Genomic DNA, 72,089 nt, shown 5'->3' with positions numbered 1-72,089 from the left:
TCAGCATCACGCTCCCGGGTGGTTATTACAATTTGGGGCCGATTTTAGTCAAAACAAGACGAACTTGACTCTTTACCATAATTTAGGTTAAAGACAAAAGCATTCAAAATGTATTTAGACAGCATCCGAAAATCAGCCGTTTGGCGGTCATAATTCGTACACCTCCGAGGTTACCTTTAGGTAATGAGTGGTCTTAATTGTCCCTGCAGGTTGGGGACATTTATAGTGAGGTGTCAAACCGGAGCCGCCTTAAAGCCAACTGTCTATTCCTCCTTACTGGCTTTTGTCCGAGTCAAGGTCTGAAAGAAAACACTTTACAGCGGGAAAACGTGTGTGATGCAGTTTCATACTCACGAAATACATATGGACTTTTCAATCATCCTTTTTGACATTTCCACTTTGGACAGACATGTAGTGAAGTATGTGTCTGTCAAATCATTCTCAATTATCATCTCAAAATATCTTTATCTGTAAGACAAGGGAAAAGACCACTTAAGTCTTTCGGACCTCCATTTAAGGCGCAGTCCCGGGCAGAGACCCCTTTCCACTCGAGGTCTGCGCCCAGGCAACCCTGGACAGAGAGTTCAAGTTCTCCTGCTTCCCGGTGTCTTCTTTTCAAAGCCCACCGATCACAGGAGACACAGCTCGCCTACTGACGCATTCGCTTTTGGCTTACTGTGGCCTGACTGTACATTGGATCGAGCACAGCGGCCATCAGTCCTCAACAGGCACTGCATGGTCTTACTGCCATATGTGACCCGACCGGCCGGTGACCCAGTCGATAGCGACCCCTGACCCCGTAGTGATGATTGGTCACCCAGGGAGGAAGCCGACGGTCTGATCCCAACCCCACTTGGCTATGGGAATTGAAACTTTGACCGTTTTCACCAGCCTTGCCTGTTCACAGAGGTCGTCCCAAAAACCGCACCCTCTGCTAGGTGTGGACTGTCATCCACGTACCACGTGTTGCCTCCACACTGCCTCACAGGGTCTCACGATGTGCGACAATCACGCCGACTAGACGGTACCACGGCAGGATGTTAACTCACCCTTCACTAGACACGTGGGCCTTCAGTAACTCCCCAGCACTATATACAGTCTTTATCGTGCCCTCGGAACCTCGCGATTCCGCCGCCGCCTGTTGTCCCCTAGGTTCGGGGAGCCCAATCCCCTCCCTAAGGGACAAATCAATCCATACTGTAAGGCAATAAGGTATTTATATATAGAAATTAAATTGAAATGTTTAGATACATCACCAAAAAGGGGACACAAGTTGTGTCAGTTTGTTCTGTTAGGGGAAACAGATTAACCCTGTTGAGGATTGGAATCAACTTCACAAAATGAAATATATTTAAATGGGATGAAATGAAAACAAAATGAAATATGAAAATATGAAATCAGAAAATGAAATATGAATTCAGAAAATGAAAATATGAAAGAAATAAAATTAAATGAAAAAATATTAATTCTAAATATTAATTCTCCAAACACATTCCCTCCCGTTTGCCACAGCCAAAAATATTGGGTGTGACAAAAATTGTTTTGTTTGGAGGATAATTTGTTAAAATATGGTTAAATGAGAAACAGATGGTACCGAGGTACAGTAGGGTACCGAGGTACAGTAAAGGACAATGACTCTGCTCACTGTCAGAGTTAGAGTGAGCTTCCAGGCCTGTGAGGGGGGAAGTGTATCATAACAAGATAAGGTTTTCCCAAAACAATAGTTAGCGAGGCCTGCTGAAAGGCTCTCTACTGAAAGTGTCCCAGAGAGAGAGACTTTAAAGAAGTAAAATAATAATAATAAAAATACATAACATAATCATAATGTCATTTTTTTTTCTTTTCCATAATGTGTAATCCCGTATAAGCCCAGTAGGGTTGTAATAATTGTGGAATTTGACTGAAAAGGTTTGAATGGAGCCCAGCCATCTAAATTGTTTTTGGAACCGTCTCAGCCTGCTTTTACTCAAGTAAAGAGGATAAAGTATTACCAAAAATAAACCAACATGAGAAATTAAAGGTTGAGTAAAGCAGGGCTAGGCCTCTTCCATCCTTAACCCATACTGCAGTTTATGTGTTAAGAATGGTAAAAGTAAATGTTTTTGGTTCATGTCCATAAGATGTGGTTTAAAAGAACAGGATTACTAAATAATAAATCTCACACACACAGACCCTCTGACCTTGAAGGCCTGTCTTCTAGCAGACTATCAAGTCAGTTGTTTACGTTCTCTGCAAGAGGAACGGTTTTCAGGATATGGTGTTTTTCACGACAAAACAGGAGGACAGGAGAAAATGGGTTAAAATAAAATAAACAGTCATGAAATTAAACTGGTTAAAATAAAATTGAAATAAAACCGTCAGTCCGTCAGTTAGTCAGTCAAGTTGGTTAGCGAGTTAGTGGAGTTCCTTCCACGATACCTGTCTATCCAGGTCGAGTCCGTCCTGTCCCCTAAAATGAAATAAATAAAGTAAAAATAATCCCTACCACATTGGTGAAAAAGAATTAATACATTAGGGAGAGAAAAAAAATTATTAAGACGTTCACTTAAGTCTTTCGGACCTCCATTTAAGGCGCAGTCCCGGGCAGAGACCCCTTTCCACTCGAGGTCTGCGCCCAGGCAACCCTGGACAGAGAGTTCAAGTTCTCCTGCTTCCCGGTGTCTTCTTTTCAAAGCCCACCGATCACAGGAGACACAGCTCGCCTACTGACGCATTCGCTTTTGGCTTACTGTGGCCTGACTGTACATTGGATCGAGCACAGCGGCCATCAGTCCTCAACAGGCACTGCATGGTCTTACTGCCATATGTGACCCGACCGGCCGGTGACCCAGTCGATAGCGACCCCTGACCCCGTAGTGATGATTGGTCACCCAGGGAGGAAGCCGACGGTCTGATCCCAACCCCACTTGGCTATGGGAATTGAAACTTTGACCGTTTTCACCAGCCTTGCCTGTTCACAGAGGTCGTCCCAAAAACCGCACCCTCTGCTAGGTGTGGACTGTCATCCACGTACCACGTGTTGCCTCCACACTGCCTCACAGGGTCTCACGATGTGCGACAATCACGCCGACTAGACGGTACCACGGCAGGATGTTAACTCACCCTTCACTAGACACGGGGGCCTTCAGTAACTCCCCAGCACTATATACAGTCTTTATCGTGCCCTCGGAACCTCGCGATTCCGCCGCCGCCTGTTGTCCCCTAGGTTCGGGGAGCCCAATCCCCTCCCTAAGGGGCATCATATATAAACATTCAAATAAACCCAAGCGTTGGTTGTTATCAGTACGAGTGTAGTCATACCAAGAGTGAATGAGATCCCTTTTTAGAGAGAGAGAGAGAGAGACAGTCATATGTGTAAATAATTCCTAGTTTTGCAAACCAGGCAAGTGAGTTAGAACACAATACAGAGGGAGAAAAACCCAAGACAGATTCAAATATAACCCCAGCACATTGTTATCAAGCCCTGTATTAGAATGTAAACAGTAGATTATACAGAACAAGAGCGAATGAAACCCATTTTTGAGAGAGAAAGAGAGAGCAAGGTCACACAGAAACTGAATCGGCTCGTGGCCTCTCAAGGTAAAAATAAGAAAAATGATTCCAGCAATCCCCTCATAGTTTTTTTTTCCAAAATAAAACAATAATAACACATAGGCCGTGCCAGCCTATAAGCAGCGTAAGCAGCTCACGCGAGCAGCAGGCATTGAGCAAGCAAGCAGCATAAGCCAAGCACATATTGTACCATATTGTACACAGAAGCAGCACCGCTCACTTTATACTTGGTTTGATTTTCCTGCTTTCATAATAGACAAACCGAAATGTAACCAGGGGAGGAAAATTGGATTAGAGATGATTAGACAGACAATATATCAAAAACATTTAACAGATGGGTTTGTCAGTCAGAACTTGATTTTTTTTCTTTTTTTTTTCTCTCAGAAGTCGTACTTAGTCAAAAGTAAACAAAATATATAGTACCATTATCTCGGGCGTCCCCAGGGTCAAAAGAGCGTTTGTTCTTTTCGGGACATTGTAATCCATGACAGTCACGTAGCAGATCTACAAGCTCACAACGCGTCCCATCGCATTGTGAGTGAAAGGGCAATGCCAGCCAGGTTCGGCTGGGGGGGGGGGGGGGGACTGTCAAGCCCTTCAGCATCTTGAAAACATGGTTTGCGTCCTCTGTTCCTTCCTAATGAGGTTTGAACATCCAGTGGTATCCAGCAACACATCCAGTGGCAATAATGTCAGCTTCGCACATATCCATTGAAATGTTCCAGGAAAGGTTTTAGGTATTGCTGGTAAATGGGAGTTCCCGATGATCTTCCAGAGTGATGTGAGGTCCGGGTTAAAAAAAAAAAAAAGTTCTAGGTTTAGATTGTAACATCTCATCCGTGTGTGTCCAGGATTTACACGATAAAAACACTGCTTCTCGGAGCAGGGGGCTTTTTTAGCTTGAATGGTCATGTTTCTTAAAAATGTTCTTGGGAGCGTTGAGATAAAAAGCTCCTGTATTCAACATCTCAGAGTCGCCTGAGACGGAAATAAAAAAATAAATAAAATAAGATAAGACTGAGACGAAAACGAAGACGTGTAAGCGTAAAGCATGAAGATTTCCGTCAGAACGTTCTGTTCTGGAACATAAAGGAAATCTACCAATTAAAATAACCACGCTATTTCTTATGTGATTAAGTAGCTGGAAACAGCTATTATTAATAAAATAACCACGCGATTTGTTATGTGGTTAAGTGGCTGGGTTATGCACTGGCCAAGAGATTCTCCCTTCAGAACAATTGCTTTTGTTCTGGGTACACTAAACAAAATCGTGTAAAGATTTCCTTCAGGACAGAAATAACTTTCGTCCTGGCAACACTAAACTGGAGTCTCGTGCTAAATAACACCAACTAATAATATGGACAAGCATGAATCTGTGACCAACAGTCTGCTATGTCCTCAGAACAGGAAACCGCAGTCCCTATTCTGTTACTCAAACGTGCAACGAAAAGCGATAAAACAATAGACTACAAAACATTAAACAATAAAAATGCAGCTGTGTTAAGAGCTAGCTAGACTCTTAAGACAGCAGGTATAAACGTATGACCTGGGTTCTGTTGAATTAGGACAGTGTGTGAGAATGAAGCCCGCCTCTCAAGTCTCTGTGAGAGAAACTGTCTGTGTCCGGTCCCTGGTGTGGAACGCTGTGCCAGAGCCAACCCTGGCTGCCTCCATTTCGGCTTTCTTCAGACCGTTGTGAGATTTTATCGATATGTTGATGTGGGAGAGAGTCATCATATCCGAATTCCTTTCTCCATATGGGCAAAAATGGTGCAATTGTGGGGCACCTAGAAACAACTGTTTCATTTCCTCATCGTCTATCTTAGCCGTTACGGCTGTTATCAGTTCATTCTCCAAGCTTTGGAGAGAGGCTTCAAGCTCAAAAATGGTGCAATTGTTCCGTTTGTAAAAAGGTTGTTTAGATTTCGGCAGGTGTTTTCTGCCTCCCTGTGCTCGGGGCGTCCCAAGGTAATTTCTCCTCGCGCAGGAGGAAAAAACGTGTGGGAGATAGTCCTTTCCGTGGGAGTCAGGGGAAACGTCTGATAATATCCCCGGCTGGTTGTTAACTGGTTCTAGCAGCGGAAGAGACCAATATCTCCTCGGAGCTAATCCGGCAATCGAATGGACCATTTGATGGAATTTTGGATCATATTCCATATGGATAAACAGTTTTCCCCAATCATAATAAAATACTCCACACACAAGAAATGATGAATGTCCACACCAGGGAATATGCGTTTTTGTGTTGAAGTTTAGTCAGAGTTCAAAGTACTGTACAAGTACAGTATAGAGCATTTTCTCACCCATAGTTTCTCTGAGTGACAAAGCATAATGATTCACAGATATATGGAGTTTACAGAATACATTAGTCACATTCTGATTGGACAATTAAACATAACATGGATGGGATGTTGTTGTGACTGAGTCTCATGGACTCAGAAGCCAAGGATGTAGAATGTTTTGGCGTTTTTATTATCCCGTGTCCTGGACACTTTGACATTTCTGGTCAATCTTTCTGTCCCTGGAGTGGGGCAGATTCTCGTCTCGTGCATTAGTTATCAGATCAAAACATCATGGCATTGACTTTTAACACTGAGAATGATATCTATACCATGTTAAACAACAATAACATATTTTACTATCAGTGACGATAATATGATCTCATCTGAAATTGATAAAATGATGAACTATCTTTAATGACAAGACAATTGTTTATACTAACATTTAAACAAAAATAGAAGCACACTATGCAATTCTCTTTATCAGCAACTGAATTGACCAATGTGTTTCAACACTACAGGTCTTCGACAGGGTTGACAGAAGACCTATAGTTGAAACGCATTGGTTGGTTGCCTTGCTCAATATAACTTTAAAATGCAGAACTCAAACCACACTGATATTGACTTATTCATGCATTGAAGCGTGCAACATAAGCAAACTACAAGGAATAGGAGAACAAATATTTACATCTTTATCAGTACATTTTAAGCCTTGGGAGTTTCTCTATCAAGGAAATAAAAATAAAGAATCAAGAAACGCATTTAAAGAGCAATTTATTAATATGTGCCATACTCATACAGTATATTAAACCAACATTTCCTCAGTAGGCTATAGTAGGAGATGGGGAAGACTGAAAAGCTTAAAAATCCTGCAGGCAGATTGCTACTAAAAGACAGGCTTATCCAGAGCCTTCATGATCTTCTGGACCCAAGGGAGAGTAGGATCCATGCATATGGGTTTGCCCTTCTTTGGGACCACCCTGTGCAAGAAACAAGAAAACATTAATCTGGCTATAAAGGTGTCAACTTTGAATTGTGTGTGTGTGTGTGTGTGTGTGTGTGTGTGTGTGTGTGTGTGTGTGTGTGTGTGTGTGTGTGTGTGTGTGTGTGTGTGTGTGTGTGTGTGTGCGCTCACTTACATGACTCCTGCTATTGCACACCTTTTATCTGTCCAGTAATAAGACTTCATATGTTTAATGAAGCGTTTGATGTCATTTGGCATTGGGAGGAATGTGAAGCAGCAGGGACCATGAATTTCATCTGTGTACACATTTATTGGTTATTATAAAAACAGACTTTTATGACATTTAACTGAAAAGAAAAAGAAATAAATAAACTGAGATTATACAGTACTTTAAACATTTTGTGCACTCTTTGGTTGAGAAAATAACAACATATGTTTGTCATAGACCAAGGTCACCTTCAACTTACCGTCAGCTGTCACAGAGCAGTACAGAGCAGCTCCAATCAGGATGCAAAGCAGGACAATGTGACGGCTTCCCATGGTCAAAACTTCTGCAGAGAACGATGGATGGATAATAGTCCTTTCTGATATTTCTCAAGAGCAAAGTGCAACTGCAACAGGAGGGAGGTGAGGTGTGCCCTAATAATGTACCCAAACATGCCCCACCCCAACCCCGCTATAACTATTTCTCCGCTTACGCTAGCCTATCAAGTTCACACTTCTGGGCATGAATGCATGATGAACGTATTCTAACTTCACACCCACATGTATTTCTAGGTGATCTTCATTTCCTTCCCGCAGAGCAAGCGTTTGTTCTCGCAAAGGAGTAGTTCACCCCCAAAATGACCTTTTTCCCCTATTGATTAGTCACACCATGGAGCAGTGGCGGAGCCGCGGAACAATTCAGAACCGGGCCGGTATGCGAGCCACAATGCTCGGGCCCCGTTACCCGTCTCTCCCCGCCCATATGCATTTGTGTGAGAATCAATGGGGGTAAATTTCAATGTACCCCCATTGATACTCACACAAATGCATGGCTTGTTTCAATTAAGATCCTTTATTTTGTTGGCCCAAAGTCATACTAATGATATGACTTGAGCCATTACAGGCTACTAAAGGGACAGGAACAGCACAATCCTTTTCATGAGAGATAGGCGATTTTACCAGAGGCAACCAGTGTCACGAGGAGTCAAGAAGTTACTGTATAGGCTATTAGTTTAAGGTGACGATAATATGATCTCATCTGAAATTGATAAACACTAGGTTTAAGGTCATACTCACACAGTTTAGGTTAAACTATTGGTCAAACTCAAATTAAATGATGATGAACTATCTTTAATGTCAAGACAATTGTTTATACTAACATTTAAACAAAAATAGAAGCACACTATGTAATTCTCTGTATCAGCAACTGAATTGACCAATGTGTTTCAACACTAGGTCTTCGACAGGGTTGACAGAAGACCTAGTTGAAACGCATTGGTTGCCTTGCTCAATATAACTTTAAAATGCACAACTCAAACCACACTGATATGGACTTATTCAAGCTTTGAAGTGTGCAACATAAGCAAACTGCAAGACAGAAGAACAAATATTTCAGTCTCTTTTAAGTACATATAAGCCATGGCAGTTTGATTGATTGATTGAAGACTTTATTAGAAGTTTGCATAGAAAAAGGTACAGTTTCATGACGGTACAGTTCACTGGTACAAAGTCAACTAAAAGGAGATCCTAGGAAAGCACTTGGCTTATTTACACAGGAAACCATCGAAATATCTCATATAACATTGAATGACAGACGGATAGAACACGGTACTATGCAGTAGATATATCAGGCGAAAATAAAATAAAAAAGAGAAATATATCAAGGACAGAAAAATAAAGAATCAGGAAACGTATTTAACAAAGCAATTTATTAATATGTGCCAGTGGATGTATACTGTACATTATAGCTTAAATACATTTAAAAAAATAAAACATGAGGACAAAACATTCGGCTGCTTATTCACTCAGAACTTGCATTTGTGACATCTATTACACTAAATTATTAGCAAAGATATCCTCACCCTATCATTTCCTCATTATATATGAAATGGGGAAGACTAAAAAGTTTAAAAATACTGCAGGCAGATTGCTACTAAAAGCTATGCTTATTCAGAGCTTCCATGATCTTCTGGACCCAAGGGCGAGTAGGATCCATGCAGATCTTCTTGTCCTTCTTTGTGACCACACTGTGCAAGAAACATAATGGTGGATCTTTGTGACTTATGTCAAGAACAACAATTGCTTATAAAAGAATTTTTTATGTGTGTGTGTGTGTGTGTGTGTGTGTGTCTGTGTGTGTGTGTGTGCGTGCGTGCGTGCGTGCGTGCGTGCGTGCGTGTATATACCGTACAAACATACAACACTTACATGACTCCTGCTTTTGGACACCTAGCATCTGTCCAGTAATAAGACTTCAGACGTCCAATGAACGTCCTGATGCCATTTGGCATTGGGTAGAATGAGAAGCAGCATTTATCAGGGCCAATTTCATCTGCGTACAAATGTATTTGTTAATATATGTTTTAGGCCTGGGATGCGATTAAAAATTTTAATCTAATTAATTACAGGCTCTGTGATTAATTCATCGCAATTAATTGCATTTTAATCGCACATTGATATTTGACCTGAGAAGCATTTTTTTCAAGTAAAACACATTTTGTTGTACGAGTGAATCAACAAGTGAGTATTTAAATCTAAATTTCGCATCCACTGGGCCAAGCAAAGCGCTCTGATCGGCTACTTCTCCCTTTGTGTTTGTTGTCTCTTCTTGGTTGGTGCATCGCTATGATCGGTATGCTCGAAACTGAAGGTTCTGTGGTGCAAAAACTAAGTGCGATTAAAATGTGTTAATTTTTTTAATCGCGTTAATTTTCTGTAATTAATTAATCGCAATTAATCAGTTAAAGTCCCAGCCTTAATATGTTTATGAATGATGGAATTATACAGTACTATACTGTAAGTGTAAACATTTTGGTGCACTCTTTGGTTGAGAAAATAACCTGTGTTTGTCAAGGACATGTCGACATGCACATCGACTTACCGTCGGCTGTCACAGAGCAGTACAGAGCAGCCCCAATCAGGATGCAAAGCAGGACAATGTGACGGACTCCCATGGTCACAACTTTGTGCAGAGGATGATGGATGGAAAGTCCTTTCTGATATTTCTCAAGATCCAAGTGCAACTGCAAGAGGAGGGAGGTGGGGTGTGCCCTATAATAATGTACCCAACCATGCCCCACCCCAACCCCTGCAACACTTCACTGTGCCTATAATTATTATTAGAGGAGTGTATATTACGTTTAGAAACCACATAAGCGACACAATACACACACACACACACACACACACACACACACACACACACACACACACACACACACACACACACACACACACACACACACACACACACACACAATGTGTATATAAAATAGCTTGACAAACCAAATATAACATTGAACTCAATGGATGCGGCCACCATGTTCTTTTCTGTCGCCTATTACTTTGAATGCTAGGCCCTATCCACTGTCCCCATTCCCAATAGTTAAAAATATGGATGTTAATGATTAATAGCTAAGAAATGTGACTGACTACTACCTTGTTAAAAAGCCTGTTAACAGGAACCTATCAAGTTCACACTTTTGGGCATGAAGTACATGTTGAACATAATCTAAAACCAGACTTCACACCCACATGTATTTCCAGTTGATCTCCATTTCCTTCCCAATTAGTCAAAACCTGACCGCAGAGCTAGCTCCACTCCAGCAGATGATAGATATGCCCATAGTTTGAGGGGGCACATGGAAATTGACGAGGGGGCACAGCACGTCATTTTTTATATAGTAAAACAATAGTTACAGTACATAACTTAAACTGAGGGTGCCAGGCCCTCTTTGCCACCCCTGTGGTGCCGGGCCTGCCCCGGAGGAACATAAATGAGTTGTCACACATTTATATAATGATTTGGTCCAATAGAACTTCTAAATGGGTCAAAGTTCATTTCCTGTGTCAGTGTTTGTGAATATCAGTATACTAACAACCAATATACTTGGACCCAAGCTGTTCTATTAACTGCATGAGCAAACAGCAGCCTACCTAGTTCATAGTATAATTATTTGCAGTACAAGTTAAACAGTTAAAAAGATAAAGTTCATGCATAGTGCATACTGTTTCTGTCATTGTATGTGATTTAGTCTTTACCAAAGTACTGTTCCATTCCTGCAAGAGACAACACATAGGCCTACAGAGCTACCAGTAATACTCCCTAAATCAGGAGATGTAAAAATGGGGCTGATGGTGGCGCTAAATGGGACAGATCCATGTTGATGACATGACTCTAGTCTAGACATACTGTGTACCGCTTTGCATGATTTTAGGGCCAAATCTGTAGGAGCAGTGTCGAAAAATGGGTTTTGCAAGAATCGGCCTCATGGTGGCACTAGAAGAGGGCCATGTGAGAAATGAGGGGTGGAAGGGGTGGTTTGGCAGCCAAGGAGTGTGTGTGCAAAGTTTGGCATGGATCGGGACAACGGTGGCGGAGATATGAGAAGGGCAACAGTGTGACGTGTGACTGACAGACAGACAGACAGACAGACAGACAGACAGACAGACAGACAGACAGACAGACAGACAGACAGACAGACAGACAGACAGACAGACAGACTGACTGACTGACTGACTGACTGACTGACTGACTGACTGACAGCGTGGAGGTTTTTCAGAGCTCCAGCACACCACAAGGGGGCATGCAGACTCCAGTGAGTGCTACAGGATTCTGTGAGTCAAAAGGGAAGGCAATACATCATGTTTTGTAGAGCCCCCAAATCATTTTTTGGGGGTCCCCAGATGATTAACTTAATGGGCAACATTCTCACTCAACAGTAAACAAACCACAGGTATCTGCACATTTCCAAACACAATTTAAGGACTTTTTAATAGCTCTAAAATGAAAAATTCAACATTGGCCAAATTGTCAAATATCAGAAATTGTGAAAATAGCCGATCTACATGCTTGCGAGGCGTTGTGAGCATGTAGATAGGCTATTTTCACAATAGAACCGTGAAATGTAATGCTTACACTCTTATTGCTGCTTGTCAGGGTGGGGGGGGGTCCCTAGTTCAAATATGATTATTTTTATTATTGGGGTCGCGGCCAAAAAGGTTGAGAAACACTGTTGTAGAGTGATGCAGTCTGCAGACTGAATAAAACATTTGGTGGAACAGGTAGATGTACAGTGTCATACTCAGTGCCATTGAGAGAGAGGCTCTGCTTTGTCTTCACAGTGGAATAAACTGCAGACCAAGAAGAAAAATAATCCAAGGCACTCCATCTTCAAGTGAAAAAAATAAAACCAACATGTTTAGACACATAGGTCTGTTGACAGGGTCAACCGAAGAAGACCTATAGAGTCGTTGGTCAATTCAGTTGCCTTGCTCAATGAAACTTTAAAATGCAGAACTCAAACCACATTGACGTGGACTCATTCATTCATTGAAGTGTGCAACTTGAGCAAACCATAAGCTTAGACAGTTTCTCTATCAAGGACAGAAAAATAAAGAATCAAGAAACATATTCAACAAAGCATTTTGTTTAATATTATGCCAGTGGATGTATACATTGTATTTTAAAGACATTTTCAAAACATAAAGGGCAATAATGAAGTTGCTAATTCACAATGAACTTTTGTTGCATACAGTATGTGACATTTAACATACCTATTACACAAATCTATTACAAAGTATTAGCAAAACACTTCCTCACACTATAGCCTATTAAACAGTTTCCTCAGTATATGAGATGGAGAAGACAAAAAAGCTTTAAAATCCTGTGGGAAGATTACTGAAAGCGAGGATTATCCAGAGCCTTCATTATCTTCTTGACCCAAGGAAGAGTAGGATCCATGCACATTTTCTTGTGCATCTTTGTGACCACACTGTGCAAGAAACAAGAAAATATTAATGTTGCTATAATTGTGGTACTGACTTATGTCAATACACACATATTATACAGTATTCAACACACACACACACACACACACACACACACACACACACACACACACACACACACACACACACACACACACACACACACACACACACACACACACTTACATGATTCCTTTCTTTGGGCACCTAGCATCTGTCCAGTAATAAGACTTCAGACGTCCAATGAATCGAAGGATGTCATTTGGCATTGGGTAGAACGTGAAGCAGCAGTTATCCGGGGCAGTTTCATCTGCGTACAAATATATTTGTTAATATATGAAAATGATTTTTTATGACAATTATTTAACTGAAAACATGAATGATACAGTACGTACTAAGTGTTATGAACACATGGTGTGCTCTTTGGTTGAGAAAATAACAATAAGTTTGTCATAGACCAAGAACATTAATTTACCGTCGGCTGTCACAGAGCAGTACAGAGCAGCTCCTATCAGGATACAAAGCAGGGCAACGTGACGGACTCCCATGGTCACAACTTCTGCAGAGGATGATGGATGGATAATAGTCCTTTCTGATACTTATCAAGAGCAAAGTGCAACTGCAACAGGAGGGAGGTGGAGTGTGCCCTAATAATGTACCCAACCATGCCCCACCCCAACCCCTCTATACACTCAAACTAGTTCTCTGTTTTGCGTGGAAAAGCCTGGTGATGACGCAAGGTTACACTCAATGGTCAATGATGAGGAGGGCCATTTACTTTTATAACAGCATTGTCTTATTTGGTCTTATTTGTTTGTGTGAGTACTGTACGCATGTTTATTTATTTGGTATGTTATAAGGTAGGCCGTAGTGTGAATGGGAAGGATTGTTAATGTCAGTTGTTTTCTTTATGTGTAATGTGTCATATAATCCCATATGGGATGGGCCAAACTGATGGCATGATACAGAAATAAAAATGCCATTCATTCATTCATTCGTTCATTCGTTCATTCGTTCATTCGTTCATTTGTTCATTTGTTCATTTGTTCATTCGTTCATTCGGTCATCCGTTCATTCATTCATTCATATACACTCAAGACTAGAGAAATGCAATTCTGGGACATTTAAGTGTGGTTGCCGTGGTGTAACTTAATGACATACAGTACATGTGTTACTTACACTCTACACTCGCACCTTGGTAAGGAATGCCAGAGGTCAAATGCTACTTCCAAAATGGTCACTAATAAATAAATTATGGATCTCTAAATCCATAGTTAAAATAAGAAGAGACGAGCCAAAGGACTGATCTTAGATTGCTGTATTGAGGAGAGACAGACAAAGAAGACAGACAGTGAGCATACCATCCTGGTGGCAGCGTTCTAAATCTCTCCCCACCACTGGTGGCAGGTCGAGCATTCTCTCTCTCCTCCAAGATGGAGGAAAACATGTATATAAAGACATACAGTTTATGACAGTAAGAAGCGTGGAACATATTGATTCGTTCCCATATCATAACAAGGAAGTAACAGGAAGAAAGTGACACGTAGTGCTTGTAATTTTCCACTAGTGACATACAGTATATCATGATTTCGTAGTCAGGGCAACCAAAGTTACTATGACCTGTAATCTATTTAGCCTGAACCTACAGTATCCGACCAAAATGTGGTCTCTATACTGTAAGCTCAGTTCATAATATATAACCTTATGGTCATATGAGCTTCATACACAAACATAGAATTATGTATCATAATTCTTATCTTATCAATCTATCCTTTTAATTTTTGTATGAGGTTCATATGACCTCCACATTAAACATTTTATCAGGGTAATAATAATAATAATAATATGAAGACTTTAATAATATTTAGAAATTCAAATTTCGAAAAGGACTGTAATATTTTTTTTTAAAGGGAACTGGAATAAATCCTTAAAGTTTAAAGAAATGTGACACATCATTCATCGTTTGTACAGATGAATGAAGACAAATAAAGAAAGAAAACAAATAAAAGATGAATTGAAAAGTCGGTGATGACGGTGATGATGATGATGATGATGACGATGATGATGATGATGATGATGATGATGATGATGATGATGATGATGACGATGACGACGTGGTGGGGCATTGTAGAGACGTGAGGGAGGAGGACGCAGGATGCAGTTGATGTGGGTCTCTTCTCAGGTAGTTCCTATACGGGGCAGAGGACTTGGCCAGTTTACTGTTTCCAAAACAATTTAATTCAGAACTTCAGGTAGCGTTTGTACTACATGGCATAACAAACAGTGCAACAGAAACTCACCGACAAGGCACGATTTTACTCGTGCCGATTGCGGTGGATTGGCTCGTGCACTGGTCTGGCCTTTCAGATGGTGGTTCGTCTGCAGCCCGCCTCAGTCAGGTTGTTTTCGATGATGATGACCCGATTCCTTCCTCCCCACACTCTGCATTCCTCTCTCCGTCCAGTCTCAAGCCCATGTAAACAGAAATATTTCAAATTAAGTTTCAAATAAATCTTAAATCAATGAAAAACCAAATTAAATAAATTAAAATCAAATCAAAATTAAAATATATTAAAAAATCAAAATTAAAATATATTAAACACTCCCCTTTTGTTACAACTTATAGTTGTGACATAAAAGTTAAATAAAGTAATTTAAATTGTTTAAATCAATGAAAAGGGCAGGGGAGACGGACAGTTGAAACTGTCAGTGATAAGTAATACGCCTCAGGGGCGAGAAGCGACCTTGTGTCCTTCTCAGCAATGGGGTCTAATTTGGTTGTTATGGTAAAAAGGGACATGACGTTCCCAACCAAGAGATTTATGGGTAATGGAGTTTTTCTAAAATGTATTCATAACAAGACAGGATAGAACTTAAACAAAATACCATAGACAGTAAACAGTCAGAATGTTGTTGAAAATGGAAGAGACAGAGACACTTGTTCCCAAAACAATTCTCTCACACACAGACCATCTGACCTTGAAGGCTGCAGATGTCTCCCAGGCACACAGGCACACATACGCACACACCTCAACAGGCATGAATCATAGTCACATGCACGCTCACGCACACACTCACACAAGAGTGATGGAGAGGGAGTGGAACAGATAAGGGGTTAAAGCGACATTTACGCACACACAGGCGCATGCCCGCACTCACACATACAGTATTGGAACACACACACAAGTGCACGCACGCACGCTCACGCACTCATGCTCACAGAGATGGGAGTCAGAGAGGGGGGGGGTTTACTGAAGCAGCACCCACACGCAAATCTTCTGCTCGCACACACATACAGTACGGTAAATTCATTCTCACAGAAAAGTCATCAAATAAATGAAATTATAGTATAATACACAGCCAGAAGCCTCTAGCAGGTTTTAAATCTTAACGTTACAACAGTTTAAATTAATTTAGGCATCAATAATTTGAGTTAGTTATTCTTAGTCTTAAATCTTAACTTTAATTTCTCAGAGACATTTTAAAACGTCTTAAAAGTACTTAATATTACAGAAAACAGAACTGGTCAGTAACATAGTCAAAGATAAAAATATTGTTTCTCAATTTCCGATGGCTGGGCCAAGCCATGAAAGTGAGAGACCTAAATAAACACAGTATTATCGGTACAGTGAACATAACAGTAACAAACTGACAAATACTGACCCTTCATAGGGTCCAGACATAACAGTAAAAAGCTATAACCGCAACTGACTAGAAGTACTCGTTAAATTCAGGCCGACTAGAAGTACTTGCCCTAGGTTATAAGCCAAACATATAATGACCATTCATAGGGTCCAGACAAAAGACAACGACATGACTGTACCGAAAAAGTTAAAAGTCTGAAAATATTTGTCTCTCCTCATGTCAATGAGAGGCAGAGACCAGAGAAATAGATCAAAAAAATAGAATAGGGAGTTTGTACACACTTCCCTGAAACTTTGTAAGATGAAACAAAGAAATTTACGAGTACGACCATTCTGAATCTAGTAGATAAGGGTTAATTTACGATGCGTGTCAAACCAAAACATTATTAGACTCCTCCAGACAGAGGGAGAACATCATTCATATTCAATTAATTATCATCACATTAACATCGTTAATTCAAAATTCAAAGACACGACACGTTACGGGGACTTAGTAAATATGTACTTATCTTAATAACTTAGGAATTTGCCAAGCGCAGAGATCCAGGTGCAGCCCAGGACCGGGGGAGTATCCAACCTCTTGTCCGACGGTCCAACACGGTCCGCTGCTCCCGGATGTCCACGCGGTTCCACATTAATCCAAAACTCATAACACTGTTGTCAAATAAAATCCTTTGTCTGAAAATACAGCAATGTAGAGATAAATTCCAAATGTCTGGTTCTTTTAAAGCGTGTCGGAGCGTTTTGACCAGCCCTGGTGAGAGAAGGACCGTACAGTACCGGTCTCCAATTCCCCCCCTGGCTGGTCAAACGCACCGCAGCTTGACCATTCTCGAAGGACCAATTAATAAATAAATTATGGATCTCTAAATCCATAGTTAAAATAAGAAGAGACGAGCCAAAGGACTGATCTTAGATTGCTGTATTGAGGAGAGACAGACAAAGAAGACAGACAGTGAGCATACCATCCTGGTGGCAGCGTTCTAAATCTCTCCCCACCACTGGTGGCAGGTCGAGCATTCTCTCTCTCCTCCAAGATGGAGGAAAACATGTATATAAAGACATACAGTTTATGACAGTAAGAAGCGTGGAACATATTGATTCGTTCCCATATCATAACAAGGAAGTAACAGGAAGAAAGTGACACGTAGTGCTTGTAATTTTCCACTAGTGACATACAGTATATCATGATTTCGTAGTCAGGGCAACCAAAGTTACTATGACCTGTAATCTATTTAGCCTGAACCTACAGTATCCGACCAAAATGTGGTCTCTATACTGTAAGCTCAGTTCATAATATATAACCTTATGGTCATATGAGCTTCATACACAAACATAGAATTATGTATCATAATTCTTATCTTATCAGTCACTCTACTGTCCTCATCAACAACAACATCTGGTGCATTATCTGTGATATCTTAAAAGGAATCATTTTCATTATTGTGCATGAACATGGCAGTTGAAACACAACAGCGCACACACACACACACAGACGCACGCACGCACGCACGCATGCACGCACGCACGCACGCACGCACACACATGTTAAAATGTAAAGACAAGGGTTAGCTATACACAATCTAGGCCCAGTCAAGCATGTATACTTTATATAATAGTAGAAATATGATAATAATTAATAGACTGAGAATAATGTTGACTGAGTAACCTGCTAAAAAGCCTGTCAACGGACATTTATATAACAAGTTCACACTTTTGGGTAAAAGCGCATGACTTCACACCCGCATGTCTCAAACGCTGAGGAAACAGTCAGCTGCTGTGTGTTACTAAAAGTGTTATATACTTATTTCCATAGTTGTTACATTCTTATTTACTCACCGTGCTCTGAAGACTTGAGTTGAGCAAGCAGTTTATAATAATAATAATAATAACAAGGGTAATAATAATAATAATACAAATATTTAATATAAAATATTTAGGGATAGGTTGCAGTCGGTACAAAACAAAAAGCTTAATTAGACAACTGCCGAATTCTCCTCCCGGAGTACACATGTTGGTTATATGATCAGTTTAGGGATGGTAATACACATTCAAGTATCTGACATTTGCAGCAGAGGAACCCAGCAAGCGTAGGACGTGCACGGACGTGTAAGAGCTGCAGCCCGGCGGCGCTCCCCGGAGGGAACATGTGTATGTGTTTGGGCAATGGAAGCTGCAGTGGTGTAAAGTAACTTAAAGGGGAAGACCACCGATTTTCAATATTGAACTATGTCATTAATATACCTTAGAGGAGTTGTGTGGAAATAGAAAAAAAGTTCCCCCCCTTCTGTGTTGCCTAGAACTGGAGGATTGATTTTGGGGTTTGTATTGTAAATTACAACTTGATGACATCACACCGTTGTAGGCCTACTTTACAATACAAACCCCCAAATCAATCTTCCAGTTCTAGGCAACACAGAGGGGGGGAAGTTTAGATAAAGATAAAGAATAGAAAATGTGCACCTCACTGACCAAATTTAAAAAAGATGTTTAAAACCAAGATAATAAATAAAAATCAGCAAATATGGGAAAAGTGAACACACAAATATCTCTCTCTCTCTCTCTCTCTCTCTCTCTCTCTCTCTCTCTCTCTCTCTCTCTCTCTCTCTATATATATATATATATATATATATATATATATATATATATGTATTTATTATAAATCAGTAATAAATGTATAAATACAAAATAACATTGCTACTATAGTGGGTCAGAGTCTTATTGCTGCACATTTATATACTGCATATACATGAGTATTGAATGTATTTGTGTAAGTGTATTTATCATATATTACCGGTATGTTTATTGATTATTTATAAATATCTACAGTATCTAAGTAGTACAGTTGGCGTGGCAATATTTCCACATCGCCACATGATACAGCGCCAAACTGGATTGTTTTGTTATTTTTTTGTTATTTTTCTTGGATTAGCAAACATAATTATAAATAGCTTTTCAGTTTTGTCAATTCAAATACAGTATGTGAAATATTTGATATTTTTATTTAAATGGGCTAGGCAATATAAGCCTCGGCTTTCGCCTATACCTTTTTGAACCTTTTTGGACTAGTTTTGAATGTGCTTAATAACGGCTGTATGTATTGTACTCTGTACACTGTCTTAAATGGGACCAAAATAAACTAAACTGTTTGCAGTCTAATTAGACTACATTGTATGTTCCATGTAGGTCTATAGCAGGTTCTCTATCAAGAAAAAGAAAGAGCAACATACTTTTTCCAAGCATTTTATTAATATACCCTATAGTGGATACATTGTACTGTAAACACATTTAAAAAAGAAAAAAGTACAGGAGGATGTCATTAAAGCTGCCAGTTCACACATTTACCTATTGCAGTATATACTAAAATAGTAGCAAAGATTTCCTCAAAATAAAATATATAAACATTTGCTCACTATATGAAACAGATGGGGTAGAAATAACAGAAAACAACATCATTTAAAATGTTTCTTCATCCTGTGGTCAGATTGCTACTACTCAATGCCATCCAGAATCTTCATGGTCTTCTGGATCCAAGGGAGTTCAGGGTCCATGCAGAACCTTTTATTGTTCTGTGTGATCACACTGTGAAAAATACATTGAAAATATTATGGTTAGTGGATTGAAAATGCTTAAATGAAATAGGGTGGGTTGATAATCATTATTATCATTTATTGTGATTAAAATACTCACAATAATCCTATATTTTTTTTATTGTGAAATTGACTTGTGTTTTACGCCAACACTTACACAATAGCCTGCTTTGGGCACCTTAGATCAGTTGCGTAATAAGACTTCAGGAACTTTCTGTTGATTCTCAGCGGGTAGAATGAGAAACAGCAGTTGTCAGGCCGACTTCCGTCTGCGTACAAATGTATTTGTTAATAGAAAAGTTGCTTTTTTATAACATATTGTTGAAAACATAAATGCTATAAGTATATCATTTATACAGGTATAATTGTTATGAACACTTGTTGCTCTCTTTGGTTGAGAAAAAAAAATAGTAGGACATATACGTTAACTTACTGTTTGCTGTCACGGAGCAGTACAGAGCAGCTCCTATGAGAATGCAAAGCAGGACAATGCGACGGCTTCCCATGGTCACAACTTCTGCACAGAATGATGGATGGATAATAGTCCTTTCTGATATTTATCCAAGTGCAACTGCGAGAGGAGGGAGGTGGGGTGGATGGATGGGCGGATCAAGGGACGTAGACCGAAGCAACAGCTCTCATCAGGCCCTACAGGAGGTCTAAATAAAAGATAGTCTGTTTCTGATATATATCAACAGCAAAGTGCAACTGCAAAAGGAAGGAGGAGGTGGGTTGTTGTGGTCACCGGGCCGAAAGAGGTTTCAAAGGATTGTATAGAAAAACCCCCATATCTCATAAAGGAAATGCATGTGGTTAAGAGCACACACGCTCGCTCAATTTATTTATGCATCTCTTCTCTGCTTATTATACTCAGTATGACAAAGTGAAATACTACAAAGGGAAAGCATTAATGACTTGTCTTATATGTTTAAAAGGCCATTAGGAGAGGCAGGGAAAACATGTGAAAACATGAATAATGTGGTATGGTGAAATTAGAAATAAAAAATGTTAAAATTATTAAAAGCTTTTTTTCCCCTCGTATGGGTGTCCGCCACCATTGTATTAATGGTACCCAAGGAAGGCTATTGACTGCCAACGGTCACATGCGACCAAGCTTGCTGAAAATAAAGCAGACGAAGAAGGCAGAATACCCAGCTTTATTATAAATTATAAAATAAATGGGACTATATTTTCACAAAACGTGAAGGGTGATTGAAAGGAGACTTTAAACTAGCGACAGGAACCAAGTAGTTGTGACAATGTTTATTAAGGTAAGAAAATCAAATGTAAAGTTCGGGAAAAATGAATGCGGTCCGATGGAGAACATATTCCTTTTGGTATCAACTGGGGGGAAAACAGCGAAGCTAGCGGCCAATTGTAGGAACACTTACGGTAGTTCCGGATTTGTTTCATGTTAAATCTGGAGAACTGTCCCCTCTGGTCAATCCACAATGAAAACCTTGACAGCACTGGCTTTCTTTCCTCTTTAGAATGCTGTATAGAGTTGGCCATGAACAAACACGGTCTGAGGTAAGTAGGGGAGAGCGGGGTAAACTGAGACACCGGGTAAACTGAGACGCTCCATTTATCTTGGCAATGGAACACATCTGTGGTCATGTGACCATTATATTTTCAAGCCCCTTGAATTTCCCACTTGTCATGAAAAGAGAGACCTGATGCTGTAGAAAACATGCTTTTTTCACAAAAAATTGTTTTTTGCATGTAAAAGTAAAATTTCTTGCTGTCAACATAATCAGCTGTTGTGTCAAAGCAAATTGATGCAGGGAGAACATTTTATATCATACATGTTGATGAACTACCAACTTATAAATCCATGTGATAGATGCTAGCTGAAGATTACCCTGAATTGATAAAAATATACCTTTTCCCAAAATGTGGCTGTGGGGTAAACTGAGACAATTGCTTCGGGGTAAACTGAGACTATTATCTCACATTATCCCAACATGAAAGACATGAAAGACAGGGAGAAAGCTGTAAAAACCTGATTAAAGGGTGTACCAAACTTTTCTCAGTTGATTCTTATGTATTTTCCCCTGTAGAATCCATTTTTGATATATATTTCTTTGTATTGTGCATAATTAATGAGATCATTAGCATATTTGACTACATTTGACTAAATATGCGAATTATTTCATTAGTTATGTACAATACAACAATATACTTTGCAGAAATAGATTCTACAGGAGAAATTACATTAGAATCAACTAAGGAAAGTTTGGTAAACCCTTCTATACATTTTTTATAGGGTTTTTAGTTTTTTCCTTCTGCCCATGTGTCACATTATTTGACACATGGGTGGAAATGACAGGACAAAGCCTATTAAAAGAATGTCTGCTATGTACATTTTTGTATTGCGCATATTTAACCCGGTTAACCAGGTTTTTGTGTTTTTATGGTAGTTTTAAAGTGAAAAAAGTGAGTGGATCACTTTACCCCGTTGATTTCTCTGGTCTGTCTCAGTTTACCCCGGTCCTGGGGTAAACTGAGACACAAGACCACTTTTTTTAAAACAATCATATTTTCTCTGCCTTTTGTCTTGAATATGTTCTGATAACTTCCATTGTTAGGAAACATCCCAAATTACTGGGAAATGTGTAAATTTTTACTTATATATGTTTTAGTTCGCCTAGAGGGGAGCAAATGTAAAAAGTGTCTCAGTTTACCCCGCTCTCCCCTACGGTAGGTGCCAACTCTATAATTTTCTTGGCCCTGACCTTTATTGTTTCTCCCCATAGCTCAATGATTTTGGCCATCATCTGCAACACTATCATTCTGGTGCCGTTGAGAGTGTGGTTGGGATCTGTTTGGAGGTTTCTAAGAGCATGGCGGGTGCTCCTACTTTCAGTTTCAGGTTATTGTGACTGTATGTGACAATGTTTATTAATATTACTATGGACATTACCATATTTGGTAATGCCATATAATATTTGGGAAAATATTTTGTCCATACCTTGTCCAACTTAACAACCAACTTATTGGTTATTATAAAACTGGAATGCTCAACTCAAGTCTTCAGAGCACGGTGAGTAAATAAGAATTTAACAACTATGGAAGTATTTTAATAACACACAGCTGTTCCCTCTGCATTTCTGTGAGACATGCTGGTGTGAAGTCTGGTTTTAGAATTAGGACATCATGCACTTTATACCCAAAAGTGTGAACTATATAAGTTCCCATTAAAAGGCTTTTTAGCAGGTTACTCAGTCAACATTATTATCTATAATCATTACCATATTTTTAGATTATATAACGTATACATGCTTGGCTGGGTCTAAATTGTGTGGCTTCTCTTGTCTTTAATCCTACTGGGAATGAATAAAGGCCATTTCTTGCCTGGTGAGGCAGATGTTCCTGTTTAATGACTTTAGTAATGATAATAAAAATCATCATCATCATTCATATAATAATCATTATTATTATTATAAACTGGCATGCTCAACTCAAGTCTTCAGAGTATGATGAGTAATTAAGAATGTAACACATATGTATTTACCGGTAAGTAATTATATACAACACATTTATGCAGCAGCAGCAGAACTGTTCAGCGTTTCTGAAATGCATTTGAGTTGATGCCCAAAAGTGTGAACGTGCTATAGGTTCCATTCGACGCAGGCTTTTTAAAGGTCAGAGATGGTCAGACAAAATTAGCCATTATCATTCATATTTTTAACTACACAAAAGTACTTATTTGCTTCACCTAAATTGTATATCTTCTCTGGTTTCTAAACATACCACTGTCCTCTGGTAATGAATATAGGCTATTTTCTTCTTCTAAAGTGTGTTGTTTTTGTTTTGCATGCAATTGTTTGAGTGTGACCTCACGTCAGCAGGATTTTCCACCACAACAGGGAACTAGTTTGAGTGTACCTCCCTCATCTTGCAGCACTTTGCTCTTGATAAATATCAGAAAGGACTATTATCCATCCATCGTTCTCTGCAGAAGTTGTGACCATGGGAAGCCGTCACATTGTCCTGCTTTGCATCCTGATAGGAGCTGCTCTGTACTGCTCTGTGACAGCCGACGGTAAGTTAATGTTTTTAGTGTCCTTGGTCTATGACAAACTTATGTTGTTAATTTCTCAACCAAAGAAAGAGCGCACCAAGTATTCATAACACTTATAGTACTGTATCATTTGTGTTTTCAGTTACATAATGTCATAAAAAGCCATTTTTATATTAACAAATACATTTGTACACAGATGAAACTGCCCCCGATAACTGCTGCTTCACGTTCTACCCAATGCCAAATGACATCAGTCGCTTCATTGGACGTCTGAAGTCTTATTACTGGACAGATGCTAGGTGCCCAAAGAAAGGAATCATGTAAGACACGCACGCACACACACACGCACGCACGCACGCACGCACGCACGCACGCACGCACGCACGCACGCACGCACGCACGCACACACACACACACACACTCTATGTTCTATCCGTCTGTCTTTCTGTTATATGAGATACATAAAGTTAGTGGTTCCTGTGTAAATAAGCCGTAAAGCTTACTAGGATCTCCTTTTAGTTGACCTTTGTGCTGTCATGAAACTGTTTTGTATACACAAGGTGTGAACACATGTGATACGTGTGTGTGTGTGTGTGTGTGTGTGTGTGTGTGTGTGTGTGTGTGTGTGTGTGTGTGTGTGTGTGTGTGTGTGTGTGTGTGTGTTGACATACTGTAAGTCATTGCCACAATTACAGCAACATTAATATTTTCTTATTTCTTGCACAGTGTGGTCACAAAGATGGACAAGACAATGTGCATGGATCCTACTCTTCCTTGGGTCAAGAAGATAATGAAAGCTCTGGATAAGCCTAGCTTTTAGAAGTAATCTTCCCTCAGGACTTTTAAGCTTTTCTTTCTTCTCTCATATACTGAGGAAACGTTGGTTTAATAGGCTATAGTATGAGGACATTTTTGCTAATAATGTGTAATAGATTTGTGTAATAGGTATGCTAAATGTCACATATGCAACAAACGTTCATTGTGAATGAGCAGCTTCATTATTGTCCTTTATGTTTTAAATATTTCTTTAAAATGCAATGTATACATCTGGCACATATTAAACAAAATGCTTTATTATATATGTTTCTTGATTCTTATTTTCTTCTGTCCTTGATAGAGAAACTGTCTAAGCTTGAAGCTTACACTTCAATGAATGAATGAGTCCATGTCATTGTGGTTTGAGTTCTGCATTTTAAAGTTTCATTGAGCAACTGAATTGACCAACAACTCTACACAGTATGTCTTCTTCTGTTGACCCTCCTTACTTTCCGACGTGCAGCTTTCCGAACTCTAATTCAGGGTTATGCTTTTCAGAGGATGCGAGTGACGTCATTGTGTAGTTGAACCAGACCTTTCCAACGAAAGGTTTGGTGGTTGGAGACAGTATGGACAGGCCTTTAAGTTTAGGTATAAGGTATTATAAGACAATCAAAAGAGAGCACACTGTGTCAAAACACGTTGGTCTGTTGCCTTGCTCAATAAATGTTTCTTTATACATTTTTTTCACTTGAAGATGGAGTGCCTTGGATTCTTTTTCTGGTTTATGCCAATGGGAAGACAAAGCAGAACCTCTTGACCTTTGTGTTTATGTATACCCAGCGTGTCATGACTCTCTCTCTCTCTCAATGGCGCAGAGTATGACACTGTGTATTCCAGGGACGTGCAGATATTGTTTAGAGGCAGGTGCTGTAATTTCTAAAAGGGCCATTTGGTGAAAATATTGAAAATAGCAGATCTCCAAGCTAACAGGTCAAATATTTTCAGTACTTGATATCACACTAAACTAAGCATAATCAACAGAATACTGGAGATACGGCATGAATTTCTACACATACAGTAGAGCACAATTCTTTCAACCTAAGATGCTGCATTCAAGTTCATGAGAGTTTGTACAAGGCAGTTCTCTTGAATGCTGCCTTCAGGTATGCCATGGAAAGAGGGCATTTGCATTTTTTTAACCGTAGTAAAACTGCATTCATGGTCTGCAGAGGGCACTTTTTACAGACTGATAAAATGGCAGGGGTTCAAGCCCCATTTGATGTCTATGTGTGTGTGCACGTGCCTGGTGTATACCTACGGTACCTGTTCCACCAAATGTTCTATTCAGTCTGGCAGAGTCTACCCTCTGCAAGTCTGCATCACTCTACAAAACAGGATGTATCGCCTTCCCCTTCGAGTCACAGAAACCTGTTGCGATCACAGCTTGTGGTGTAGTGGAGCTCTGACAGCTCTGTACGTGTTCCTCTTGCAGGGATGATACATTGGTAGACTAAATCACATGGCACCCTCAGTTGAGGGACTAAAATAATATAGAACATTTGATTATTCTGGATGAAATCAATGGGGGTAAATTTGTTGTAATCACATTTTTGTCTTGGGAATGCAACGAAAACAAAATATATATTATTGAAGTCTCTATGGCATGAGTAATCAATAGAAAATAAACCATTTTGGGGGTGAACTACTCCTTTAAGGTGAGGATAATATGATCTCATCTGGAATTGATAAACACGGTTTAAGTTTAAGGTCATATACCGTATGACACATTATTCGCCACCCTATACCTCTGAGAACTCAGAATGATGACACATAGGTTAGACTATTGGTCAAACTCAAATAAAATGATGAACTATCTTTAATGACAAGAACATTGTTTAATAACACTTTAAACACAGAAATGGTTAAAAATAGAAGCATGTAATTCTCTTTATCAGCAACTGAATTGACCAATGCGTTTCATCACTAGGTCTTCGACAGGGTTGACAGAGTTGAAACGCATTGGTTGCCTTGCTCAATACAACTTTAAAATGCAGAACTCAAACCACACTGATATGGACTTTCATCATCAAGTGTGCAACATAAGCAAACTACAAGAAATAGGAGAACAGATATTTCCATTTTTATCAGTACATTTTAAGCCTGACAATTTCTTTATCAAGGTAAAGGACAGAAAAATAAAGAATCAATAAACATATTTATCAAAGCAATTTATTTATAGTGGATAGTGGATGCCAGATTACAAAAATAAAACACAAGGACAAAACATTATAGGCTGCTTATTCACTCAGAACTTGCATTTGTGACATTTATCCAACTGTGCCTATTACACTAAATTATTAGTAAAAGAAAATCCTCATACTATAGCGATGGGGAAGACTGAAAAGCTTAAAAATACTGCGGGCAGATTCCTACTAAAAGCTAGGATTATCCAGAGCTTCCATGATCTTCTGGACCCAAGGGAGAGTAGGATCCATGCACAGGATCTTGCCTTTCTTTGTGATCACACTGTGTAAGAAACAAGAAAACATTAATCTTGCTATAATGGTGGCCGTTGTGACTTATGTACAAAAGATATATATATATAATAATCTGTGTGTGTGTGTGTGTGTGTGTGTGTGTGTGTGTGTGTGTGTGTGTGTGTGTGTGTGTGTGTGTGTGTGTGCGTGTGCGTGTACACGTGTGTGTGTGTGTGTGTGTGTGTGTGTGTGTGTGTGTGTGTGTGTGTGTGTGTGTGTGTGTGCGTGTGCGTGCGTGTGTGTGTGTGCGTGCGTGCGTGCGTGCGTGTACCACTGTACAACACTTACATGACTCCTGCTTTTGGACACCTCTTATCTGACATGTAGTAAGACTCCAGACGCGTAATGAAGCGAGTTATGTCATCTGGCTTTGTATTTGGCTTGTATTTGAAGCAGCAGATATTAGGGCCAGGTTCATCTGCATAGACATGTATTTGTTAATATAAAAAAATATTTTTATGGCTGATGGAATTATACAGTACTATACTATATATTTTGGTGCACTCTTTGGTTGAGAAAATAACTTTTGTTTGTCCATGACATGTACATTAACTTACCGTCGGCTGTCACAGAGCAGTACAGAGCAGCTCCAATCAGGATGCAAAGCAGGACAATGTGACGGCTTCCCATGGTCGCAACTTCTGCAGAGAATGATGGATAATAGTCCTTTCTGATATAGTGCAACTGCAAGAGGTGGGGTGGATGGGTGGATGGATCAAGGGATGGAGACAACAGCTCTCGTCAGCCACTACAGGAGGTGTCTAAATAAAAGATAGTCTGTTTCTGATCATCAAGTATTTCTCAAGTGCAACTGCAAAAGGAAGGAGGAGGTGGGTTGTTGTGGTCACCGGGGCTGAAAGAGGTCTCAAAAGACTGTAGATAGAAATACAAATAAAATGCCTGTATAAAGGAAACACATGTGGTTAAGAGCACACACCCTCGCTCCGTCTCTTCTCTGCTTATGACATCTGACTGTCTGACATCATACATACAATCGATTTTAAGCCAACATATGGAGATCCCTGTCTGTATAACCAGACACACAGATATGGGCTCTATGGATGTTTTTACTGATGTTGTTCGAATCATTAGGAGTTCAAGTCTACATATTTTGACTTGACTCTGTGCCATTTGATGTTTTAGGGTCAGAGTTCCAATGATGCTACTGGTTAAAGCTGTAAAGAAGCCTTGGGAGTTGATACATATTTTTGATTGCCCTTGTGTTATCAGCCTATTTTAAATGCATTGTAATGTATTACAGTACATATAGGCCTATTAGGGGTTGAAGATCAAAGATAAAGAAACATATTTGACCAAGCATTTTATTTAATAGGCCTAGGTGCCCATTGTGGATGTAGGTTATATAAACATATGAAAACCAAAATAAAGCTGCCAATTCACAGACAATTTGCATTTGTGACATTGACCCATTACATTAAAAGATTTCCTCATACAGTTCTAAAATATCAAACATTTTCCTACATAATGAAACAAAAAAACAATAAAATAATCAATGTCTTTTCTCAATCAATCAATCAATCAATCAATGGCAGCGTTTTTCGGGTTAGGGTTAGGGTTAGGGTTATGTTTGGACCCAAGCAGAGAATGATAGATGGATGGACGGACAGACGGTCGGACGGACGGACGGGCGGACGGACGGACGGACGGACAGATGCATGGGTAGAGACCAAAGCAATAGCCCTTGTCAACCAAAAGGAGTGTGAAAACAGATAGTTTCAAGAATGAATGAGAGTGCAACTTAACTGCAAGTGGGAGGTGGGGAGATGAGGTCATAGGGCGTTTTGGGGTGACAAACATTTTTGGTGGAATGTGGCAGAAAGAGACAGTTTATGCAAATTATGGAGATAGCGCCATAGCGGTAGCCTGCGTAGTTCAAATGTGTACCTCAGGGATCAATGTACATCAATCAATGATCTTTAGCCTCTTCTTGCAAAAGTGAGCATATTTAATGAGACAATTAGCATATTTGAAATAACTGTATAGTAAATAAGTGTATGGATAATTTGATAGTAGGCCACAGTTTACATTTGATCAAGAATTTAGATTAGATTTGCAGACTAATTATGCAAACTATAGGCAATTATCTAAGTGTATATTGTTGTGGATCACTGCTGAGTACAACATTACTGTCACTCTCTGATGAGAGGGAAGGCATTTCCGAAGCAATTGCAGGATCATTTTAAGAGAATGTAAGATCTTTCTTTTTCTGCCTCTTTTTTGCAGGTTGACTCTTTTGTTTCCTTCTTTGACTTTCCGGGCTCTCATCATCAGACTGGGACGACCATTGTCTGCCAGCCATTGGTGTGGGATAATCAATATCTTGCTGAGTACACAGTCTTCAGATGCATGTAATTGTAATTTAGAAGGTTTGACATCACACTACTATTTACAGAATGTACTGCTCTTAGAGCAATGCAACCACCATGAATCAGATACAAGAGTTCAGCATGCGTTGCTATCTGACGGACCTGTGGTGGTTGTTGCTATAGATAGGCATATATTTGTTTTTCTAGAAGGCTATATGCCTTTAGCAAAAGTAATCATGCTGAGAAACGGTTAATGAAAATTGACAAAGAACGATATGTGGACATCAACAAAGTTCGTAAAGCTTTCCTTATGGGAAGGAAGTAGGCCTGGCCGTGTCACAGGGATACCCCTACAGTACAAAGTTGGAAAAGTGAAACCATTCAGGAAAATGGTGGAACAGAGCCAGTTTATCCTGCTGACTTCATTAGGAATTATTCCGGACTGATTTCAACAGGTTGAGAAAATACTTTCATGAGGCAGTCATGTATCCAGGAAAAGAGAGGGTAAACTATGTGGAAACACAAGTCAAAATGTATGAGCAACAGAGGGTTAAAATCAAGTTCGGATCTTCTTCTTCCTGACAAAACTAGCTCACAAGAACATCTGAAGAGATTCTATCTTACAAACATACTGTACATCTGGAGACAGTGTACTCAGCAGGGTATTGATTATCCTATACCAAACAACAATGGCTGGCAACAGACAGACAATGTTCTAGTCCCATGTTTGTTCACCGGCAAACCGTTTCCACCAAGAGGAAGCTGATGATGAGAGCCAGGAAAGTGAAAGTAAACAAAAGAGTTAACCTGCAAAAAAGAAAAGAAGAAAAAAAAGAAAGAGGTGTCATTTTTTGAAAATGATCTGCTTCAGAAATGCCTTCTACCTCATCAGAGAATGCTTTTGTATACTCAACTTGTCAGTTGATCTGTCTATTATATCGGTATGTAACTATGATCTCACAAATGTGTTTTCTTTAAGTGGGAAAATACATTCTGTTACACACAAGAAGTTGATTATCCACTGTACGCTAGGCTACTACATGCCAAAGCGTGAATCGGTGGTTTGCAGCCAGTGGTCCGGGGACCACCGGTTTGCGCAAATATGGGGGCTGTGATGTTTTATGATATGGCAGCTACGGTATGTCATATGGAGTTCTACATTAGACTGATGCCAGCACTATAGATGTCTTTGCCGGCTCCATATATGGAGCCAAAGATTGTCCTGGTCCAAATATGGAGTCCATGAGGTCAGACCCAGATAAGTCAATAGGATGTGTCGGGTAGCTCCACATACAGTATGGAGTACCAATATGTCAGAGATCTCCATATTTGGGCCTATATCCTTCTGCTGACCTTTCTCTCTCCTGTGGAGCTGACTATCATCACCTGGATCTCCTTAGATTACCACAATGACCTCATCAAACCATGGATACATTGGATATCCATACCTACATAGATGGAGATGACTGGGGATTTCCATATATGGGGCTATATCCTTCTGCTGAATGATATTGATGACATCAGGGATCTCTATATACGGGGCTATATCTCCATATGGGGCTATATACTATTGACCATATTCCCACTGCGGCCATCTTGCCATTAAGTTTCAAACATGGCCGCCAGGTGAATATGGTCAATAGTCTGCACGCGCCTATGTGCAGACAATGAAAAACCTTTTTAAAATATTTCAAATAGCTGATCTACAAGCTCACAACGTGTCGATGTATCAGATATTTGAATTATTTCTTTGGGGCGAACTTTAGGGCAACCAACTCATGGCCTACTCTGATCATTGAATGTATTTTAACTTTTATGTTCTTTTTGCTGTATTTGTATGAGCTATTGCTTTCATGTTTCTTTCACTATGTTGTATTTTATGAGATTTGAGATTTGGGTCAGCTTCTGTTGTTTTTAAATGTGCTATACAAATAACTGTGATCATGCGACTTACTGTACCTCTGGTTGCCACACAAGGAACGCAAACACATTGGACATTCCAATATGACAAATAGAGATACAAGATACATGTATCACCAATCCCATACACGTGCAGACTCTGATAGTGGATTTTAGATTTGTGTTGCGCACGTGTGCGCGTGCATGCGTGTGTGAGTGCGTGCATGCATGCTTGTTCTCGTGTGTGTGTGTGTGTGTGTGTGTGAATATAATGCACAGTGTAAAGTGCTATGAGCAGAAAGAGCAGACACATAAAAGCCATTTTGCAGTGAGTGATCTTTTCAACACACTGTCTATTCAAATAAATGATAAGTTAAATAGGGCTCTGTTCGTCAGCAGCCTATACACAGGAAACAAAGCAAACGGAAATAACACACACACACACACACACACACACACACACACACACACACACACACACACACACACACACACACACACACACACACACACACACACACACACACACACACACACACACGCAAAAAATAAACTCATATACAGACTGAGGCGTGCATGTATAAGCATGATATGTGTGGTGGTCAGTACAGGAAGTCTGAAGTCATCGATACACAGCTCGGCCCTCGGCTGTGCTGCAGTGCAAACTACAACATGAAAAATACCCTTTTGGCATTTCACGCACACGCACACAGAAAAACACACACACACACACACACACACACACACACACACACACACACACACACACACACACACACACGCACACACACACACACACACACATGCACACTGCAGTCTGTATATCAATACTAAATGAAACTGCTGCGCCCTTGTTTGTCCTTTGTCTTGGTTTAACTGCAGGTGTGGAAGTCTGGAGGAAATGAAGGAAGGCTGGTAGAGGACTCGCACACTGCATATATACTTAAGGAATACTCCTTAGACTGAGACTTAAATATAATTTATTTTATTTTTAGCCCATAGTGCTCAAGGTGCTCAGTGCAAAAATAAAAAAAGCAAACGTTTCGGTCCTGGGACCTTCGTCAGTAAAGCACTGACGAAGGTCCCAGGACCGAAACGTTTGTGCCACTGGGAAGATGAAGCAGAACATCTTAACCTTTGTGTTTATGTATACCCAGCCAGCGTGTTATGACTGCTTGCCACCTTTTACTGCCCCGTTCTCCGTAGACCCCCCCCCCCCCCCCCCCCCCTCCTGTTCGTCTTCCCCGTCTGTTACCATACAAACACATGACACCGTCACCATGCAAGATGTCATTGTAGGAAATCATGGCCTATAAACCCCCAAAATATACATGCACGGTGCACCTAATTGCATTACAATTGCAATATCTATCTCTATATTGTTTCAAAGACAGAAATATAGCAAATATTAATTATTTCAACCTAAGATGCTACATTCAAGTTCAGGAGAGTTTGAACGAGGTGATTCTCTTGAATGCTGCATTGAGGTATGGCTTCAGGTATGGCATAGAAAGGGGGCATTTAAATTTCTTTCACCATAGTAAAACTGCATTCATGGTCTGGAGAGGGCACTTTTTACAGACTGATAAAAGGGCAGAGGTTAAAGCCCCCTTTGATGTCTATGTGTGCACGTGCCTGGTGTATACCTACCTGTTCCACCAAATGTTCTATTCAGTCTGGCAGAGTCTGCCCTCTGCAAGTCTGCATCACTCTACAAAACAGGATGTATTGCCTTCCTCTTTGAGTCACAGAATCCTGTTGCGATCACAGCTTGTGGTGTGGTGGAGCTCTAATAGCTCTGTATGTGTTCCTCTTGCAGGAATGATACTTGGGTAGACTAAATCACATGGCACCCTCAGTTGGGGAATACATTTGTTGTAATCCTTTTGTCTTGGGAATGCAACAAAACAAAATATATTATTGAAGTCGCTATGGCGTGAGTAATCAATAGGAAAAAAAAGTCATTTTGGGGATGAACTACTCCTTTTAAGGTGACAATAATATGATCTCAAAATACAGTTCAGGTTTAAGGTCATACTGACACAGTTTAGGTTACACTATTGGTCAAACTAAATAAGATGATGAACTATCTTTAATGACAAGATAATTGTTTAATAACACTTTAAAGACAGAAATGATTAAATTAGAGGCACACTATGTAATTCTCTTTATCAGCAACTGAATTGACCAATGTGTTTCAACATTAGGTCTTCGACAGGGTTGACAAAAGACCTAGAGTCGAAACACGGTGGTTGCCTTGCTCAATACAACCTTAACATGCAGAACTCACACTCAGAAACCACACTGATATGGACTTATTAATTCATTGAATTGTGCAATTTCCATTTTTATCAGTACAGTTTCTTGATCAAGGACTGAAAATAAAGAATCAAGAAGCGTATTTATCAAAGCAATTTATTAATATGTGCCAGTGGATGTATACTGTACATTGTAGCTTAAATACATATTTTAAAAATACAACATGAGGACAAAACATTATAGGCTGCTTATTCACTCAGAACTTGCATTTGTGACATTTATCCTACTGTGCCTATTACACTAAATTATTAGTAAAAAACAACATTCCCTCAGTATAAGAGATGGGGAAGACTGAAAAGTTTAAAAATCCTGCAGGCAGATTGCTACTAATAGCTAGGCTTATCCAGAGCTTGCATGATCTTCTTGACCCAAGGGAGAGTAGGATCCATGCACATGGTCTTGTTCTTCTTTGTGACCACACTGTGCAAGAAACAAGAAAACATTAATCTTGCTATAATGGTGGCACTTTGTGATTCATGTAAAAGGATGAAGTGTGTATGTGTGTGTGTGTGTGTGCGTGCATGCGTGCGTGTATAGCACTGTACAACACTTACTGTACATGACTCCTGCCTTTGGACACCTAGCATCTGTCCTGTCATAAGACTTCAGACGTTTAATGAGGCGATTGATGTCATCTGGCTCTGGGTAGAATTTGAAGCAGCATTTATCAGGACTAGGGTCAGGGCCAATTTCATCTGCGTACAAATGTATTTGTTAATATAAAAAAGTTTTTTATGAGTGATAAAAATAAATTATATATAGTAAGTGTTATGAACATTTGGTGCACTCTTTGGTTGAGAAAATAACATGTCTTTGTCCAGGACATGTACATCAACTTACCGTTGGCTGTCACAGAGCAGTACAGAGCAGCTCCTATCAGGGTGCAAAGCAGGACAATGTGACGGCTTCCCATGGTCACAACTTCTGCAGAGGATGATGGATGGATGATAGTCCTTTCTGATATTTATCCAAGTGCAACTGCAAGAGGAGGGAAGTGGGGTGGATGGATGGGTGGATGGATGGGTGGATGGATGGATCAAGGGATGGATTGGAGACAACAGCTCTCGTCAGCCACTACAGGAGGTGTCTAAATAAAAGATAGTCTGTTTCTGATCATCAAGTATTTCTCAAGTGCAACTGCAAAAGGAAGGAGGAGGGTTGTTGTGGTCACCGGGGCCGAAAGAGTTTTCAAAAGACTGTAGATAGAAATAAAAATAAAATGCCCATATAAAGTTGTGGTTAAGAGCACACACCCTCGCTCAATTTATTGATGCGTCTCTTCTCTGCTTATGACATCTGACTGTCTGACATCATACATACAATCCATTTTAAGCCAACATATGGAGATCCCTGTCTGTAGAACCAGCCACACAGATATGGCTTTATGGATGTTTTTACTTATGTTGTTCAGATCATTAGGAGTTCAAGTCTACATATTTTGACTTGACTCTGTGCCAGCATTTGATATTTTAGGGTCAGAGTTCCAATGATGCTATACTGGATAAAGCTGGAAAGAAGTCTTGTGAGTTGATACATATTTTTAATTGCCCTTGTGTTATCAGCCTATTTTAAATGCATTGTAATGTATTACATGTAGGCCTACTAAGGGTTGAAGATCAAAGATAAAGAAACATATTTGACCAAGCATTTTATTTAATAGGCCTAGGTGACCATTGTGGATGTAGGTTATGAAAACCAAATAAAGCTGCCAATTCACAGACAATTTGCATTTGTGACATTGACCCATTACATTAAAAGATTTCCTCATACAGTTCTAAAATGTCAAACATTTTCCTCTGTTCATGAACCACATGGGGAGGACAGAAAAAAAAGAAGAAAAAAAACATAATGAAACAAACAAAACAATGGCAGCGTTTTTCCTTTTCTTTTTTTAAGTAACAGTATCAACACTGCAGTGTAGGAATACTTTAAGTCTGCTAACAAAAATGTACTAGAGTAAAAGTCCAAAGTATTGGCATCAAAATGTACTTGAAGTATCAAAAGTAAAAATGCTTTGGCAGAATCTGCCCTCATACGTAGAATGAAAGTGCGGTGTGACCTTGCCCGCAGTCCCGTTTCACAAGATATTATTGTGCATAACATGCCAAATACATAACAAAACATAACATGCCAAATATAATAGTGCTGAAGTGATTAATGCATGTTTTGTAATAATTCAAATCTACAAAGTAACTATGGTGACTAATGTTTTCAAATAATTGTGGTGGAGTAAAATGATAAGCTTCTAAAAGCTAGGCTTTTTATCCAGAGCTTCCATGATCTTCTGGACCCAAGGGAGAGTAGGATCCATGCAGATCTTCTTGTTCTTCTTTGAGACCACACTGTGCAAGAAACAAGAACATATTTATGTTACTATAATGGTAGGTGGCGCTTTGGGACTTATAAAGGCACGCACGCACACATGCACGCACACACACACATACACACACACACACACACACACCTATAAGGCTTTTTTTATATTTGTTTTTCTTGAAGGCTATATGCCTTTAGCAAAGGTAATCATGCTGAGAAACGTTTTATGAAAATTGACAAAGAACGATATGTGGACATCAGCAAAGTTCGTAAAGCTTGCCTTATGGGAAGGAAGTACAGTAGACCCCTACAGTACAAAGTTGGAAAAGTGAAACCATTCAGGAAAATGGTGGAACAGAGCCTCCTGCTGACTTCATTAGGAATTATTCCGGACTGATTTCAACAGATTGAGAAAATACTTTCATGAGGCAGTCATGTATCCAGGAAAAGAGAGGGTAAACTATATGTGGAAACACAAGTCAAAATGTATGAGCAACAGAGGGTCAAATCAATCTTCTTCTTCCTGACAAAACTAGCTCACAAGAACATCTGAAGAGATCTATCTTACAAACATACTGTACATCTGGAGACAGTGTACACAGCAAGATATTGATTATCCCACACCAGACAACAATGGCTGGCAACAGACAGACAATGGTCTAGTAGTCCCATGTTTGTTCACCGGCAAACCGTTTCCACCAAGAGGAAGCTGAAGATGAGAGCCAGGAAAGTGAAAGTAAACAAAAGAGTTAACCTGCAAAAAAGAAAAGAAGAAAAAAAAGAAAGAGGTTTCATTTTCTGAAAATGATCCTACATCTGCTTCAGAAATGCCTTCTTCCTCCAGAGAATGCTTTTGTATACTCAACTTGTCAGTTGATCTGTCTATTATATGTTACTATGATCTCACAAATGTGTTTTCTTTAAGTGAGACACAGCCAGTGGTCCGGGGACCCCCGTTATATGGGGCTGCGATGTTTTATGATATGTCAGCTATGTCATATGGAGTTCTACATTAGACTGATGCCAGCACTAGATGTCTTTGCTGGCTCCATATATGGAGCCAAAGATTGTCCTGGTCCAAATATGGAGTCCATGAGGTCAGACCCAGATAAGTCAATAGGATGTGTCAGGTAGCTCCACATACAGTATGGAGTACCAATATGTCAGGGATCTCCATATTTGGGCCTATATCCTTCTGCTAAGCAGGGTCTGACCTTTCTCTCTCCTGTGGAGCTGACTATCATCACCTGGATCTCATTAGATTACCACAATGACCTCATCAAACCATGGATACATTGGATATCCATACCTATGTAGATGGAGATGACTGGGGATTTCCATATATGGGGCTATATCCTTCTGCTGAATGATATTGATGACATCAGGGATCTCTATGGGGCTATACCTCCATATATGGGGCTATATCCTATTGACCATATTCCCACTGCGGCCATCTTGCCATTAAGTTTCAAACATGGCCGCCAGGTGAATATGGTCAATAGTCTGCACGCGCCTATGTGCAGACAATGAAAAACCTTTTTGAATATTTCAAATAGCTGATCTACAAGCTCACAACGTGTCGATGTATCAGATATTTGAAGTATTTCTTTGGGGCGAACTTTAGGGCAACCAACTCATGGCCTACTCTAATCATTGAATGTATTTTAACTTTTATGTTCTTTTTGCTGTATTTGTATGAGGTATTGCTTTCATGTTTCTTTAAATATGTTGTATTTTATGAGATTTGAGATTTGGGTCAGCTTCTGTTGTTTTTAAATGTGCTATACAAATAACTGTGATGCGACTTAACTGTACCTCTGGTTGCCACACAAGGAACGCAAACACATTGGACATTCCAATATGACAAATAGAGATACAAGATACAGTATCACCAATCCCATACACGTGCAGACTCTGATAGTGGATTTTAGATTTGTGTTGCGCGTGTGTGTGTGTGTGTGTGTGTGTGTGTGCGTGCGCGTGTGTGAGTGCGTGCATGCATGCTTGTGTGTGTGTGTGTGTGTGAATATAATGCACAGTAGTGTAAAGTGCTATGGAGAAAGAGCAGACACATAAAAGCCATTTTGCAGTGAGTGATCTTTTCAACACACTGTCTATTCAAATAAATGATAAGTTAAATAGGGCGTTGTTCGTCAGCAGCCTATAATACACAGGAAACAAAGCAAACGGAAATAACACACACACACACACACGCAAAAAAGAAACTCATATACAGACTGAGGCGTGCATGTACCGGTATAAGCATGATATGTGTGGTGGTCAGTACAGGAAGTCTGAAGTCATCGATACACAGCCTCGGCTGTGCTGCAGTGCAAAATGCAACATGAAAAATACCCTTTTGGCATTTCACGCACACGCACGCACACACACACACACACACACACACACACACACACACACACACACACACACACACACACACACACACACACACACACACACACACACACGCACACACACCGCAGTCTGTATATCAATACGAAATGAGAACTTGTTTTCAAAAATGTAACTAATTTGTGTATTGAGTATATCTTACATTAAACTGCTCTAATAGGGCATAGCAGGGGCGTGGTCTTCAGGTGTCTGTAGTTAGTATATCATATAATTCAATATTCTTTATTTATTTTTTTACAGAATCAAAGGTGTTATGGTCATGATGCACCAGGATTCTGGATGGCTTGATTCTATGCTTAAAATAAAAAATAATAATGTAATAATATATATAAATATTATTGTAAAAGTATATGGGAAAAATGAATGGTACCTCTAAACCACGCACACTGCTATTCCCTATTGAAAGGATTTCGGGCAAGGCCAAGGATGAGACCGTCCTAAAAACAGCCTGTACAGTGATTACAACACAGAAACATATAGAAACATGGCTGAAACAAGCAGCACAGACCAAACGGCAGGGTTTGGCACTGTGACAGGGACACAGCCTACGTATGGGATTTACCAATTACTAAATTGGAAAGGAAATGGTAAATGGTGATTGATACAGCGACTTTATTATATCCAAGGCGCTTTACAGAGATTGTGCATTACACATTCACACACCAATGGCAGAGGAAAACATGCAAGGCAGCTCACGGGGAGCAACAAGGGGTTCAGAGTCTTGCTCAAGGACTCTTCGATACTAACTCTGGGGGAGCACTGGATCGAACTGGGAACCCTCCGTGTTCTATGACGGCAACTCTACCCCTGAAGATCAACTAGAATCCGCAGTTTATAGACCCAACTGAAGGAGATTTTGAAGGAATTGAGGAAGGAATTGACAAACCATGTTATTGACAAGTTTGAATCATGTTTTGTGAGGTCACCTTGATCTTTGAGCACCAAGATCTTATCGGTTCATTGGGTCCAGTGTTGTATTGGCGATTCAATGTTTGGGAGGGATGCAATTTTAAAGACGTCACGGTCACACACACGTCACTTAAAACCTGCATTACAGCAAGAGGAGTTAAGAGTTCAGACAATGGTCTATGCCTATGCATACAGGCTCATCCTTTGTTAAATCACCCCATGTGACACTACAGCGTAGGTAAACGTTGTCGAGGTGTGATCTTAAAGATTGTTTTACATCGATACATGTCCGTGCGTGTGAGAGGCGTGACACTGCTCAAAAAAGATACAAGATGGTGTCTGCACGTGTGACCGGACCAATACAACACTGAGTCCAAGGTCGTGCAGGTGTTTAATACTGAACTTTAGAGAAAACTGCTGCGCCCTTGTTTGTCCTTTGTCTTGGTTTAACTGCAGGTGCGGAAGTCTGGAGGAAATGAAGGAAGGCTGGTAGAGGACTCGCACACTACATATATACTTAAGGAATACTCCTTAGACTTAGACTTAAATATAATTTCTTTTATTTTTAGCCCATAGTGCTCAAGGTGCTCAGTGCAAAAATAAAAAAAGCAAACGTTTCGGTCCTGGGACCTTTGTCAGTAAAGCACTGACGAAGGTCCCAGGACCGAAACGTTTGTGCCACTGGGAAGATGAAGCAGAACATCTTAACCTTTGTGTTACCTTTTACTGCCCCGTTCTCCGTAGACCCCCCCTCCCCCCCCCCCCCCCCCCTCCTCCTGTTCGTCTTCCCCGTCTGTTACCATACAAACACATGACACCGTCACCATGCAAGATGTCATTGTAGGAAATCATGGCCTATAAACCCCCAAAATATACATGCACGGTGCACCTAATTGCATTACAATCTATCTCTATATTGTTTCAAAGACAGAAATATAGCAAATATTAATTATTTCAACCTAAGATGCTACATTCAAGTTCAGGAGAGTTTGAACGAGGTGATTCTCTTGAATGCTGCATTCAGGTATGGCTTCAGGTATGGCATAGAAAGGGGGCATTTAAATTTCTTTCACCATAGTAAAACTGCATTCATGGTCTGGAGAGGGCACTTTTTACAGACTGATAAAAGGGCAGAGGTTAAAGCCCCCTTTGATGTCTATGTGTGCACGTGCCTGGTGTATACCTACCTGTTCCACCAAATGTTCTATTCAGTCTGGCAGAGTCTGCCCTCTGCAAGTCTGCATCACTCTACAAAACAGGATGTATTGCCTTCCTCTTTGAGTCACAGAATCCTGTTGCGATCACAGCTTGTGGTGTGGTGGAGCTCTAATAGCTCTGTATGTGTTCCTCTTGCAGGAATGATACTTGGGTAGACTAAATCACATGGCACCCTCAGTTGGGGAATACATTTGTTGTAATCAACATTTTTGTCTTGGGAATGCAACAAAACAAAATATATTATTGAAGTCGCTATGGCGTGAGTAATCAATAGGAAAAAAAAGTCATTTTGGGGATGAACTACTCCTTTTAAGGTGACAATAATATGATCTCAAAATACAGTTCAGGTTTAAGGTCATACTGACACAGTTTAGGTTACACTATTGGTCAAACTAAATAAGATGATGAACTATCTTTAATGACAAGACAATTGTTTAATAACACTTTAAAGACAGAAATGATTAAATTAGAGGCACACTATGTAATTCTCTTTATCAGCAACTGAATTGACCAATGTGTTTCAACATTAGGTCTTCGACAGGGTTGACAAAAGACCTAGAGTCGAAACACGGTGGTTGCCTTGCTCAATACAACCTTAACATGCAGAACTCACACTCAGAAACCACACTGATATGGACTTATTAATTCATTGAATTGTGCAATTTCCATTTTTATCAGTACAGTTTCTTGATCAAGGACTGAAAATAAAGAATCAAGAAGCGTATTTATCAAAGCAATTTATTAATATGTGCCAGTGGATGTATACTGTACATTGTAGCTTAAATACATATTTTAAAAATACAACATGAGGACAAAACATTATAGGCTGCTTATTCACTCAGAACTTGCATTTGTGACATTTATCCTACTGTGCCTATTACACTAAATTATTAGTAAAAAACAACATTCCCTCAGTATAAGAGATGGGGAAGACTGAAAAGTTTAAAAATCCTGCAGGCAGATTGCTACTAATAGCTAGGCTTATCCAGAGCTTGCATGATCTTCTTGACCCAAGGGAGAGTAGGATCCATGCACATGGTCTTGTTCTTCTTTGTGACCACACTGTGCAAGAAACAAGAAAACATTAATCTTGCTATAATGGTGGCACTTTGTGATTCATGTAAAAGGATGAAGTGTGTATGTGTGTGTGTGTGTGTGTGTGTGCGCGCGCGTGCATGCGTGCGTGTATAGCACTGTACAACACTTACATGACTCCTGCCTTTGGACACCTAGCATCTGTCCTGTCATAAGACTTCAGACGTTTAATGAGGCGATTGATGTCATCTGGCTCTGGGTAGAATTTGAAGCAGCATTTATCAGGACTAGGGTCAGGGCCAATTTCATCTGCGTACAAATGTATTTGTTAATATAAAAAAGTTTTTTATGAGTGATAAAAATAAATTATATATAGTAAGTGTTATGAACATTTGGTGCACTCTTTGGTTGAGAAAATAACATGTCTTTGTCCAGAACATGTACATCAACTTACCGTTGGCTGTCACAGAGCAGTACAGAGCAGCTCCTATCAGGGTGCAAAGCAGGACAATGTGACGACTTCCCATGGTCACAACTTATGCAGAGGATGATGGATGATAGTCCTTTCTGATATTTATCCAAGTGCAACTGCAAGAGGAGGGAAGTGGGGTGGATGGATGGGTGGATGGATCAAGGGATGGAGACAACAGCTCTCGTCAGCCACTACAGGAGGTGTCTAAATAAAAGATAGTCTGTTTCTGATCATCAAGTATTTCTCAAGTGCAACTGCAAAAGGAAGGAGGAGGGTTGTTGTGGTCACCGGGGCCGAAAGAGTTTTCAAAAGACTGTAGATAGAAATAAAAATAAAATGCCCATATAAAGTTGTGGTTAAGAGCACACACCCTCGCTCAATTTATTGATGCGTCTCTTCTCTGCTTATGACATCTGACTGTCTGACATCATACATACAATCCATTTTAAGCCAACATATGGAGATCCCTGTCTGTAGAACCAGCCACACAGATATGGCTTTATGGATGTTTTTACTTATGTTGTTCAGATCATTAGGAGTTCAAGTCTACATATTTTGACATGACTCTGTGCCAGCATTTGATATTTTAGGGTCAGAGTTCCAATGATGCTATACTGGGTAAAGCTGGAAAGAAGTCTTGTGAGTTGATACATATTTTTAATTGCCCTTGTGTTATCAGCCTATTTTAAATGCAATGTAATGTATTACATGTAGGCCAGCTGTCATCCCGCCCATTCCCTGTTCTATCTCCTCCCTTCAAAAAAACGTTACCAGAGCATCAAATCTCACACCACCCGTTTCAGTAATAGTTTTTATGCTCAAGCAATCAGGCTGCTTAACGAAGAGATGGAAGCGAGACGTAGGTAGTCATGTGCAATATACGCAGTTTTTAAACTGTACACTGTCACACTGTATGGTTGTTTTGTTGTTTTTTGGGTTGTCCTGGGTGACCTGTTGTTGTCGTATTGTTTTGTGTGCAATAAGGCTGAGAGTGCTCTTGGCACAAGCATTTCATTGTTTGTCTGTACTTGTATGGATACGCATTTGACTAATAAACCGAACCTGAACCTGAACCTGAACCTGAACCTACTAAGGGTTGAAGATCAAAGATAAAGAAACATATTTGACCAAGCATTTTATTTAATAGGCCTAGGTGCCCATTGTGCATGTAGGTTATGAAAACCAAATAAAGCTGCCAATTCACAGACAATTTGCATTTGTGACATTGACCCATTCCATTAAAAGATTTCCTCATACAGTTCTAAAATGTCAAACATTTTCCTCTGTTCATGAACCACATGGGGAGGACAGAAAAAAAAAGAAGAAAAAAACATAATGAAACAAACAAAACAATAAAATAATCAATGTCTTTTCTCAAACAATCAATCAATCAATGGCAGCGTTTTTCCTTTTCTTTTTTTAAGTAACAGTATCAACACTGCAGTGTAGGAATACTTTAAGTCTGCTAACAAAATGTACTAGAGTAAAAGTCCAAAGTATTGGCATCAAAATGTACTTGAAGTATCAAAAGTAAAAATGCTTTGGCAGAATCTGCCCTCATAGGTAGAATGAAAGTGCGGTGTGACCTTGCCCGCAGTCCCATTTCACAAGATATTATTGTGCATAACATGCCAAATACATAACAAAACATAACATGCCAAATATAATAGTGCTGAAGTGATTAATGCATGTTTTGTAATAATTCAAATCTACAAAGTAACTATGGTGACTAATGTTTTCAAATAATTGTGGTGGAGTAAAATGATAAGCTTCTAAAAGCTAGGCTTCTTATCCAGAGCTTCCATGATCTTCTGGACCCAAGGGAGAGTAGGATCCATGCAGATCTTCTTGTTCTTCTTTGAGACCACACTGTGCAAGAAACAAGAACATACCGGTATTTATGTTACTATAATGGTAGGTGGCGCTTTGGGACTTATAAAGGCACGCACGCACGCACGCACGCACGCACGCACACACACACACACACACACACACACACACACACACACACACACACACACACACACATACACACACACACACACACACACACACACACACACACACACACACCTATAAGGCTTTTTTTATATTTGTTTTTCTAGAAGGCTATATGCCTTTAGCAAAGGTAATCATGCTGAGAAACGGTTTATGAAAATTGACAAAGAACGATATGTGGACATCAGCAAAGTTCGTAAAGCTTGCCTTATGGGAAGGAAGTACAGTAGACCCCTACAGTACAAAGTTGGAAAAGTGAAACCATTCAGGAAAATGGTGGAACAGAGCCAGTTTATCCTGCTGACTTCATTAGGAATTATTCCGGACTGATTTCAACAGATTGAGAAAATACTTTCATGAGGCAGTCATGTATCCAGGAAAAGAGAGGGTAAACTATGTGGAAACACAAGTCAAAATGTATGAGCAACAGAGGGTCAAATCAAGTTCGGATCTTCTTCTTCCTGACAAAACTAGCTCACAAGAACATCTGAAGAGATCTATCTTACAAACATACTGTACATCTGGAGACAGTGTACACAGCAAGATATTGATTATCCCACACCAGACAACAATGGCTGGCAACAGACAGACAATGGTCTAGTAGTCCCATGTTTGTTCACCGGCAAACCGTTTCCACCAAGATGAAGCTGAAGATGAGAGCCAGGAAAGTGAAAGTAAACAAAAGAGTTAACCTGCAAAAAAGAAAAGAAGAAAAAAAAGAAAGAGGTTTCATTTTCTGAAAAGGTTCCTACATCTGCTTCAGAAATGCCTTCTTCCTCATCAGAGAATGCTTTTGTTGCGACCGTCAGGGAGCAGTTTACTATGAAAACCTCCACCGGCCGTCCGTCCGTCCGTCGGTCGGTTGGTCACACGTCACACGTCACACCTTTGCCCTGCTCATATCTCCGCATCAGTATGACATCACACCACATGTGTACACAAACCTTTGTGTACGTTGCTGTGGCAACAGTCTGTTGTTGCTGGTTTGTTAGTGTACGTTAGCAACCACCTTAGCAACCATGGTTTTACCCTAGCAACCAACTGTTTACCCTAGCAACAAACTGTTTACCATAGCAACCATGTTTTTTTACCCTAGCAACCAACTGTTTACCATAGCAACCAGATACGCAGAGCAGGGATCTCCATATATGGGCATAAACAGGTGACATCACACTGATGTCAGATACTCAGAGCAGGGATTTCTCCATAATATATGGGCATAAAAGGGATTCTGTTAGGGATCTCCATATATGGGCATAAAAGGGATTCTGTTAGGGATCTCCATATATGGGCATACAAGGGATTCTGTTAGGGATCTCCATATATGGGCATAAAAGGGATTCTGTTAGGGATCTCCATATATGGGCATAAAAGGGATTCTGTTAGGGATCTCCATATATGGGCATAAAAGGGATTCTGTTAGGGATCTCCATATATGGGCATAAAAGGGATTCTGTTAGGGATCTCCATATATGGGCATAAAAGGGATTCTGTTAGCTGTTAGTGATCTCCATATATGGGCATAAAAGGGATGCTGTTAGGGATCTCCATATATGGGCATAAAAGGGATTCTGTTAGGGATCTCCATATATGGGCATGAAAGGGATTCTGTTAGGGATCTCCATATATGGGCATAAAAGGGATTGTATCCCAGATGATGCCCTGTTAGGAGATCCACACTAACAGAATCCATATATGGTCCTACCGACAGCTGCTATAAGCCAACCCTGGCGATAAGGTCTGAGTCGAAGAAATGCTTCTTTCCTGGCAAGAATTGCCCCTTTATACTGTAGGGCTCGTTTGTGTATTGTATGACATCACGCCACATCATCGGCTGAGGACTGTGTGATGTCATCATATCTCCATATATGGAGACATAAGTTGCTCATGCCCAAATATGGGCTGGTGAGGTCAGACTTAGTGTGATGCGTAGGTTATCTCCATATATGGAGATTCAACTTCAATGAGTAACTATGGCAAACTGTCAACAGCCCGTATGTCTTGATAATTGGTAAAACACATTTTTTGGCCTATTTGTGGAGATAAGCGACCGTTGGTCGCTTATCTCCCGATTAGGGAGTCTTACTGGTATACTCAACTTGTCAGTTGATCTGTCTATTATATGTAACTATGATCTCACAAATGTGTTTTCTTTAAGTGAGACACAGCCAGTGGTCCGGGGACCACCGTTATATGGGGCTGCGATGTTTTATGATATGTCAGCTATGTCATATGGAGTTCTACATTAGACTGATGCCAGCACTAGATGTCTTTGCTGGCTCCATATATGGAGCCAAAGATTGTCCTGGTCCAAATATGGAGTCCATGAGGTCAGACCCAGATAAGTCAATAGGATGTGTCAGGTAGCTCCACATACAGTATGGAGTACCAATATGTCAGGGATCTCCATATTTGGGCCTATATCCTTCTGCTAAGCAGGGTCTGACCTTTCTCTCTCCTGTGGAGCTGACTATCATCACCTGGATCTCATTAGATTACCACAATGACCTCATCAAACCATGGATACATTGGATATCCATACCTACCGGTATGTAGATGGAGATGACTGGGGATATACAAATAACTGTGATGCGACTTACTGTACCTCTGGTTGCCACACAAGGAACGCAAACACATTGGACATTCCAATATGACAAATATAGATACAAGATACAGTATCACCAATCCCATACACGTGCAGACTCTGATAGTGGATTTTAGATTTGTGTTGCGCACGTGCGTGTGTGAGTGCGTGCATGCATGCTTGTGTGTGTGTGTGTGAATATAATGCACAGTGTAAAGTGCTATGGAGAAAGAGCAGACACATAAAAGCCATTTTGCACTGAGTGATCTTTTCAACACACTGTCTATTCAAATAAATGATAAGTTAAATAGGGCGTTGTTCGTCAGCAGCCTATAATACACAGGAAACAAAGCAAACGGAAATAGCACACACACACACGCAAAAAAGAAACTCATATACAGACTGAGGCGTGCATGTACCGGTATAAGCATGATATGTGTGGTGGTCAGTACAGGAAGTCTGAAGTCATCGATACACAGCCTCGGCTGTGCTGCAGTGCAAAATGCAACATGAAAAATACCCTTTTGGTATTTCACACACACGCACACACACACACACACACACACACACACACACACACACACACACACACACACACACACACACACACACACACACACACACACACACACACACACACACACACACACACACACACCACAGTCTGTATATCAATACTAAATGAGAACTTGTTTTCAAAAATGTAACTAATTTGTGTATTGAGTATATCTTACATTAAACTGCTCTAATAAGGCATAGCAGGGGCGTGGTCTTCAGGTGTCTGTAGTTAGTATATCATATAATTCAATATTCTTTATTTATTTTTTTACAGAATCAAAGGTGTTATGGTTATGATGCACCAGGATTCTGGATGGCTTGATTCTATGCTTAAAATAAAAAATAATAATGTAATAATATTTATAAATATTTTTGTAAAAGTATATGGGAAAAATGAATGGTACCTCTAAACCACGCACACTGCTATTCCCTATTGAAAGGATTTCGGGCAAGGCCAAGGATGAGACCGTCCTAAAAACAGCCTGTACAGTGATTACAACACAGAAACATAGAAACATGGCTGAAACAAGCAGCACAGACCAAACGGATTTGGCACTGTGACAGGGACACATAGCCTACTGTATGGGAATTACCAATTACTAAATTGGAAAGGAAATGGTAAATGGTGATTGATACAGCGACTTTATTATATCCAAGGCGCTTTACAGAGATTGTGCATTACATATTCACACACCAATGGCAGAGGAAAACATGCAAGGCAGTTCACGGGGAGCAACAAGGGGTTCAGAGTCTTGCTCAAGGACTCTTCGACACTAACTCTGGGGGAGCCCGGGATCGAACTGGGAACCCTCCGTGTTCTATGACGGCAACTTTACCCCTGAAGATCAACTAGAATCCGCAGTTTATAGACCCAACTGAAGGAGATTTTGAAGGAATTGAGGAAGGAATTGACAAACCATGTTATTGACAAGTTTGAATCATGTTTTGTGAGGTCACCTTGATCTTTGAGCACCAAGATCTTATCAGTTCATTGGGTCCAGTGTTGTATTGGCGATTCAATGTTTGGGAGGGACGCAATTTTGAAGACGTCACGGTCATGTCGCTTAAAACCTACATTACAGCAAGCAAGAGGAGTTAAGAGGTCAGACAATTGTCTATTGATATGCATACAGGCTCATCCTTTGTTAAATGACACTACAGCGTATAGGTAAACATTGTCAAGGTGTGAACTTAAAGATTGTTTTACATCGATACATGTCTGTGCGTGTGAGAGGCGTGACAGTGCTCAAAAAAGATACAAGATGGTGTCTACACACGTGATCGGACCAATACAACACTGAGTCCAAGTGGATGTTTGTGCCATGCAGATGTCGTTAAAGGTTGTGCAGGTGTTTAATTAATACTGAAATATGGTGCTGCATGCTCAAACGAATGAGAGGTAGCCTATGTGCGGTCACATGACCTTGACCTATGACCAGACTGTAGGCTACTTTATTTCTGAGTTGTTTACTGTAGGCCTACATCATTTCTATTCCTGATTTCTGACTGTTATATGATATTTTTGCCTAGTATTGTTTTGTCTGTCAATTAATGTTTCAATGAATTGGAGGACACCAATGGAAACAAGCCATAGTGCTTTCTTGGGTTTCTTTAAATGCTCTTAGACCTATTGAACTCTAGGCATACTTTCATGTGCTTTTTACTTAGAATTACTAATAAAGTATTCAATCAATCCAGACCTTGAGAGACTAATTTGAAGAAATGCCCTCAAGGCATTCTAATGGACAACCCCATAAATCATTGGTTCTCAAAGTGGTGTCCGAGGACCCCCAGGGGTCCTTGAAGGAGGGGCTCCCCAGCTAAATGATAGTTAGGAACCAAATGGACCCTTATGGGTCTGTAACTCAGAGTCCAGTTTGGTTCCATGTGCACTGTCTGAGTTAAATTAGCATTGATCATAATCAATTCATTAGAATATGAAATGGGGTCCCAGAGATAGAAATGCCATTAAATGTGGTCAGTAGCCTGCATGCCAAACTGGGGGTCCTTGAAATTAAAATGGTCCTTGAAATTATGAGTGTCTCTGGGCTTTTCAAATGGGGGGGGGGGGTGGGTGTACAATTTTGAGGTAAGTCTACTCCAGCTATCTCAGAGGCAAATTTTGAATTCAGGACTTGTAACACTTGTAACAGCTTTTCTACATTGCAGCATTGATATTTTGACTTCCAAATGAACAGAGCAAAGTGTAAAGCAACATGTTCTGTTTGCAGAGAAACTGCATTATGCTCCCACTTCTGTAGCACTACCGCTGCGCCATCTAGTGGTGATATTACAAGAATCACGTCGGTCGTCTCCATTGGTCGTCTCTTATTGTGCAGCTTCAGCCAAATGAGCCAATCACAGCATGACAATAGGATCAGCTGGTCCTTTGTTTACGGACGTAATATACACTCACACACACGCACCAAGGACGAAGCATGTTTGTTCAAGCATCCATCAACAACCTCTCACCATACTAATTAACTAACAGAGCAGAAATAAAACCATTTCAAATGTAGCCACGTTCAGCCTTTGGAAAATACCTCCCTTACAAGACAATTCTAACATGTTGGCAACGTCATGTGTTTGTGGCAGCTGGATGTGAGTTAGGTGTCAGTGATATTGTTGGTTGAATTGAGTTTGTCCTTTAGATAATCAGAACTTTTAAATTAATACATGAATTGAGTACAAAGGACCCAAATGGAAACAAGCCATAGGCTTTTTGGGGTTTACAATCCTCTTGGCAGACCTTTTGAACTGTACTTCAATACAATTCTGTGCTTTTCTTTTGCAAAGTCAGTGGTGGAAAAAGTACTCTTTTTTTAACTTAAGTAAAAGTATCAATACTGCAGTGTAGAAATACTCTGTTAAAAGTCCCTATTAAAAATTGTACTTGAGTAAAACAAAAAGTATTGGTATCAAAATATACTTCAAGTACCAAAAGTAAAAGTATGATTCATTGTGATTGAGTACAAACACCTAAATTTTACTTGTTACTTTACTTCCATCACTGATTATCATTTATCATTAGCAAATTAATCAATTAATTGAGTACAAATGACCCGAATGGAAACAAGTCATAGGCTTTTGGGGGGGTTAAAATCCTCTCAGACCTTGTATTGAACTATATACTATACTGCCCTGTGCTTTTCTTTTGCAAACATTGCAAATAAAGTATTCAATCAAGCAATCAATGATGTACAAAAGAATGTGAATGAAATGGTCTGTTGCCCCTGTTTTATTTGGGTGATGCAGCTACGCAACAGAAGTTGACATGATGGCACATGATGATGCTGATGATGATAAACTGTGCAAAAGGCAGCCGATTGGACGTCCAGTTAACTTGGTGACCGAAACGTTGGACCTGCTTCAAATCGATGTGCAGGAGGAGGAAGAGGAGGCTGGAAATAGACCACGGAGAGAAGCACTGTGCTCAGTAAGATGATCTGTGCATGTGCATGAGTAGGGCAGGGTCTTCACTAGGGATGGGACCATATAAAAATGTCATAGGCCTATCACGATTATTGTGACCAAATAAATCGCGATTTATGATATTATCGCGATAATCATAATATCCCCAACATCCATTATCCTGGGGCGGAACATTTGCCAAAAAATTGCAGATCTACAAGGTCACAACGCGTCAATTCTGCATTTTTTTGGCAAAGACATTTGTTAGGGAGTGAAAAAAAGACTGTATGAAGTATGTTATACGTACGTTTTACCAATAGAGGGTTTACGTGGTACTGGATATGCAGCTCGGCAAATAAAGGTGAATTGATCCCAGTGCATGACGGAGGACGATTTCACGATGAATTAAATCTCCATGATAAGGTCTTCACAACAAGGACCCCTTAGTTGAGAGAGGGATGAAGCAGGGAACCCCCACAACCTTTACATAGACTGCACACAGTTTCATTGTTTGACAGCACGATCATTTTGGAGTGTATTTTGGATTCATGTTAATGTGTATTTTCAGATATTTTATCACTTAAACCTTTAGTACTTCTGTTCTTTTTCTCCATGTAGCAACTCTGAGGACCCCCAGGGCCTGGGGCTCATGGACCCCTGTTGAAGACCCCTGTTTTAGAGGTTATTGATTGATTGAAGAAAGACTTTTGTCCATACGGACATACACCAATGACCCCTGATAATTGTATACACTCTAAAACAAATCAAGAAATTCCATAAATAAAAAATTATAATGAAGAAGTATAGCTGATCTACAAGCTCGCAACACGGCACAAAGCAACGCGTTGTGAGCTTGTAGATCTGTTATTTTCTCAAGATTGGGTCCTGGGCAAATGTCTAATCTCTCTTTTGGGTCTTGACCTGAAAAGTTTGGGAACCACTGATCAAAAGGATGAAGCACAAAAAATCAGCAGAGCTTATGTCCATTGTGATCCAATGTGTGTGTGATGATGAGTACAGAGGAATGTCTGGAGGAAGCAGCGGCACAGGGAGAAAAGGTTGGCTGCCAAGAAGAGTAAGAGGAAAGAAGAGAAACAGAGGAGGAAGATAAATCGTGAAGGGAAAGGTACTGATGTACTGATGAGAGAGGTACTGTAAAAAATAAATATTGCAATGCGTTTGACTTGAATGTACTGAATTGTAGGTTGAACGGGCTCTGCCCTGATTTTATTAAAACTGGTGTAGGTTGGAGGTTCAGATTCTTGCTCAAAGACACTTTGACACTAACTCACTAACTCTGGGGGAGCCCGGGATCAAACGGGGAACCTTGTGGTTCCCATCCGGCCGCTCTACCGCTGAACCAATGCCGCCCGCTTCATATAGGCTATTATGTTTGTCAGTAGTATGTTGTGTACCAAGGTTATAGGCTTGTCAACTAACAGCGTAGTTTTCTTTTTCCGCAGGCATTGGCGTGAACAGTCCACAGCTCACAAAACGAGTCATTAAGGCAATTACCAAAGAGCGTTTAGCTGATGCTCAGTCTACAGGACCCAAGCTGTGTGTGGATATGAGTATGACTGACTGCATGTCTGACAAGGTAACACTACGACCAGGAGTCATCAATGTGTCCGTACATGGACAAAGACAAGACTTGTCCTTTTCCGTGGCAAACGTTTTTACACACCATTATAATAGTCTAGTGGTTCTCAAATGTTTTATTATGCAAGGACCCCTTAACTCTGAGAGTGTACAAATGGACCTGTACAGTCCATGTAGTTCCATGTGTACACTGAGAGTTACAGACCTGTTATGGTCATTCAGAGCTCATTTTGTATATCCATGGCAAAATTTTAATTTAGACAAAAATGTCCCCCACAAGCCAACATGGTGATGACCACTGACTACAACTAGTAGTACTACAACTAATAATACATATATATTATCATTCAGGCATTTGTAGTTGACAGAGATGTATCCAACTCGGTACAATGACAATGGACACACAGTCATTTCTTTAGCACCTACCTATAAAATAACCTTATTTAGTCGCATAAGACAATGTGACGTTATCATTGATAAACAATAAACATAGCAAACTTAGTGGCCGTAGCTTACAGTACATGCTTACATTCCCATTTCTATTCAGGAAATAAGCAGACTATCAGGCCAGATAAGGAGGCTGTATGGGTCAAACAAGAAGGCAGCTCAGCCGTTCCACCTCTTCCTGACTGACCTGAGGGAAGACAGTCGACTCTACAGAGAGTGCCTTCGAATGAATGACGGCTTCCTGCACTATGTGGTGAGAAGAACTGTAGCCCAAACCAACAACACAGTCACTGACAACCTTTCTCTGTGCATAATGTACCTTCACATTCACCCGTTCACGCGCACTGCAACGGCTGAATTACAAAAAGAGTAATGGAAAAATCACAGCACCCTCAGCCCTCACACATTAGAAGGACATTCTAATGCTTGAGAGGCCGGGCTTATATTTTTTAAAAGTTTGTTTTATTTGAAAGTGAAATATCCCTTTAACCGCTATACTAATGAGGCCTCTATTTAATCTCTCTCCTCTCAGATAGACATAACAGAACAGAGCTGTCTGGAACTGTTTCCCCGAGAGGACCTCGTCTACCTCACCCCAGATGCCCAGGAAGGTTTGAAGGGCTTTGATATTCCAGTATGATTCAGTATTCAAGAATTACATTGTCATAACATCAACACTGTTAAAATATAGGAGTAAGAAACGTCATACACATTGTCTTCATCTGGAGGTGAGCTCAAACCAGCTGACATCTTCAGTGGTGAACTATATTCCCAAGCAGTACACAGTAACATCATCAGTGTTACAGCATAGTTTAACTCTGAGAGTGAGACTGTAAAAATGGACCCATGAATTTATGCCTCAAAACAACTACTGAGGTAAAACTCAGTGTGGGGCTCCTAAGCAATGTTTTACTTGTACTACATATATATGGCAGGCAGAGGGAGCCCCATTGCCCCAATCTTAGAAAGACCACATGAAACTTAGTGTCCCCTATTAGCCATGTCACTAGGTGAACATTCTGCAAAAATAGCAGATCTATGAGCTCACATCACATTACAATGTGATGTGAGCTTATAGTTTATAATTAGCTTATAGTAAAGCAAAGTGCTAGTTTGGATTTGACTGGTGCTAGAAATCCTTGAATCTGGTTTTATGTTATTTAACAACATTACTGTCACGTTTTAAGGTGCTTGCATTAAATCAAGTGATGGAGAATGCTTCATTATATTTAAGTGGTGTAGGTAAGCCAGGGCCGGATGTAAGCTCTAGTAGTAGGTGGGGCGAGAGGAAATGCCAGGGGGGCAACCTTTTTAGGGGGTCATAACGCCAGAAATGCATAAAAACCTATGCATTTTGGCACACTTATACCAATGACACACCACACCATGCTGTGTACAGTACAAGTCACAGAACTTAAGAAATAAAATACACAAAAAAGTAAAAAAAAAAAAAGAAAACAATCACACCCGTGTGAACTGAGCGGTGGTTTACCCACCTCATAGATCATGTGTACCGATTTTTGTGACATTTGAAGAAAATATGTAGGAAAAGGAGCAAAAAGTGTGTTTTGGAGAAAATTCAAGATGGCGGAAAATCTATCCTGGCGCAAATGGGCGTGGCCTATATGGGGAGATGCGTCTTGACCCAAGGAATCCAGGGAAAAAAGAATTTTAATTTTCCGATCTACGGTTCAAGAGTTACGGGGCAAAACGTAAAGTGGGCCGTTATAGCGCCACCATGAGGCCGAGTGATGTAATTATTTTTCGATTCATTCTTAAAATCATTATGAATCTCCTCTCCGAGGTTTGAAACTGTAGCTCCAATGGTTTACGAGAGAAAAATACTTGAAAGTGATTTCTTGCATTGTCCCATTATAAGTCAATGGGGACAATTAAGCGTCGTTTTTTGCCGATTACGTCGGCATGGTAAGGCGGATCGGAACGAAAGGTAATAGCACACCATTCCCGGCCGAGCCGCACATTTTGATGTATATATTGCGCGAGTGGCGTAAATGGTGCGGCACTAGTTACGCGCCGAAGTTTAGGCTACATACAGACACGGACGGAGACAGACCCACACACACGGCCACGTATAGGAGCGTTGTGACCACCGCTCAAAAAAAACACAAAAAAAACAACAAAAGGTTAAAGAAATGATAAATAATGTGATGACAAAAGACAGACATGTTACTGGTGTGATAGCTATATAAACTGATGTGATTGACAAAGATGAATGCAAATGATACTATAAACTGATAGATATAGATTGATACACTGATATGAGACTAGATGGATGATAGATATGATACTGGATAGATTGAGACACTGAGATGACACTAGATGGATGATAGATATGATACTGGATGGATAGATTGATACACTGATATGACACTAGATAGATAGACAGACAGACAGACAGACAGACAGACAGACAGACAGACAGACAGACAGACATGACACTAGACAGACAATGACATTATATTTCCTCCAAATTTGCGACAAGGAAAACAAAAGCACGCATCTAGCTTCACTGAATATTCCAGCCATGGTCTTCCTCCACGGTACCAGCCCGGGCTGAATGCGCGTGCTGTCTTGCCAAAATGACGTTTTGGAAACACAAGATTAGCGGGCTGTGATGGTGCTGTTGTGCTTAAGCCACTGCTGCGTCGTGTACGGCGAAGCTTTCAGCTTGTGTTGCCGTGCTTGTGGAACTCAATTGGGGGTTAGGGTTTGGGACTTTGGGTCGGGTCGAGGAGCAGCAGCTCTACCTCCTGCTCCCTGTGTGCTGTTGTCGGCAGCCGCTGCTGCGTTGCGAACGGCGACGCTTTCAGCTTGTTGCCGTGCTTGTGGAACTCAATTGGGGGTTAGGGTTTGGGTCGGGTCGAGGAGCAGCTGTACCCCGAGTCGACGACGGCTCGGAGCCTGCCTCTGGACTGACTGGAGCCGTAGCAGCAGTGCTACTCGCGTCGCGAGGTTTAGAAACCAGAAATCGACGCATATTGACCGAAAGAGCCAGAGAAAGAGAACAGAAGTTAAAGTGAAACAAGCTGCAAGCACAACTAAAAAACAAACTGTTCCTTCTCTCGATTAGTTCCTTAATGCACTGGACAAAACTGAAGTTAGTTGGCAACCAGAAGTGGTGCGTGTACTTGTCTGTCGAGAAGAGACTGACTGCTGTTCCCTCCTACGCATTCAACGCATATCGGGGGCGGAGCTGCTGGCCTGGCTGGAACATTATTATTTGTTTTACTTCTTTTGAGGTGCAGAGAGGGAGAGAGATGGCATTGGCGATCGGAGTTTTTAAAATGTATATATAATGAAATGGTGTTGGTTTTGGTGGTGCGACAGCTGTAGCATAATATAAAAAAAAAAAAAAAAAAAAAAAACGAAATATATATATTTTTATTTTTTCATGCCATCTTGTTTGGTGGGGCAGACAGGGCATTTAGGGGGCAATGCCCTGCCCCTTGCCTATGGGGAGATCCGGCCCTGAGGTAAGCTATGAATGAGCCTTTGTGTCAAGCTCTCCTTTTCACACACACTTGTTCTGTGCTTTGTTTTAGCTTTGAAGAGAGTTGATGCTGACAAGGTGTATGTCCTTGGTGGCCTTGTAGATGAAAGCATCCAGAAGGTATTTTTTAATGTGAATTATAATTTATTATAGACTGTATGTGCAGATGATTTTTTTAAAATACATTTACATTTTATTCCCATAGTCTCTAGTGTGTGTTTACTTTATAGCAGTGATTTTCAACCCTTATCAAGGTCCATTATTTAAACAGCATTTGAGCAACAGACCACCGTTTGACAAGATTTAGCCTTTAGGAAGGAACACGTTATTCCAACCAGTTCCTTTCCCCTCCATCATGCGCCCCGGCTGGCCAGGGGGAGGCTTTATAGAGACCAGGATCACTGCATGTTTTTGTGAGGGTATCTAACCTAGGAGACACGGGGAGAACATGCAAACTCCACACAGAAACCGTAACTCTTAAGAGTTAAAGATCTATTAGGTTACATTTGGTTACCAACTCTCCATCATTTAGCTGCGGACCACCTGGAACCCCATCACGGACCACTGGTTGAAAACCACTGCTTTATAGTGATTCATTTTTGATAATTTATATTAGATTAGTGACTAACATTTGTCTCAGCGGTGGATATGGTTATTCCCTGTGGTTTTTCTCCAACAGAAATTAAGCTACTTGCGGGCCAGTGGGATGAGTGTTCAGACTGCTCGACTTCCCATAGACGAGTACATGGTGAAGAAAAACAATGCCAAGAATTTCCACTCAAAGATCCTCGCCATTAACCAAGGTAGGCTACTTTTTGTTTCTGCGGTCATGTGTTCATTTTGAAGTCCCCTCCTCTTGTGTTCTTCTTTCATTTTCTGTCATTCATCATGTCGTTTTCTGTGTGTCTGTCCCTGTCCGAATGTCTAAATGTTGTGCTGGGAGACAAGCCCAGCTGTGCCTTGGAGTTATGTGATAACCAAATATTATTGCAATGTACTGTATACACATTACACAACAATACAAAAATGTGTGTGTTTTAAATTTACTATATCAATAACACACGCATGCACACACACACACACACACACACGCACATGCGCAAGGAGCTTTTGTGTAATAGGTTTGGGTAAAATGTGCTTCACCAACAGGCTCGCGATGTTGAAGGGAGGCGAGGGAGAAATCTTTAGTCAAGACTGCAGACAGCAATTCTGTGCGATTGTATCATGTGTATTCTGTAAATAAATAAGTTATTCTGCCGAAGCCAAAGTGCAGTAACTACGCAAATAATTGAACTGTTAAAAGGATTTAAAAGTGTTGAGGTAATTGTTGTGTATTGTTTTGCCCAGGCTAATTGTGTATATTTATTAGGTGAGTGTTAATAGTATTTCATTATTTTCAAGATGACCTTAGATAAGGGCTTCTAGTTGTAGTTCATAATAATTTGTACTTTAGTTCAGTGTTGTTTAATATCTGCATCGTGAGCCTGGGGTTGTGAACATTTTACCCAGACCAGTTACACAAAGGCTCACACACACACGCACGCACGCACGCACGCACGCACGCACACACACACACACACACATTTTGTTTATGTGTACAAGCTTGTGGATCTGCTATTTTTGCTATACTCAGTGTACAGGTGTGCCTTGAGATTTTGATCCTTTGGCAAAAAACGTTTGAAAACCACTGATCTAAACTCACTCGCTCCTTTCCATCCACAAGTTTTTGACATCCTCTTGATGCTCCGTGACACCGGTAGCTGGACCAAGGCTCTGGACGCGTGGTTTCCTGAAGGGAAAGGTTACACTGTCGTACGTAAGGACGACCATCCAGTTCCTGGGTCAGCCGCACCGTAGACGCAAGGGTCATCTCCATGCCGGCTTGCGGTGGACATTTCTTTCAAAATTATATTTTTGCCATGGACGTTTATGCAGCGCACAATATTGTTACCAGAAACACACAAAGAGCCAGCCCTAAATGTATACTAGCACAGTGGTGAATGTATACTAGCGCAGTGATTCTCCAAGCGGGTACAAGAGGGACCTTCTAATGTGCCATAGACGGGTTTCTTGTTTACAAACATTGAGACTAAATGCACAGCTGACTGAATCATGTAATCAATTCTGTCCAATCCCCAAACCTGTTGTTTTGGGGAGCGCTGGTTTCATTGGCTAATTTTGGTACGGACCCTGCGCACGCATCTAGTTTTATCAGTGTAACGTGGACCAGAAACCTGTCTATAGTGTCATACTGTAGCAAATCAGTGTCCTATGTACAGTATTCTGAAGAAAGACATTCAGATCACAATGAGAACATAATAATGTTATGTAAAAAGTATCAAAATCTAAACAAGTCTCACAGACACATTGTCGTTCCATGGCTGCTATAGATTTTTGAAGTGGAACTCGATACCTTGCGTGTTGGATTCTTGTGGAAAAGGCATCAGAGGCGGATCGCAATACTGTCCATCACTCTACTGAACGGGACACATTGGCGCATCTTGATGAAGTGCCTGGTGAATTCAAATAACAAACTTGAAACTCAAAATGCATAATCTCTTTGCAGTTTGCACTGTAAAAACTGAAAGTCTGACACTTTAATAAGAGAGGTCCTGATTTTAAATGTTTCTATTTCTGTCTTCACACAGTTTGATAAAAGTTTCAGTTTGATAAAAGTATTTTGTATATTTATTTTCTGGTTTGTGGTTTCATGAGACAATCTTTCTTGATTGCTGTCTTCAATTTGTTTCAAGTTAACAGTGTAGATCAGGGGTCGGAAACCATTTTAACACAAAGTGCCATTTTTTTCTTTTCTTGATAAAAGTCAGTGTGCCATACCAAGTTGAATTACGACATCATGTTAAAATTAAACATTTTTTCCGACATATTTTGATTGTCTGTACTTCTCTTGAAATAATATGTTCTTTTCGCATCAGAAGTCAGGACATTGTAATAATCATTAGACTCAAAGCAATAACCCACCCATCTCCCAGACTATCCCCAGTCATTACAGAGAGTTCAGAATTTAAATGGATGTAGAATTATATGTGTCTAATTTGCATCAGAGGGGACTTAATGTGAGGGGACTTAATTTAACTGGCTTTTGAATTTTAAAAGAATAAGCCTCTCGCTCACACTTGTGCCAGTGTGCCACTGTGCCAGTGATCATCCTCTCCGGTGCCTAAGGTTGTCTACTCCCTGCTGTAGAATTTACTTGGTGACGGTTCAGACAGAGTTACGTGAGCTCAGTTTGGTCACAGCCAGGCTCGGGACTGCCACTTGTTCCCAATCGGTGGGTCGGGACCCATTTGTGTGTCACGGACCAATCTTTATGGGTCACGACCCGTAAAAATCATGTTTCTTTTCCTACATTTTAATATCATTAAAATAATAATTGTATACATTTTAAAACAAACAAAAATCTATGAAATTAGATAGATAATAGATAAATACATTTTTAATAAAATTCAAAATAATCAAGAAGTGGTGAAAATAGACGATCTACATGTTCGCAACACACGCTCGCCCATTTCAAGATGCTGTACGCTGTCTGCTACCGTGTGCCACACCACACTTAGAAAGTGATTAGCGGTAAGGTTAGCCCGAGATTAATTTGCTACTAAATTAAAAAAGGACTGCGTCATTTACGTATGTCTGTGAATCACACACAGCCTGTCACGCTGTGACTCACATAAATAGATGTTATGGTGAATCACTGATTCATCATGAGATAGCTACCTGGGAAAGCTCTGTGAGTGTGTGTGTGTGTGTGTGTGTGTGTGTGTGTGTGTGTGTGTGTGTGTGTGTGTGTGTGTGCTCGGTGCCTGTACACGTGCATGGCTTTTTGTTTGTGAGGTGGTGGAGAATCATGACTCATGAGGGAATCTCATTATACAGTACCTGCCTGTGTTTACAGCCGGTACTCTCTCTCTCCCATGAATGTATTATTCACTCATTCCCCCTTCTCTCTCCCAACCTCTCGACGATAAGAGAGAAGAAAGCAGAAAACAAAATTGTTGTCCCAATCATAATACCAAACAGTCAGAACCACTGTGTGTCTGACATGGTTCAAGAACAGCTGAACAACTTAGAACTTACTCTTCACATCCATAATACTGTACTTAGATTCAGTGTTTTTCAAAGTGACAAAACAACTGTCTGGTTACTGTATTCAACCTTTATTACAAAACGTGTCCAAATGGCTCCATTCAGCAGTCATTTACTTGGTTCCACTGTTTGTAAAGCTACTCCAATAACTACATGGTATGCTACATATACGCTCTCCGGCACAGTAATGATTTTATTTATCCGTACTGAAAGAATCTTCTGATACTACTTGTTGTTATATAATATACTTATTACACATTTTGCACATCAATCCACTCTCACAATGACACTTGTACATGTTGGTCAATATATCCACAAATTAAAAGATGGATAAATATTGAGTAGAAATTAATATATATATACGATACGTGTGTGTGTGTGTATATATATATATATATATATATATATATATATATATATATATATATATATAGGTCTATATATATATATATATATTAGGGCTGGGATGCGATTAAAGTTTTTTATCTAATTAATTACAGGCTCTGTGATTAATTAATCGCAATTAATCGCATTTTAATCGCACACCGATATTTGACCTGAGAAGCATTTTTTTGAAGTAAAACACATTTTGTTGTACGAGTGAATCGACTAGTGAGTTTTTTAAATCTAAATTTCGCATCTACTGGGCCAAGCAAAGCGCTCTGATCGGCTACTTCTCCTTTTGCGTTTGTTGTCTCTCCTTGGTTGGTGCATCGCTATGATCGGTATGCCCGAAACTGAAGGTTCTGTGGTGCAAAAACTAAGTGCGATTAAAATGCGTTAATTTTTTTAATCGCGTTAATTTTCTGTAATTAATTAATCGCAATTAATCAGTTAAAGTCCCAGCCTTAATATATATATATATATATATATATATATATATATATATATACAGTAGTTATACCCACTGTATATTAACTATTTAAGCGCTATATACCTCATCCTACGACAAATAGCAAAAATAGCCAATCTACAAGCTCACAATGTCACGCAGTGCGGTGTGTTGTGAGCTTGTAGAGATGCTATTTTCAGAATTGTAAAAAATAATACTGTTTTTAATGATTAAAAAACAAATAATAATGTCCTTTTTTAATGTTTGCCTAAAATAGGCACATCAGGGTAAATGTGGTTATCTAAAGTAATGCATAATTAGGTTATGAGTTGACTGAGTTTAGTGTCCAGTGGGTCATTGTTTATGATGTCTTATCAGGAAGAGCCCCTTCCTGGTGTTGCTGCTGTCTGTCTGCCGATAACAAAGCGGACCAGCTTTCTGACCCAGGCAGACTGAGGGTTCAGACAGACCTTCTCACCACTCACCAGGCCCGCTCTGAAAAGCAAACCGCAAACAACAACAACAAATGACAGTGTCAGACAGGGGTGTCACACGGGGGAAAAGTGGGACTGAGTTACTAGGGCCCAAGGTGGAGGAGGGGCCTTAATTATTTTATGCATTAGATATTGAAAAATAGCAGATCTACAAGCTCACAGTGCGGCACCGAGTGCCGCGCTGCGAGCTTGTAGATCTTCTATATTTGAAAAGTTGGGAAAATGTGTGCAAATCCTTGAATATATGTATTTTTAAGCGAACATTGGTAACTCAAATTTTGCTTCAAGGGGGTCCCTGGAACAGAATAATTTGAGATGGGGGTCCATGGCCAAATACATGTAATTTTGGGGGCAGATATACAAGCTCGCAGCGCAGCAATCGGTGCCGCACTGTGAGCTTGTAGATCTGCTATTTCTCAATAGTTAAAGCACAAAATAACGCGTACGAATGCGTTCCCAGTCTAAATGGGTTAAACCCCTCCCCCTATGAAGACCATTCATGGGTGGCCCGCAGTGAACCCTTGTACAGAACCCTCTGCAAACAACAACAACAACAAATGACAGTGTCAGCGGTGGAAGAAGTACTCACGTTTTTTAAAAGTATTGACAATTTGAAACACTCCAGTAGAGTAATATATAGCCTACCTCCAATTCTACTTAAGTACAGTATTTGAGTAGATGTACTTAGTTACTTTCAACCACTGCAAAAACTTTAAGATGATACAGGTATGGTAGGGTATTGTCTTTCTTCTCCTTTCGTCTTGTGGAGTTGTATTTCTGTAATGGTCTGAATCTGTTCTGGCAAGAGTCTGATTACAGTGTTTGAAGGTGAGATATGGGAAATATGTGGGGCAGAGATATCTAAAAAGCATCTCATTTCAAATCTAAAGTACACATTTAAAAGTTAAAACTAAAAGACCATAAGAATTCTGCTTGTGATCACTAGATAAGTGTACAGACTTGCCACACGCACACAAAAGAAGCAAAAATAGCCGATCTACACTCTCACAATGCATCACGATGCGGTGCAAACTTGTACATCTTCATATAATGTCCAAAATAGGGATCCAGGTAGTTAAATCTGTCTATTTAACCAATGAAATGTGTTTATAAGAGCTTGTGACTAAATAACAACTACTTTAGACCTGTTGGAACGCATGTTCTTTTTTTTTTACATTTCCTGACAAGTTGCTGCATTGGACATACCGGTACAAACTACATTGGACATACAAGGTCTCCACCTGACAGTGACAATGTGGTGGATGCCTCATTGTGTAAACCAGGGTTCCTCAAAGTGGGTGCCGCGGCACCCTAGGGTGCCGTGATGCAAGTTCAGGGGTCCCTCAAGATACTTTCATAATATTCCGTTTCTATCCCCCTGCATGCTGCACTTACATGATCTCCGTGGCTTGACAGTGAGCACCTTTAGGGATCAGCTTGATGCTCTTCAGGCTGTCTGGAGGGATGATCCTGGATTCCACTTGTGGACATCGGCAGTGTGTGTTGTAATTCCTGCTGATGGGTGGCATACCTAACATGGACACAAGGTACATACAGTATACCGGTATATACATTATCTATGATGTACAGTATGACTCCAACTTAGGTTTCAGCCCGATTAGAGTCCCTTGACTTCTATAAATGGTATAAAATAAAAAATATAGAAACTAGTGAAATGGGAGATTCGGGGAGCTGGAAGACTTGTTTGCCTCAGTAAAACCAAATCAAACCAAGTCATTTATTTTACCAGGTATCTTGTTATTTTGTTTGTCATAACATGAACACAATACTAAATTGAGGGCGTCTCTCCATTACGACATGCTGCCATTCCGACACTGACTTCTAATTGTCTGAGTGGCGGCACTTCGAAAGAGCTTAGGGTTTGGTATAGGGTTAGTGTCTGAATGGGGGGATGTCAGAATGGCAGCATATTGGAATGGGGGGATGCACCCTGTTTATAGGTATAGTGTTATCATCATTATTTCAACCAATATATTATAGTATACTGTACTATAACAGTAAATGTGCCCGTTCTAATTATACATGTCGGATTTGAAACTTGATCCTCATTTTCACTCTTTCTCACCATGACTTGCACATTTCCCTTGTATGAAGCAAAATGCTGACAGTGCATGTTTCATATATGTTTTCACCACACACACACTTCACTCTTTGTGGTAATTGAAAAAAAAAAAAAAAACACTGGTTGTGTCCCTGGCTTTTGGGATTCCAGAAAATACCTGGAATTCTGGAAATTGGTTAATACGTGGTTATTCTTTTAAAAGATTTGAGAAATAAAAATAAGTTAATATGGTGTCAGATGCCTCCATATACGCAGCACATGACTTCGGTGCAGTATGACTGTGTTTCTATTGTGTTGTGTGTCATGTAGGGATGGGACGATATGAAAATTTCATATCATGATTATTGTGACCAAAGAAATCGTGATTTACGATATTATCGCGATAATCAAAATATCCCCAACATCCATTATCCTGGGACAGAACATTTGCCAAAAATAGCAGATCTACAAGCTCACAACACCTCGCAACGTGTCGCGTTCTTAGCTTCTAGATCGTCTATTTTTGGACAAAGAGATTCGGTAGAGAGTGAGAAAAAGACTGTATCAAGTATGTATATTACAAGTACGTCTTACCAATAGAGGGTGGAACCGGATATGCAGCTCGGCAAATAAAAGGTGAATTGATCCCTGTGCCTGACGGAGGACGATTTCACGATAAATTAACTCCACAATACGATTATCGTGAATTTTTTCTATCATGATAAACGATAATATCGCTTATCGTCCCATCCCTAGTGTCATCCCTAGTGTCAGGGTTCCACCCTCTATGGTAAGACGTACTTGTAATATACATACTTGATACAGTCTTTTTCTCACTCTCTACCGAATCTCTTTGTCCAAAACAAACTAATTAGGGTTGTGCTTGGTCTCCCTCCTCTGACCCACCTTACCGAGCATCACCACGAAAGCGTGGGGTGGCTCAAAGTAGCTGACAGAGTACAGCATCTTGCAATGGGCCTGGTGTACAAGATACACTACACCTCCAAGATTCCCATGTATCTGACAAACTACTTCTTAAAGGTCAAGGATGTTCACGATCATAACACCAGAGGCAGCTCCACTAATCATCATCAGCGTAGATTTAACACTAAACAAGGCGCTAACTCGTTCTCCTGCTATACCATCAACATGTGGAACGCCCTTCCACAAGCCCTAAAGGAGAGCAAATCCCTAGCCTCCTTCAAAATTGGTATGAAAAGTCACCTTCAGACAGCAGCTACCCGTGACTTGTAAATAGACTAAGCCCCCATGCTCCCCCCCCCCTTTTTCTTTGTATTCTGCCTTTTGTATTTGATGTTATGCTTTTGAAACTGATATTATCCTAGATAAAGTACTATGTTCTATCCGTCTGTCTTTCAATGTTATATGAGATAGGCCTACTTAAAGTGTGGTTCCTGTGGAAATAAGCCTCGGCTTTCTAGGATCTCCTTTTAGTTGACCTTGTACCAGTGATTTGTACTGTCATGAAACTGTACTTTTTTCTATTGCAAACTTCTAATAAATTCTTCAATCAATCAATCAATGTTGCCGTGGCTGGTGTGGACTTACCGTTAACGAGGACAACCAGGGTCAGAAAACCCAGCAGGAGGAGATAGAGCCTCATGTTGTTTAACCGGTAAGTTCTTGATGGTAGTATTTATCACCAGTAGGAGAGAGACGAATTGACCAGTCGCTATGCCCCTCCTAATAGTCTGGTAGGAAGGTAGGCCTCCCGGGCACCCGAGAGATATATTTTTCTAACCTACCTTTTTAGAATCCTTAAAGTGTCTAGTTAATGAATTTTGATGTTCCCAGATCCAATTATTGTCCCATATATGTTTTTTTTAACCATATGTTGTGTCCGTCCTGGATTTTTGGCTGTGAAATGAATAACTTTAAATCAACATAGCTCCTGAACCATACATCCGACAGAAACCATTCACCCCATTTTATGTTCGTCTTTGCAAGATGAATTGATTGATATGAAGATTTGCCATGGTTCCATCATGTTTAGTGCATTAAAACCCAAATAAACACAAAAAAAGTTAAAATTCGCCTAAACTGGATCACAACAACCCCTCCCCCATGCACCCTATTGATATATTTTTTCTAACATTTGCATTTTTACAATCTTCAAGATGTGTAGTAAACAAATGTTGATGTTCCCCACTTGAAATATTGACACATGTATGTTTATTCTGGCATAGTGTTTGCTATAGTGAATCTTTGCAAATGCAAAAAAGAGAATGTAAAATCTACATAAGGTCTTAACTATACAATATTCTGTCACAAATGTCCAATTTGTCTGTTTCATTTTGGCATGAGGCATTAAGGGAGATGGCTAGTGACATAATATGTACATTTATGGATCATCAATACTCAAATAAATGCTAAAATGCAGACAATTCAATAGGCGGATTTACATAAGGTCTTAACTATACATTTCTTCTGAGACAAATGTCCATTTGTCTGTTTCATTTTTGCATGAGGCATTGAGGGAGATGGATAGTGACATAATATGTACATTTATGGATCATCAATACTCAAATAAATCCTAAAATGCAGACAATTCAATAGGCGGAATTGGGACAGAGGACATTTACCAATACAAATGAAGGAGTTTATGTTTTTTTTATTTTTTATTATTGTTAATATGAATGCTTTAGGTGCTTGCTACACACATCCCATCCCCAATTCAAAATATAGTGCTAGGTTTTAATTTTGCCTACAGTCTTGGATATCTGCAAACATTTAAAATATACATGAAGTCTTAATTAATGATATGCATAGACAAATTACCCCATTTTGTTTTATTTTGGCATGACATGTCATGCCAAAATACCATGTCATGCCAAGATTTGATTCTAGACAACCTCAGGTTTCCAATGGAACCAACCTTGTCATGCTACCTTGTCTGGCAGGGTGGGGTAAATGCCTAATGATTCAAAGATAGACAACATTTTGGCAAGGGATAAACGGCCATCACCAATTTTCAAAAGGACCCTTGAGCTTTCGCCTCGATTCATGAGAATGGAAACTCGGGAAAGCCTCCCCTGTACAGACATGCCACATTTAGGACAATCTCATGCAGTGTTGGGTAAGAACCATGCAGTTTTTTGTATTCAGTACAAATATGTAATTTACGCCTCTTGTAAATCTGTTTATGAACATGAACACATACATTAACTACTGTACTTTCTTTATAGTGGCGGAATAGCTGAATGGTTGGGGAGCCTGCCTGGTTGTCCCAGGTTCGATTCCAGGCAAGGGTAGCAATGTTGATCTGTGTGGAGGAAAATAGGTATCTATCTATCTATCTATATAGACCACTGCACTGCATCTCAACTCAATTAAAAGTACATTTAACATGACCACATAACACATAACAATGCAGTATAAATAGACATTAGCCTAGCATAAAATACCAATGAATCCCAAAATAAACAAAATCAAAACATTAGCATGTAAAGGAAAATCATAGACTGCCAGGGAGGTCTTTAATAAAGATAAAATATCAGTCGACTGGGCAGCTCTGATGTGTAGGGGCAAGCTGTTACAGAGCCTTGGGGCCCCAGGCTGTCCTGCATAGATCACAGTAGTGCATCTGTTGATCACTGTACTACATCTATAGACACTACATTGGTCTATGCACTCGAGTAGTCTACAGATGCACTAATGTGATCAACAGATCACAACAGTGGCCCACAGTTGCACTAGAATGGTCTACAGATCACAACAGTGGTCTACAGATGCACTACAGTGGTCTATAGATGTAGTACAGTGGTCTATAGATGTAGTACAGTGGTCTATAGATGTAGTACAGTGGTCAAAAGAAGCACTACTGTGGTCTATGCAGGACAGCCTGGGGCCCCTCAGGCTCTGTAATAGCTTGCCCCTACACATCAGAGCTGCCCAGTAATCAGTCTTTATTAAAGACCTGTCTGATCTTTAGCTGAGACTGGCAGTCCATGATCTTCCTTTACTGATGCTAATGTTTTGCTTTTGTTAATTTTGATATTCTATGCTATTTATATTTCATTGTTATGTCTATTCTATTATTGTTTTTAATTGCACAGCACTTTGGGTGACCTGGTCATGTTAAATGTGCTTTAGAAATGTGCTTATAATTGTGTTGAGGTGAGATGCAGTGCAGTGGTCTATATAGATAGATAGATACATATTTTCCTCCACACGCATCGACATTGCTACCCTTGCCTGGAATCGAACCCTCTAAAGACACTACAGTAGTTAATGTATGTGGTCTAAAACAGATATACATTTTTACATATTTTACTGGATTAAAAAACGTCATGGTTCTTACCCAACACTGCATGGAATTGTCCTAAATTTGGCATGTCAGTACAGGGAATGGTATTTTGGCATGACATGTCATAAAACAAGATAGAGTAATTTGTCTATGTGTAACAGAGGTGAGGTTCGAACCCGGGCCTCCCACGCGAAGTCCAATATCTTAACCATCGCTCCAAAAGGATATCCCTATGGAACAAGGGAGATACTAGACTTTTGAGGCTTCAAGGCTGGGGCTGTGACTCTCTCCGCCACACTCACCCCCCTTTAGACCTCCTCCTATGGGGAAGCCCGATCCGGGTCACGGCACCATTGTAACGGAGGTGAATCGGACCTCCCCACCCAGGCTTCGAACCCGGGCCTCCCACGCGAAAGTCCAATATCTTAACCATCGCTCCAAAGGGGTATCTCTATGGAACAAGGGAGATACTAGACCTTTGAGGCTTCAAGGCTGGGGCTGCGACTCTCTCCACCATGTATGCATATCATTTAATGACCGAAAGTATAAGGTCTCGGGTACAAGCGGCCAGAATGAGTTTTCTCAGAAGGGTGGCTGGTATCTCCCTTAGAGATAGGGTGAGAAGTTCAATCACCCGAGAGAGACTTGGAGTAGAACCGCTGCTCCTTCACTTGGAAAGGAGTCAGCTTAGGTGGTTCGGGCATCTAGTACGGATGCCCCCCGAGCGCCTTCCTAGGAAGGTCCTCGATGCACGTCCCACTGGGAGGAGACCCCGTGGCAGACCAAAGACCAGATGGAAGGATTATATTTCCAGACTGGCCTGGGAACGCCTCGGTATACTCCCAGAGGGAGTGGAGGTAAGTTGCGCAGGATAAGGAAATCTGGAAGTCTCAGTTAGAACTGTTACCCCCGCGACCCGATTCCGGATAAGCGGTTGAAGATGGATGGATGGATGTCACGTATATTTGATATTGTTTGCAGGTATCCAAGACTGTAGGCAAACTTAAAACCTGGCACTATTTTGAATTGAGGATGGGATGTGTGTATCAAGCACCTAAAGCATTCATATTAACAATTTGAAGAAAGAAAATGCCTATGTCCTCTGGCCCAATTCCGCCTATTGAATTGTCTGCATTTTAGTTTGAGTATTGATGATCCATCACTAGCCATCTCCCTCAATGCCTCATGCAAAAATGAAACAGACAAATTGGACATTTGTCTCAGAAAGAAATGTATAGTTATGACCTTATGTAAATCCGCCTATTGAATTGTCTGCATTTTAGCATTTATTTGAGTATTGATGATCCATAAATGTACATATTATGTCACTAGCCATCTCCCTTAATGCCTCATGCCAAAATGAAACAGACAATTTGGACATTTGTCTCAGAATAATGTATAGTTAAGACCTTATGTAGATTTTACATTCTCTTTTTTGCATTTGCAAAGATTCACTATAGCAAACACTATGCCAGAATAAACATACATGTGTCAATATTTCAAGTGGGGAACATCAACATTTGTTTACTACACATCTTGAAGATTGTAAAAATGCAAATGTTAGAAAAAATATATCAATAGGGTGCATGGGGGAGGAGTTGTTGTGATCCAGTTTAGGCGAATTTTAACGTTTTTTGTGTTTATTTGGGTTGTAATGCACTAAACATGATGGAACCATGGCAAGCCTTCATATCAATCAATTCATCTTGCAAAGACGAACATAAAATGGGGTGAATGGTTTCTGTCGGATGTATGGTTCAGGAGCTATGTTGATTTAAAGTTATTCGTTTTCACAGCCAAAAATCCAAGACGGACACAACATATGGTTAAAAAAAACATATATGGGACAATAATTGGATCTGGGAACATCAAAATTCATTAACTAGACACCTTAAGGATTCTAAAAAGGTAGGTTAGAAAAATATATCTCTCGGGTGCGCGGGAGGCCTACCTTCCTACCAGACTATAAACCCGTGCTTGCCCAATGCCACGTTAGCGACATGTTACTAAGGCGGGTGCCTTGGCAAGCTGCCATGGCGGCGTGCAGAGGAGAAGCCAGCTGTCAATCCCATGTTAAACCTGCCACAAACGCACGTCCAGGAAGAAAACAATAGCCTATACTAAAGTCAGATTAACATACAGTACACAAGTGTTACCAGTTATATTTTCTCATGAAGTGCTCCTAAATTATTCCCGTGGGTTTGTGTAGGTCAGTGCAATCCGTTCTGTTTTTGTGACACGGAAGCGAGTGGGTGGGACGTTCGCGAACGAATCGAGTCTTTTGAACGATTGATTGATTGATTGATTGAAGACTTTATTAGAAGTTTGCATAGGAAAAGGTACAGTTTCATGACGGTACAGTTCACTGGTACAAGGTCTACTAAAAGGAGATCCATGAAAAGACTAAGCTTATTTCCACTGGAAACCATTGAAGTATCTCATAGGCCTATAACATTGAATGACAGACAAATAGAACACAGTACTATGCAGTAGATATGTAAAGAAAAACAAAAAAAAGACAGTAAGTCTAAAACAAGCAGTATATACAAAGAAGGGGCAGGGGAGGGTAGGGTTGGGCTAGGTTCATTTTTTACCAGTTGCGAACGGCTGCTGCCTGTAAGTGGTTTTTCAGGGCAATTTTAAAGGATGCTAGTGATCCACACTCCTTTATGGCCTTCGGTAAAGCTTTCCACATTTTGGTGGTATAGCAGAAAAAAGAGTTTGACCCTTTGTTGGTTTTGACTCTGGGTTGAAAGTGATCTGTGGCGCTGCCTCTGGTGTTGTAATTATGGACATCCTTAATGTTTATAAAGTATTTTGAAAGGTACTTGGGTATCATAGTGGTGTAGTGTATCTTGTACACCAGGCCCATTGCAAGTTGCTGTACTCTGTCATCTACTCTGAGCCACCCCACTCTTAATTGGTGAGTAGCGGTGAGGTGAGTCTGATAGGGAAGGATAAGCAGGACCCTAATTAGTTTATTTTGGGCTGTTTGGAGTTTAGTTTTCAGGGCTTGTGGTGCGTCACGATACCATACGTGGACTCCGTAGTCAAAGAGGGGCTGGATTATAGCACCAGCTATGGTCTTCAGTGTGTTGAAATTGACCATCGGGGCGATCCTCTGTAGGAAACGAGTACGTTGGTTGATTTTATTTATTACTTTAGAAGTCATCTTTTCACTGGAAAGATTAGCTTCAAGGATGCATCCTAAGTAAGAGATTTCGTTTTTTCGTGTTATGACCTTGTCACCCACTTTGATTGTGAAGTTTTCGACTTTTTTGAGGTTATGATTTGATCCAAAGAGGATGGACTCCGTTTTCCCCAGGTGAATTGATAATTTGTTGTCGTTAAGCCATGTGCAGATCTTACTTAATTCAGAGTTAAGTGTCTTTTCAACCTGCAAGTGGTCCTTGCCCGAGACTAGGAGAGCCGAGTCATCCGCGAACAGGAACAGGTTGCAGTCGCAAGCAGATGCCATGTCGTTCACGTATATTAGGAACAACAGAGGTCCCAGTATGCTACCTTGAGGAACACCACAGCTTACTGGGAGGGGGGGGACAGGGTACCGTTAATCTCCACCACCTGTTCCCTCCCCACCAGGTAAGATTGCATCCAACTCACTGCTGCGTTGTCAAGACCGATGGCTTTTAGTTTCTCAATCAGAATAGAATGATTTACGGTGTCAAATGCCTTCTGGAGGTCCATCATGACCATGCCGCTATATTTGCCGTCATCCGCTTCGCATTTGATTTGGTCGGTCAAATAGAGAAGGCATGTGTCGGTGGAATGAGATTTTCTGAATCCAGATTGGAACTCGTAAATCAGATTATTCTCATCGAGATATCTTGCAATCTGTTCTGTAGACTATTTTCTCCATGACTTTGGATATGGAGCTAAGAATGGAAACGGGACGGTAGTTTCCAGGGTCTAGTTTGCTACCTTTTTTATGCAGGGGGGTTACTTTTGCTAGTTTGAAGTCCTGTGGGA

General features: G+C 40.2%; 3 protein-coding genes and 1 long non-coding RNA gene across 4 annotated transcripts; 1 reads left to right on the top strand and 3 right to left on the bottom strand.

Moving 5' to 3' along the window:
* Positions 1–19,700: 19,700 nt before the first annotated feature.
* On the bottom strand, positions 19,701–20,641 carry LOC308298407. The gene is made up of 3 exons (XR_013962711.1): positions 20,436–20,641; positions 20,160–20,271; positions 19,701–19,994 (listed from the first exon to the last, which is right to left on the bottom strand). It is a non-coding gene; the product is annotated as an uncharacterized lncRNA (long non-coding RNA).
* A 21,011-nt stretch (positions 20,642–41,652) lies between these two features.
* Positions 41,653–42,321, bottom strand: LOC308298357 (C-C motif chemokine 8-like). Its single transcript, XM_080741940.1, has 3 exons — positions 42,215–42,321; positions 41,934–42,069; positions 41,653–41,787 (listed from the first exon to the last, which is right to left on the bottom strand). Exons 1-3 carry the CDS (start codon positions 42,285–42,287, stop codon positions 41,694–41,696), a joined length of 303 nt encoding a protein of 100 aa, XP_080598066.1. The 5' UTR covers positions 42,288–42,321; the 3' UTR covers positions 41,653–41,693.
* Positions 42,322–50,649: 8,328 nt separating this feature from the next.
* Positions 50,650–58,197, top strand: trmt10b (tRNA methyltransferase 10B; the record flags this gene model as incomplete). Its single annotated transcript, XM_080741437.1, has 8 exons — positions 50,650–50,808; positions 51,804–51,909; positions 52,247–52,380; positions 52,930–53,082; positions 53,362–53,440; positions 56,393–56,460; positions 57,020–57,143; positions 58,064–58,197. 8 exons carry the CDS (start codon positions 50,650–50,652, stop codon positions 58,195–58,197), a joined length of 957 nt encoding a protein of 318 aa, XP_080597563.1.
* A 3,191-nt stretch (positions 58,198–61,388) lies between these two features.
* On the bottom strand, positions 61,389–65,517 carry LOC308298256 (interleukin-8-like). The gene is made up of 3 exons (XM_080741817.1): positions 65,405–65,517; positions 63,169–63,304; positions 61,389–61,774 (listed from the first exon to the last, which is right to left on the bottom strand). Exons 1-3 carry the CDS (start codon positions 65,457–65,459, stop codon positions 61,654–61,656), a joined length of 312 nt encoding a protein of 103 aa, XP_080597943.1. The 5' UTR covers positions 65,460–65,517; the 3' UTR covers positions 61,389–61,653.
* Positions 65,518–72,089: the final 6,572 nt, after the last annotated feature.

The sequence above is a fragment of the Nannobrachium achirus genome (assembly GCF_963921795.1).
Source record: "Nannobrachium achirus genome assembly, chromosome: 14".
NCBI lineage: Eukaryota > Metazoa > Chordata > Actinopteri > Myctophiformes > Myctophidae > Nannobrachium > Nannobrachium achirus.
This window is presented reverse-complemented; position numbering and strand designations above follow the sequence as displayed.

Coding starts and splice junctions, on each gene's coding strand:
- LOC308298357 (XM_080741940.1), bottom strand. CDS start 42,287: ATGGGAAGTCGTCACATTGTCCTGCTTTGCACCCTGATAGGAGCTGCT. Junction 42,070..42,214: donor CTGCTCTGTGACAGCCAACG/GTAAGTTGATGT, acceptor ATTTGTACGCAG/ATGAAATTGGCCCTGACCCT. Junction 41,788..41,933: donor TGTCCAAAGGCAGGAGTCAT/GTAAGTGTTGTA, acceptor TTTCTTGCACAG/TGTGGTCACAAAGAAGAACA.
- LOC308298256 (XM_080741817.1), bottom strand. CDS start 65,459: ATGAGGCTCTATCTCCTCCTGCTGGGTTTTCTGACCCTGGTTGTCCTC. Junction 63,305..65,404: donor CCTGGTTGTCCTCGTTAACG/GTAAGTCCACAC, acceptor TGTCCATGTTAG/GTATGCCACCCATCAGCAGG. Junction 61,775..63,168: donor TGTCAAGCCACGGAGATCAT/GTAAGTGCAGCA, acceptor TTTGCTTTTCAG/AGCGGGCCTGGTGAGTGGTG.